This window comes from Narcine bancroftii, chromosome 2 (genome assembly GCF_036971445.1).
Source record: "Narcine bancroftii isolate sNarBan1 chromosome 2, sNarBan1.hap1, whole genome shotgun sequence".
NCBI classification, from domain to species: Eukaryota; Metazoa; Chordata; class Chondrichthyes; order Torpediniformes; family Narcinidae; genus Narcine; species Narcine bancroftii.
The window spans coordinates 102,042,352-102,098,713 of NC_091470.1; the positions used below are offsets into that span (position 1 = coordinate 102,042,352).

General features: G+C 43.6%; 2 protein-coding genes across 5 annotated transcripts; one reads left to right on the forward strand and one right to left on the reverse strand.

Annotated features, from left to right (window-relative positions):
* Positions 1-4,966: 4,966 nt before the first annotated feature.
* On the reverse strand, positions 4,967-38,546 carry elmod3 (ELMO/CED-12 domain containing 3). 4 transcript variants are annotated; one of them, XM_069917735.1, is made up of 14 exons: positions 38,080-38,546; positions 29,991-30,773; positions 26,713-26,781; positions 21,723-21,800; positions 21,305-21,374; positions 19,617-19,682; positions 18,571-18,594; positions 18,339-18,427; positions 12,228-12,351; positions 11,468-11,590; positions 10,679-10,809; positions 7,199-7,275; positions 6,544-6,671; positions 4,967-6,075 (listed from the first exon to the last, which is right to left on the reverse strand). In XM_069917735.1, the coding sequence occupies exons 2-14, from the start codon at positions 30,072-30,074 to the stop codon at positions 5,843-5,845; spliced, it is 1,296 nt and encodes a 431-aa protein (XP_069773836.1). In that variant the 5' UTR covers positions 30,075-30,773; positions 38,080-38,546; the 3' UTR covers positions 4,967-5,842. The 4 variants fall into 4 exon arrangements, with proteins under 4 accessions (XP_069773836.1, XP_069773838.1, XP_069773837.1 ...); XM_069917737.1 differs by having other exon boundaries at positions 30,058-30,776; XM_069917736.1 differs by having other exon boundaries at positions 19,617-19,679; positions 29,991-30,776.
* Positions 38,547-38,739: 193 nt separating this feature from the next.
* Positions 38,740-47,810, forward strand: LOC138752425 (uncharacterized). Its single transcript, XM_069915280.1, has 3 exons — positions 38,740-39,055; positions 45,427-45,654; positions 46,599-47,810. Exons 2-3 carry the CDS (start codon positions 45,550-45,552, stop codon positions 47,136-47,138), a joined length of 645 nt encoding a protein of 214 aa, XP_069771381.1. The 5' UTR covers positions 38,740-39,055; positions 45,427-45,549; the 3' UTR covers positions 47,139-47,810.
* The last annotated feature ends 8,552 nt before the right edge of the window (positions 47,811-56,362 follow it).

Genomic DNA, 56,362 nt, shown 5'->3' on the forward strand with positions numbered 1-56,362 from the left:
GGCCAGCTTGTCATATTCCAGTCCCACTGCTGCTGCTGAACTGTCGAACTATAGAACTGAATTCTCTCTCTGAGAAAAACCAGCTTTTTACTCTCCGCTTGCAAAACCACATGATCCTCCTAGAACAGCAAACTGCATTCAAGTCCGTTCATCTGTTGCTTTCCAAAACAATAATCCATTGCTGCTCCACAGCATGTCCGATTAACACCTACTTGTGAAATCCTTATAGGTATTCTTCAAAGTTTTTGCAAAGGCACTTGGAGCCTGGACTGTCTGACTTGAGAAGAGCTCTGAAATTTTAAAATGAGATTTGTTTTGAAGTGTTTGTATCTGTGTGTGACCTATCTAAAAACCCCACAATTTATCTCCTTTAAAACATATCTATATACAATACAAAATATAACATAATCTGTCAAGTGACATACTAAATCTCCTCAAAGTATAGCCACTGGCAAGCCTTCTTCATGATTGCATCAACGTGGAGGCTCCAGGACAGATCCTCAGAAATGTTGACACCCAGGAATTCCACTACTGAGCCTTCAATAAGGACTGGGTTGTGTTCCTCTGATTTGCTCCTGAAGTTCACAACCATCTCCTTGGTTTTGTTGGCATTGAATGCGATTGTTGTCGTTACACCATCTCCCTCCTGTTGACTTCCTCATTGCTCTTTGTGATTCTGCCGACAACTGTGGTGTCATAGACAAACTTGTAGATGGCATTGGAATTGTGCCCGGTATATAATGAGTAGAGCAATGGGCTAAGCACGCATCCTTGGAGTGCACCTGTATTGATGGTCAGTGAGGCGGAAGTGTTTCCAATTCGTTCTGACTGTGGTCTTCCAATGAGAAAGTCAAGGATCCAGTTGCAGAGTGGGATACTAGAGTTTGTAGCTCTTGACCAGCACTGAGGGAATAATGGTATTGAAGGCTGATCTGTAATCTATGAAGAGCAGCCATTTGTATGAATTGCTGTTTTCAAGGTGATCCAGAGCTGAGTGGAGAACCAGAGATCTGCTGTGGAGCTATTGTGACGATAGGCCAATTGCCATGAATCCAGATCTTTACTTAGGTATGTGTTAATTCTGGCCATGACCAGGCAACAAAACAAATAGAACTTGAGGTTTAAGTGGAGAAGCAATAATGGGTCCTTTTTAGATAGGCTTATTCCAAACTAGTGGGATATTGCAAAGATCTGTTCTTGAACCTCAGCTGTTTATTACAAGATCCCAAACTGAGACCACACCTTATCTATTAAATACAGTAAAACTCCTGGTAGATGCTGGATAAGTGTATTTGTCGGTTGCTTGAGATTGCGTGTTGCATGAATGGCGAACTAACCACGAGGGGCACCGATTTTAAACTGTAATTTTTACCTATTTATTTTCCATGAATTTTTTGCTAACTGCTTGAATACTGAATAACAGGGGTTTTACTGTATGTGGAAGGCACAAATTTGACTGAGAAAGTATGTTGTCCGGGGAAAGCTAAGAGGCAGCAAGTTAAGGATGTGACAGAGAAATTAAAAAAATACCCACACTGGTAAGAATAAGCAGGAAAGGAAACTTATAACATTGCCCTGTCGTGGAGAGCAAAACTAGGAAAGCAGAGTCTCACAGAGACAAAGTTGAATCCAGACCTCAGGCATGGTCTGCATATTCCCCCTATGACATTGTGGGTTTCCTCTAGGTTCTCTAGTTTCCTCCAACATCCCAAAGCTTGCCTGTTGGCTGCTGTAAGTTGCTCCTGTTGTGTAAGTGAGTGATCGAGTCTTGGACAAATTCACAAAAGTATGGAGACAATTAAAAAAATGGGATTCAGGTAGGATTAGTGCAAATTAGTGACGGATGGCAACAATTTGGTGGGCCGAAAGGCCTGTTTCCATGCTGTATCTCTAATCCTGCTACTATTCATTGGTAACTACACCCAATTTCCATCTTTCGCAAATTTTCAAGCCTTTCATTTTTTTAATCCTTTTACCTCAGATTTTTTTTTAAGATGAATTATATGGAAATCACATACCTCTGGTGAAAATGTCAAAAGCTACCCAATTCATTTCCAGACAAAAAATACTGTGACTTTACAGGTATTAAGCAGTTCAGGATACATTAAGTCAACAGCTTTGAAGTATTAGAGCAAACGTGAAACCTTGATGAAAGGCTCAGGCCTTTTACATCTTTGCCTCTTATAGATGCTGAGGAATCTGCTGAATTTTCCAGCAATAAAGGAAACTTGAAATGTACTGTACAACACAATATTTAACAAATGTAATACATATGTGCACAGTACTGCTACTGTTAAGAGGACAAGCTGGAGTTAAGATGATCTGTAACTACCGTATATACTCGTGTGTTTAGTCAAGTGTTTTGGACCAATTTTTCGGATCAAATTGAAGGGTCGACTTTTACACGGATCATGCTTTTGATTGTGATAAGTACCTGCATTGTTCAAGATGTCGGAGCTTGGATGGCTGGGACCAGGTAAGTCCGCATTTGGGGCTTTGGAAGCTCAGGTGGGTGGGCATCCAGGGCCTAAGAGAGAGTCTATGGCCGGGACATTGGGAACTCAGATGGGCAGGTGGTCGAGGCAAGGGTTCGTGATTGGCGTGTCGGGAACTTGGATGAGTGGGTGGTTAGGGCCTAAAATAGGGGGAGGTGTCAACTTTTACACTGTCCTATGGAAAACACATTATTTTTGGGCCAAAAAAAGTTGACTTTTACACAGGATCGACTATTACACAAGTATAAACGGTACGTCATTAGGCAGCATTGTCTATACATCCTTTCTCTCGTGAAATAGCTGATGAAATTATTGTCTTGTTTGGAAGGTTACTTACATTTATGAAGGTTTCCACATTAGGGCATCACATCTACGACACAATACATCTATTTGTTACAATACTGAAGCTTGCACTCTTCACTGTGCCAAATTTGAATGAAGCTTGGTCAATGATCAAAATATAACCTCCAATTAGAGAATTGCAATTGGTGAGGAAGGCCACTTTATCCATTATGGGTCATTTATCCATAATCATCTTTCAACGTCCACTGTAGAATACACTCGTTTTTTTTTAAATGCCTAGGTAATTTTCACCTGCACCACTATTTTCACAAGTCTTCTATGTGTCAGTCTCTTACTGTGATCCAGTGCTTTATGGATGATTCCAAATTTGCTTTTTTCAACATTATGCTGTTTCCTTGTTCTATGCTCACAATTAGGATTTACCACTTTGATACTTTTAATGTAAAGACTGTTCTTCACCCCCCTCTACGTTGCTCACCTTTCCAACAGATGCTGGGATCTGTTGTGATCTTGCCGCAGTTGCTGCCAGAGATCAGCATTTTTATGTTCACTTCCAACAATATGCTCAAACTCACACTACGCTACCTAGAAAATCTGTTCGATTAGATCAGAAACAAAACAAAGTCGAGAGACCGCAATAATCTCATCAGCAGTTCCTCAATGCTCCATTGTTTGCTCCTCTACATTTATTGGACACATTCAGTAACCTTGAGGTCCAAGTTCCTTACAACTCAACGAAGTCTCCTTCCTGAATGTAAATGAGGTTAATGAGAGTGGGGGCGGAAAGATTGGCGTAACGCCTTTACAGCGCCAGCAATTGGGACCAAGGTTCAAATCTATGCTGTCTATAAGGATTTGGTTCGTTCTCCCCCTTGTCTGTGTGGGTTTTCCCCGGGTGCTCCAGTTTCCTCCCACTGTTCAAAACATACCAGAGATGTAGGTCAATTGGGCAGCACGGACTCGTGAGCTGAATGGCCTGTTACCATGATGTAACGTCTAAATTTTTTAAAAATTAAATTTTAAATTTTAAAAACAGCATCCTCTTGTTTTATGCATAGTTTAAAAAGAAATCCAAGCCTACTACGGCTTGTATGCTTTTATATTAGTTAACTGCAAGTCATGAACCTGGTGATGCATCCTTAAACTGCAAAAATAATGTTGGATAAGGGCACTCATGGTAATTTTCCAATGTTGTCCTCAGAATAAGGGGATGCAACGAACTTGAGGCTTATTGGAAGTTGGCATCTACAAATGGCTGTTCACTTCATACATGCAGTTGGGGGAAAAGCAAACTGACCTCTTGACCAAGTAATAATCTGGCACAAAGGGATCTCGCAGTTTCATTTTGTTTCATCAGTTTGCAATGCCTACTTCTACTTCAGAAACAATGAAGATTTTCTATGGCTCCTCCACCATTTTTTTAAAATGGAATTTATAGCAACTTTTGCACTTGTAATTGTCACAAAACAGATTTTGTGACATATGTATGTTTATGACAATAAATTCTGATGTGCACTGTGTGACCGATCATTTCTAATGTGCAGAATTTGTCCGTCTTTGCCCAAGTTTTATCAACACAGATCTTTGTGTTGGTAATTTACATGTAACAATCTACTGCCTTGTAGATTCCTGTGAACGACTTTCTACTGGAAACAACACACTCTGATACGTTTTAAAATCCTGCAGTGCTCAGGGATAAATACTCCATGAATTTTGAATCTAAATTCACAAGAATTAATGAAAAATTATTTTCTCCTCAAAACATCAAGCATCTCAGAAAAATACTCCATGCCTCCATTATGTGTATTGAAGGGATTTACTCTATTTGCTGCAACTTGTTCGATGCTAAAGTAATGAGAGCCACGGCTGGAAATTCAACCTCATCTACCTCAGATCACTGAAGGTTCCTCATAGTCAGTAACTTTTAACAAGCCACAATTAAGTGCTCCTGATAACGAATTTAGGAATAAATTTAAAACTTATTAAAATACACAGAGAACAAAATTGAGGCTAACACAAAATGTTTTGAAGTTCTAACATTACTGGTACTATAACGAGATTCATGGTCACACAGGATGATGGACAAGTCATATGTCTGATCTGTACTCACTAGTGTTGAAGGGGAACAGCAAACTGAAATAAAATTAAAGCTACACAAGGGACAACAATTTGCACAGCTGAAAAGTTTATTTTTAAATGATTGTGAAGATTTAAAATAGAAAGATGCTAAAATCGAACCATATGCACCAAACTCGCCTGTCACTTGCAACTACTTTATATGAAATCCTAAAACTGATGGGTTTGAACAAGTTTTCAGCTCATCTGGAATCAATCTTCTTATCGGGTGCCTGGCCCAAGACACGCTGTCTAAACAAGTACTGCTCAGTGAGGAAACTGTAGATCCGTGTGGGTCTGTCAGGTATTACATGTCTTCTGGTTACATCAAATACTTAAAAGTCAACTAGCTTGTGTGGTTTAGATAACAATCAGATAGAGTCACCTTGAAAAAAGGTTCTTCTCATTCAGATGAATGATATGAACCAAAATCATTTTGCCCATTCAGAAAACAGATACAATGATATTGCATCCTCAGGCTCTCTCCGTCTCGTTACTGACAACACTAATTCAGAATTAAAGCTAACTAGTGTCACTTAAAAAGTAGAGTTCAAACTGTGCCCAGTACAGATTGCTTTACTGTTAAGAGGAAAAAATGTGCTCTCCTCTCCTGAGTGTTTCAACCAGTTTAGAAAGATAGCAGAAAGCTTCTGTGTACGAGCATTTTCTGGACACAGCATTCAAGTGTTCAAGCTAGGGCAGCACTGAATATATGAACTAATACAGCAAGCCTACATTAATTACACATTTGCAAGCCACTGTCATTAGATGAAGCCAAGGTCCTACTGCACTGATGTTGTGTATGGTTGGTGGTATAATGTCCAGTACTTGAGTGGTACATGCCGTAATAGTAAAACTTTCAGATGCTACATCCCTGCCAAGTGCCAATGTGGATTATCTTTCTCAATTCCCATCACTTACACATTGCTTCAGATGAGCCGCACCTCACCCTCAGGTTCTGGCTCCAGCTCACACACGCCCATAAAGTTAATCTCTTTGGTGTTTGCAGCTGAGGTGGGTTTTGGCCTCATGCCACCAGCATGGTTAGCAGTGAGGGACACCTTATCCGCAGGCAAGTCCATCCCATTCTGGCGCTCTGTCAAGTACGTTTCCAACTTTTTAAGCAGTTGCTTTGGATTCTTTTTGGCAAATGTTTCAACCTCTGCAAGGAAACAGGAAAGGTATTTTATATTCACAAAATTTTGAAAGGTGAAAGGGAATTTCAGAGATTTGAATGATAAAGTCCAAATACAATGGGTTTCATTTCAGTCTCACATTGGGGTTAGTTCTAATGCACTGCAGCAAATAGGACAAAAATATTTTTCACATTTTTGTGAAGACAGCTTTTCAACCTTACATAGCGAAGGTAAAGATACATGACCAACATTTCGGACTTGAACCTTTCATACCTGATTTTACATCTTTCAGTCTTACCATGATTTGTCATAAATCTCTTATAAGCAGCTTAATGTGTGGTGGTCCCATTCTTCAAAATCAATTTATGCATAAACATTAGTGCAACTTTCAATATTGGGCGATCTAATGTGAGAACTAGTGAGATAATCTAATGTTTCCTCTCATCAAATGTTCAAAATAATTTCACCAAAAAAGAACACATCACATTTCTCACCTTTAAGAACGAATCCTGAATCAGAGATGGTTTTGTGTTGTGTTTTCCAAATCTGGTAAAGATGCAGGAACGCTGCCACGTAGAAATCATTAAGGACTCCAATCACTTGCTGTCTTCGATTACATTCTCTGCCACAAAACAAACACAATATCGAATACACCCAACACTTTCCAGAATTATAATAATCCTCTTTCAGACAAGAGTGTAGTCAGATCTTTCATTTTATTGCCTCTAACTTTATCTTCACCTCCAGTCCTTCCTAACGTACCACCCAGACACCCAACTACCGTTGCTACTGGGACGAAGATGCCCATCTCATCCCTTTGCAGGAACCCCTTTGCAGCCAGGATGCCTGGAGAGGGGGTTATCCTTGACAATATTTACATTGTGTCTTTATCACTGATTGAAAGAAGTACTGATCAATGCATAAATGAAGAGTCAATACAACCATTTTTTTTTAATGACACATGGTGATTCTTAAATTATGAATCTTAATATTTATGATCCCAATGATTTATTTATTTGGAATGATGTGGAGGATGAAGAAACATTTTATCTGCTCTCTAAAGTAATATTTATACATGTTCTCATATTTGCCTTCTCCCTACTCTGTCAATGACCAGGTTAATTGAGCATCATATTCTATGTCACCTACTTGGATAGACATTCTTCCCTCAGAGCCTGGATAGCAATTCTGGTGATATTAATGGACATTAGACAGAAGGGGAAATTCTGAAATAAAAAGCAAAACTGTCAGAACAGGAGATACTCATAGAACATTGACTGAGCAAGCAATAATTAATTCTCTCACCAATATGAAGATCAAAATGGGTCTGAATTAAATTTGTTCAGAAGATTTTAGAGTAATTTTATTCAATCTAACAGGAGTGCACTATTAAAGAGTCCTGGTGCTATTAAAAAAATGATCAAGACATTCACCACCAAGATTAATTATAAGATACAGTATTCCCTTTGCAGAATTTTTAAATTTAGACCATAATACAGCACGGTTGTGCCAAATTATATCCCATGAACCTACAACCACAGTATGTTTTTGAAAGGTAGCAGGAAACCGGAACACCTGAAGGAAACCCACAGACACAGGGAGAATGTACAAACTCCTTACAGACAGCGCTAGGTTCCAATCCTGGTCGCTGCCTTTCTAACAGCATTGCACTAACCACTTCACTAACCACGCTGCCCCTCTATGAGAATCCCAATGAGAAAAATCCTGCTGCAGTCAGGTGGTTCATCGACCACATGATTTGCATAGTGGTTAGCGCAATGCTGTTATGGCGCTAGCAATTGGGACCGGGTTAAAATCCCACCCTGTCTGGAAGGAGTTTGTACGTTCTCCCCGTGTTTGTGTGGGTTTTTCCCAGGGACTCCAATTTCCTCCCACTGTTCGAACGTACCGGGGCTTAAAGGTTAATCGGGCAGCACGGGCTTTTTACTGTGAGGCATGTATAATTTTTTTTTTAAATCGCAGCCAGTCAATAAGAGGTGTGATGCTGTTGGAGGCGGGAGATATAAAGGAGGTGAGTTAGTCCTTCACTCAGTAAAAGGAAAAAAAGCTCAAGTGGAGTGGCCTGAGTGTGATGGAGACTTTGATGTGAGAGGCTTCAGACTGAGGTAGGATCTTTGTAGGCAGGTTTGGCATTCAAGGCAGTGGAGTGTTCCTCCTGGGATGTGGGATCTCTGTCTCCCTGTTGACTACATTTGTGGAAAGTGTCCCCAGCTTCTGACAGACAGGGATTCTCTCTTCCCTTATCTGCTGGAGCTATCTCCTGTCCCCTTTTTGCCCTCCTGATTTCCCTCGAGTGCACTCGAAATCCACTTGATCCCAGCTGCTTATACCTGACGCACGCTTCCTTTTTTCTTGAATAGAGCCTCCAGTCCTTCCTAACGTACCACCCAGGTAGAATAGAGAAAGGCTAAGTGGTTGGGCCAAGATTGGAAATGGAAAACAAAGAGCAACACAGTTGGCGTATTACAGCACCAGGATTCGAATCCACACCTTCTGTAAGGAGTTTGGACATTCTCCTCATGATGGTGTGGATTTCCTCTGGGTGCTCAGGTTTCCTCCCACCCTTAGAAACATTCAGGGTTGTAGGTTAATTTGGGTGTAATTGGGTGGCACGGATTTAAATGGGCGGAATCTGCTTCTACCGTGTTGTGTTCTTTTTCATTAAAAATTTTGGCTAGAAAAGTTTACAAAAAAACAATGTGAAAATGGTGAGAGATTGTAAAACTGAAATTAAGAGGGATCTGGGTATCAAGGTGTATGATTCTCAAAAGCTGACATGCAAATATATTATGAATATATTGCATATCTGAAATATAAAAATTCTAGCCTGGCCACTGAATGCTGAGAGGGAGCAGTGAACAAAGCTGGGCCCTGTGCAAGCCTCCGTCGTCTCACCTGATGGCCACAAAAAAAAATCATGGGATGGCAGCAAAAATTCTGCACTGAAATTTCCTTCCCTGGCCTTGAGCACTAACCAAGGGAGCAGCTTTTACAACGATCCTCCTGACAGAAGACGTCTCTGCACATGCCAGGAATGGAAATGTCAGCCCGCTGTCAAGTACGGCCCAGGCCCACACTGTTCTGTAAAACTTGTTCTTGTAACACCATAAAATGATGCTGCCCTTGTACAGTTTTAAAAGGAACTTGTTCTTGTAACACCATACTTGCACTTTTGATTTATTTTGCACTACTTGTTGTACACAAGAATAGGCTGCCTTGACTGAATAGCTTGCAAAATAAATCTTTTGCTTCACCAAACAAGCCATTCATTCAGCCAAACTAACCAGAGCAGCTAGATAACAGATCAGAAATGTCTCCATCAGCAACCAAAAGCATCAGCAACTGTTGCAGTTGGATCTGAACAGCCCAAGATTTATAAATGTAGAAGCATTAAATCACCAGACAAAAGCATTGACAAGATTAAGAACTTAGCCCCAGTTTACATGCTCAAACGCAGTTTTATATTCTTCAGATTTTTTTCCAACTACATTAACAAGGTTTTTGACAAGTTCCTTTTATTGAGCTTGTTCTCTATGCTGAGACAAATGACAAGTCATTGCAGGCCTGACTCCGACCTGAAAATTGTGCTGTGTAGTCCAAAGATTTTATGTGTTTAATGATAGAATATTTCAAGCTTCAAGCAATTTATATTCCATTAGTGCATTATTTTCCATCTGGGTTCTCTGTGCATCTGCCACGTATAGGCCCTTGGTCACTATTGAGATGGGAATGTGTAGGGAGTTACCCTGTACAGGGCTGTAACAAGAAGGGGAGGTGTCCTTGTACTCCTGTTAGGTAAAACATCATGAGATGGGAATGTACAGGGCTGTAACAAGATGTGAATGCATCCTTGTACTTACAAGATAAGAGAGACATTGATGGATTGAGAGGCAGGAAGCTAGCAGGGAAAGGATAGCAACAGTTTTAGTCATTGGACAAGTAATGATATGATGATGTTCTAAGCACATATCCAAGGGTATAAAAAATCACCATTTTGCTGATAACGGCAGAATGCATTCTCCGACTAACATGGTTAGTCGCAAGTGTTACAATCCGGTAATAAAGAACAAAGAACCCTGATTTCGACTCAGCCTGGTGTTTGTCTCACTCATTCATGAACAAAGCAGACCTAACACTGTTCACAAAATATCCTGTTGTGCTCATTTTGATGATTCATGCAAAATTCCCTCAAATAGCAGGGGCCTCAAACAGTAGGAAGTGCCAAAAAAATGGGGTGGGGGGGGGGGAAGATGAAGGTTTGCTGTTGCCCTTTCTGATGTTAAAAGATAAATTGATACCTGGGCTACAAGCCCCTTCTCCAATCTATCCACGATCTGCTCCTCTGCCTCCAAACCTTTCCCCCACATTCTCTCTTGGCTCATTATTCTATCTACTCCAAATCACAACTCGCCATACTGGAAGGGCAGAGAATTTGTGTATTTAAACATGCTGTGGCCTGATATGCTTTGCTTGGGCCACACGAATATCACACATGAGGGAACTTGGTCGAGTCTCTTGTGCAGCGTTAACATTAATTTATGACCACTGCAATTTTTAGCCCTTTAGCAACTGAATTTTACGTGTTAAAATGTGTGAACTTCAACTAACTTGCGTTGGATGGTGTGACAGCTTGTAAATATCACGAGCTAAAGGTAGAATCTGCAGGTCCATCACCATATACAGTGTGTGCATCAGGCCAAGGAATCCTGTTCCACGCAGGTCAGTCCCTGGGTCTGTGCCTAGTAGCAGTAGGGATGGGAAGAAAGAAAACATAAAAATCACAAATATAAACCACCACTGTTCTTTGTATTCAAAAATGTATGATCATGTATGAACTTCCCTCAGTTTTGTTAGGCAGTGTGAAATGACTTGGCGTCATCAAACAGCAGCACATCTTCACAACCACACACCCAGTTAGTTTGACACCCAAGTCCAATTCAAATTCCAACCATGTTTTGAATACTCACGCTTCGTGGGCAGCGCGGTTAGCGCCTCGTTATTACAGCGTCAGCGACACGGGTACAAATCTGGCAGTATTTGTGAGGAGTTTGTATGTCCCCCCCATGTCTGAATGGGTTTTCCCTGGGTGCTTCGGTTTCCTCTCACCCTCCAAAAACAGGTTAATTCGGGTGTAATTGAGCAGCACAGGTTTAAATGGCCAGAATCAACTTTTAAAAATTAAACATTTATAATGCTTGCGTTGCTATACTGCTCAACCCTGGTGTTGCAGTGTCTTGTAACTCTTTGAATTATAATATTATTGGGAATTCAAACGACGATATATCCCAATCTTAGGATAATACTGAATGATGCTATTTCTTAACAAACACCACTCCTATCTCATTTCAAAAACTGGATCTTGCACCACATGTAAAACATTTTGTTCCTTCTTTTTACCTTGAAATCCCAGTTGTTCCCAATGTGAGCCATATCGTGCACAGTCAAATTTTGCCCCTGTCAGTTTTTTGTAAATTGTCTGCAAAACCCGAATGTGAACTTTCTGATTGTTGTCCAGGGAGCCTGCAATATAAAAAAACATATCAACACTTTGAACAGGTAAACAATGTTAATTTTCATTACAGTGCACTATCAGTGATTACAAATAACATTTCTTACAATGCACAGTGACACAGAAATTGATAGAAAGCAAAACTACAGAGTGTTAAGCCAGGGCTAGAACACTACATCACAGAAAAATGCCTCTTCGGCCCTTTTTTTTAACCTAGTCCCACTGACCTGCACCCAGCCCATAACCCTCAATACCTCTCCCATCCAAGAACCTATCCAAATTCTACTTTAATGTTAAAATTGTGCCTACATTCACCACCTCAGCTGGCAACTCATTCCACACTCCCACCACTCTTTGTATGAAGAAGTTCCCCCTAAACTTTTCCCCTTTCATTCAACCCATGTCCTCCGATTTGTATCTTACTTATCCTCAGTGGACAAAGCCAACCTACATTTACTCAGTTTATCCCCCTCATAATTTTAAGTACCTCTATCAAATCTCCCCTCATTCTTCTCCACCCCAGGGAATAAAATCCTAACCTGTTTAACCTATCCCTGTAATTCCCTCTGCATTAAATGTAAAATACTCAGACAGGTATATGCTTCATACTAAAATATGATCCATCTTCTTTCGTATTGCTGTACTCACACTGGCCAATCGCAAAAACCAGATCCCGCTCTTCCTGCAATTCCTTGTGTAATCGTGGAGGTCCAAAGAGGAAATGAGTGATTGCAGAAAACCCTGTCCTCCGTACAGTCGGCTGGATATTCTTCTGTAAGTACAAGGAAGAGGCCAGGAATGTCTCTCACAGAACCTAAAGATGCTGTCACATTTGGAATAACATCTTTTATCCCAATCTCTTAAATCCCTGAAAACAGCTGTCAAGTTCCCAATGCCATTACTGCTAAAACTTGGGCTGAACTTGATAATTCAAGTGTTGAGTAATCTCCCTCAAGTCAAAATGCATTCAAATGACTATCATTTCTCAAATAGATGTATCCTTTATGTACTTGAGCATTCTTCCTCAGAGGAAGAGGAAAATCTTCAGGGCCTCCATGTAATATTGAAGTATTTAATTGCCTGAATTTATCTTGATCAGACTTGGTTGGTTCCTAGTCACACATCTTCAATCTTTTAAAATTGGGTGGCATTATTAGTGTAGTGGTTAGCACACCCTGCTACAGTGCCTATGATCTAGGTTCGAATCCCCGTGTCTGTGTGAGTTTCCTCCAGGTGCTCCGGTTTCCTTTCACTGTTCAAAATGCATCGGGATTGTAGGCTAATTGCGTGTAATTGGACGGGACAGGGTTATGGGTTGAAAGAGCCCTTCACCATTTTGTATGTTTAATTTTTTTTTAATTAATTTTTAAAAATACAAGTCAATATTAAGCAAAATATGTTTTTTACCTCCCAAGCATTCAGTTTACCTGCCACCCTGTACATATTGTTTAATGAATCCCAGAAACATCTTACAAAACCTCTTAAAGATTCCAGATTCGATTCTTTTATTGTCAAGTAATACAACAGATGTAATATTATTTGAAATTTCATTTAGTCACGATTAGCAGAAATTGCCCAGCATGTCTTACAGTCAGAGGAAGAGAAGCAAAGGTGAGTCCCTTCAGAGTCACTCTGTGTATTCGCCTCCAGCACTCCTGTAGTCTTTGCAACCCAAACTCCAGATCTGAACATTCAGTGCCCGACGCCCCCCTCGGGAGCCCCTCCTGCCCTCGGCGCCCTCACATCCTGGTTCCAATACCTGGTTCCCTTTCAGCCAGTCTCCAGCAGTCCACAGCCTGGTGAGAGTCTTCTGACCGCAAGTCAACAACAGCCCGCTGCCTGTATTTTTCAGCCGCAGAGCCCCTCACTGGTCCATCACCGTGGTCACCATCCCTTAGGGTCATCTCCTCCGCTTCTCCTTCTCAAACAGGACACCTTTTCTCCCCCTTTTATTTGGTGCCCTATACCAATCCTCTGCTTCTTCAGATTCTGCAACCTTGAGCCCGCTGCCAGCACAGAAGGCGTCATCATGAGCCCGGGCCCTGTCCTTGGCTCCTTTAACAGGCCATTTAGAGCCTGTATGGAGCTGTTGATAGTTGGACTGGACATTTGGACCCTGTGAAGGAGCACTGCCTCTGCTCCCCATTCTCCCTGGGTCCACACCAGCAACGCCGCTGCCATTGCAGAACCCTGCCATTTATTATACTTTAAAATTCATCGACAGCCAGCATGTTCATTGTCTTGTGAATTTACACAAACAAAAGACTAACCTAACAAAATAATCTATCTTAGTAATTCCAAGCAGTGGTGACAGAATGCAGCACTGTCAAAAATACAGTCTGTTTGATGAGATATTAACTGAAGCACTCAGGTGGGCCCCTCGTTAAGTACAATTGGCAGGGAACATCCATACATGCATTGCTTCAACTGGTATTATTTACACAGATTATCTGGTCACCATCATAATGCTGCTTGTGGGAGCATCCTGTCACCACTGACCATACATTTCCTTACATTTCATCAGTAACTATCTTTGGAGACTAGCCTTGAAGCACATCAGGACGGCCTAATATCTTAACAAGTATATATAAACACAGCTTTTTTTACAAATACAGCGAAACAAACTGCTGCAGGAATGCAGTGGATTGAGCAAAATCAGTGGAAGAAAACAAACTGAATTTAAGAAATAGGAGCAGAAGTAGTCCATCCGGCCTGTCGAGCCTGCTCCACCCACCATTCAATAGGATCGTGGCTGATCTGGACTCAGCTCCATCTGCCTGCCTTTTCCACATCACCTGTCATTCCCCAACGATGCAAATGTCTATCCAACTGTACCTTACATATGTTTAACCAGGAGGGTTCCACGGCTTCCTTGCACAGACTTCCAGGTTAACTTCCTCTCTGGGAAAGCAGTTCCTCCTCATCTCTGTCCAAAATCAACTTCTATATCCTCAAAATGTGTTTAACGACCGGATTATTAGTCATTTTATTTAAAAATAATAGGAAGTGAGGATCCAACAAGAGAGATGAGAGAAAATTTTGTATCAGAATTAAATTCCAAAGAGACCCACATTGGACAATCTTCAGAGTATTAATAATATAACCAAAACGTAAGGTTTTGTATATTGACTGCCCAATAATAAAATCTAAAGTTTGGTAAGGCTAAACCTCCATTCTTTTTAACTTTTTTTAAGTGAACTTTATTTAGGCGAGGATGTTTATTCTTCCACATACAAGAAGATTGAGACAAGGGAATCAAAAAAAAAGACAGGAATAAAAACAGGCAGTCTGAAAAAGGTATAAAAATTTAGGTAATATGTTGATTCAACCAACCAATGATAAAGAAAGAGGTGACCAATTTGATAGCGCCCCTTTCAGAGAAATTTTTCTCTGATTAAGTTTTAATGGTTTTTAGTCATTGTTACACCTAAATAGGCAATTGATTTCTTACAATTATTCAAAGGAAAAAGTTCACTCTTACGAAGATTCAGCTTACAACCTTTATACTCATGATTTATTTATTTTATTTCTAATCTTCAGGTGTCATTTCCTTCTATGCTTTCTTTAATTTTTCATTTCAATCAATTTTCAGGTTAGAAATCTTCAAAATCAACTTCCAAGAATCTTGAAACTACGACCCTAGTTCTAGTCTCACCTACCAGTGAAAATAACATTCCTGCCTCGATCTTGTTTACCCCCCTTTCATGATTTTACACGTCTCTATGAGGTCCCCTCAAATTCTTCTGAATTCCAGAGTATAGGCCCAGGCAACTCAATCTCTCTTTATAGATCAACCCCCTCCCTCATTTCTGGAATCATCCCAAGGAACCTCCTCTGCACCACCTCCAAAGTCATTATATTCCTTCTCAAGTAAGGAGACTAGAACTGACAGACTATTATTTGGGTGTGGAGTAAAGTCAAAACCCAGAGGTGCAAAGGGACTTGGGAATCCTTGTGCATGCAGGATACTGCAAAGGTGGACCTCCAGGTTGAGTCGGTGGTGAAGAAGGCATTCATATCGAGAGGAATAGATTACAAGAACAGGGATGTGATGTTGAGGTTTTACTGGTGAGGCATCATTTGGATAATGGGGGACAGTTTTGAGCTCCTTATTGAAGAAAGGATGTGCGTGCATTGAAGAGGGTTCAGAGAAGATTCCTGGAATGGAGGGATTCACACAAGGAATGTTGGACGGCTCTTGGAAAGTACTCCTTGAAGTTCAGAAGAATGAAGGGGGACCTCATAGAAGCATTTTGATTGTTGAAAGGCCTTGTCAGAGTAGATGTGGCAAAGTTGTTTCCCACAGTGGGAGACTCTAACACGAGAGGACACAACTTCAGGATTGAAGAGCAACTATTTAAAACAGATACAGAGGAATTTCTTTTGCCAGTGTGGTGAACCTCTGGAATTTGCAACCACGGGTGGCTGTTGATAGCAAGTTGTTAGGTGCTTTTAAGGAAGAGATTGATAGGTATCTGAATAGTCAGGGTATCAAAAGTTATGGGGACCAGGGAGGGAGTGGGGCTGAGTGGAAGAATGGATCAGCATATGATGGAATGGTGGCATGGATTGATGGGCTGAATGGTCCTGCTCTTTTATCTTGTATAAAACCATAAAGCCCCTCTGTACCACAGCATGCTACAATCTTTCACCATTTAAATAATAATCATATCCACTATTTTTTTCACAACATTGTACTCCATTTGCCAGACCCTTCCTTGACCCCTCACTTAACCTATCTCTGCAAACTCTCCTCCTCTGCTTTTCCACTTAATTTAACATTATTAGCAAACTTAGATATGCTACACTACAGTCTTGATTAAAGATTCCTTCTCCAAAAGTAGACTCACTGGAGCTCTCGACACTTCAGCCGCCAACCTGAACACTGGCCCCAGCTCCCAACCCAATGGAGCTCCTGACGCTATGGCCTCCAACCTGAACACTGGCCCCAGCTCCTGATGGCATAGCCGCCGATTCAAACGCTGGCCTCTGCCTCCAGGCTTTCTTCCATAAACATGACTCTCCACCTCTCATGGTCTCCAGCATTGACCCAGTCTACCTACCTGTAGGAGGTCCCGAGGATGATACTGCCAACTTCAATGTTGACCCAGTTTGTCTACCTGCAGGAGATCCCAATGTTGATACCACCGACTCTCACCTGAGCCCCGGCCACCCTCAGGCCAGAGCTTCCCACACTGACTCCAACCATGTGGCTCCCAACATAGACTCCTACTGCGGTCCCAATCTCACTGCTGGATCCCACTTCCTCACTCCTCTTACTACTCCTTACCCTTCCCTATCTCCCTACATCTCTCCCTACTCCACCCCATCTCCCTCTCTCAGCTCCCCTCTTCTCCCCAACCCTTTAACCCTCAGACCTCATCTCCCTCACTCTCACTGGTTACTCCCCTACCCCCCACCTTTGTCCTTCCCCACCACCTCCCTCTGATCTCCCCAACCCTCTCCCTCATTCCTCCATACCCCCCAATCTACCTCCCCCACCTTCCACCTCCACCCTCTGACCTCTCTATGCCTCCATCTCCCCCAAACACCCTCCACCAGGCTGATTCCCACTCTGACCCCTGCTTGGTCTTTACTATCCCCTCTAACCTTCCCCTCTCTGAGTCGGAGTATGGTCCTCAGCAGAGGCCTTACCTTCGTACCCTTCCACCCACACCTTAATGAATTCCGTGAACAAAATGATGTTGAACTCTTCTTCCATCGTCTTCGGGCTTACTTCCATTAGCCATGGGTACCTGCCTGTTTGTGGGCTTTGTGGAGCAATCCATGTTGGAAGCCTACGCAGTCAAGATCCCTCAACTCTTTCTCTGCTTTATTGACTATACCAGGGCTGCCTCATGCACCCACAATGAGCTTGTCAACTTCATCCACTTCGTGGCCGACTTCCACCCCGATCTCAAACTCACTTGGTCCATCTCCGATAACATTCTCCCCTTCCCAGATCTCTGTCTCCATTTTGGGAGACAAGCTTTCCACCAACATATGTTACAAACCCACTAACTCCCAAAACTACCTTGACTACACTTCCTCATACCCTGTCCCCTGCAAGGATTTTATTCCCTTCTCTCAATTTCTCAATTTCCACTGCATCTGTTCCAAAGATGAGGTCTTCCAGTTCAGATCTTTTGAAATGTTTGCCTTCCACAAATGTGGTTTCCCCTCCATCAACTCACCCCTCATCCGCATCTCCTCCATTTCCCACTCATCTGCCCCTTCCCCCTCTGCCCCCAGACGCAACAAACTCAGAATCCCCCTTATTCTCACCTACCACCCCACCAGCCTCCGCATCCAGCACTTACAACAGGATCCCATTACCAGACACATCTTCCCCTCTCCTCCCTCCCTCTGCCTTCTACAGGGACTGCTCCCTCCGTGATTCCCTTGTGCACTCATCCCTCCCCTCCAATCGCTCCCAGCACCTTCAGGAGGTGCCACACGCGTCCAGATCTCCTCCCTCACCACAGTCCGGGGCCCCAAACAGGTCTTTCAAATGAAGGAACACATCACTTGTATATCCACAGTGAATATATTTAAGACAAGGTTAGATAGATTTTTACAAAGCAGGGGAATTAAGGGATGCGGGGAAAAGGCAGCTAGATGGATCTCATTGAATGGCGGAGCAGGCTCGACAGGCCAGATGTATAAAACAGGCAAAGAAAAGCAATTTTCTTAATTAAACTAAATGCCAAGAAGAATGAGTATTGTATGCTCAATTTCCTTCTTTCCCTTGATGCTTACCCTGAACTCATAGAGGTCAGCCGTTTGGAAATGCTGAAGTGCTTCATTGAAGGAGATGAGCAGTGTGCATCCCGTGACATCAGTTAGTCCTACAAAGGGGGCACAGAAGAAAGGCTCATACGTGCAAGTAACCTACTGATGTTTCACACAAAACAAAAATCAAACTCTTCTTTGAGATAGTCTTAATGCTGAACCTTATTAACCGACATAAAAACAGCAAGAAAATTCTTACCTTCCTGTTCTTTCAATGGTGATTCTGAAATTTAAAAAAAAACTCATCTCGTAAAAGTGTGGGGCATGTGTTCTAAAAACATCCAGTTATTCCTGAGCTGACTACAATTTTCCCCACTTTCTGTGGAGCACTTGTGCAGGGAATAAAAGTTTTCACAACAGAGAAATGAAATATTCACCCGACAGCCATTTATTTGGCTCAGGAGGAAGAAAATGCATATTCATCTATAAAATAATGAGCCTATGTTTCATTACAAGAAATACTGGGTAGTTTTTAAGAATTGGAATTAGTCATACTGTAATGAAGAAACAACTTCACTGACCAGCAACCTATGTGAATGTAGAATATGTGCACAAGTAAATCAGTTAAATTGTCAATATTTTTTTAAAATTAATGAGTTAGGTTTATAGTTAATGAAAGATGAGATCTCTGTTAAGAATTTTCAGCTTAATTAATCACAGAGTGTGCCTACCCATCTATCTTATTTTTCTGCAGCTAACTGCACCATGCTAAATGCATCTCATTTACAAAAAGACTGGAAATGAACAGGAGTTATTAATGCATCACTCCCACAATCCTGGAGCTGGGCCAACATGCACAGTGCTACTGGCAGTGGCTCCATCCCTCCCCAGTAGATTCTGTCAGGTTTATAAATAATCCCAAATTTGTTTCTGCTAAGCATTACAGGAATGGCGACTGAATCTGGCCATTTGAATTAACTGTGTCTACTTTAAGTTATGAGGCTAAAGTTCCTCTTCTTATCTCTTTTGCTTCAGAGCTTGTGGGAGAGCCATGATGATTTCTGCCACCTCTGTCATTCAGTGATATCTCAGCTCACAACTGTGAACTTCTTGAATAATTATTTCAAGACTGTTAATTCAAATATGTCAATCCACTGCAAAACTTTGGCATCTAAACAGAAGAAGATTATTTTTCATTTAACAAACATTGAATGGTAAAAGACAAACTCCACTAATTGTTTACTGTAGTGATGTGGACTGACCATTCTGACTGAAGGAAATAACTTGGAGAAAATGGTGTTTCACCTCTTTGCGTTGTTTCCAAAGCTTCCCACTCTGCCTCTGCCTGCAACACCTCCAAAGTTACCTCTGCTAGATAAAGAGTAACAATTAGACAGTTTCTCTGGTCAAAGCTTTCCCATGAGAACAGTTTCTTGCCATGACTCCCCCATAGTACTTCAGCCTCACTCCTTGAATCTAATGATTTTTATTAATGTACATAACATAATCTCTGCATTATTCAAATCCTTTTTATTTCTAAAATAATACCAAGTGACAATAATGGACAATGTGTGCATTTTTGGTCACCTATCTACAGGAAACATATCAATAAATTGAAAGAGTGCAGAGAAGATTTACTAAAATGTTGCTGGGACTTCAGGAACTGAGTTACAGGGAAAGGTTCAACAGGTTAGGACTTTATTCCCTGGAGCATAGAAGAATGAGGGGAGATTTGATAGAGGTAATCAAAATTATGACAGGTAATCAAAATTATAACAGGTATAAATAGAGTAAATGCAAATAGGCTTTTTCCACTGAGGTTAGGTGAGATACAAACCAGAGGATTTGGGTTAAGGGTGAAAGGGGAAAAGTTTAGGGGGAACTTCTTCATACAGTGAATAGTGGGAGTGTGGAATGAGCTGCTAGTTTAAGTAGTGAATTTGGGCTCAATTTTATCTTTTTTTTATTGTATTTATTAATCATAATAAATCATACAATGAAAAAGTACTGCTTAGGAAAAACAGAATACATCAATTTTAACATTTAAGAGTAATTTAGACAGATACATGGATGGAAGGGGTATGAAGGATTATGGCCTGGGTGCAAGTCAGTGGGGCTTGGCAGAATAATCATTCGGCACAGACTAGAAAAGCCAAAGGGCCTGTTTTCTGTGCTGTAATGATTTATGGTTCTATGACAGCAAAGTCAACAATCCATCAAGAGAGATTGATCAGGCTAGGATTGATTTCCCTGAAGTGCAGGAGGCTAAGACGTGACATTATAGAGGTACATAAAATCATGATAAGGTCAATGGGCATAGTCTTTCCCCCACCCCCCCCAAGTATAGGAACCCCCCCCCCCAAGTATAGGAATCTAAAACTAGAGGACAGAAGTTTAAAGTGAGAGGAAAATAATTTAGAAAAGATATGGGGAGCAATGTTTTCCACAGAGGGTGGTGGGTGTTTGGAGTGAGTTATTAGAGGATGCTGCAGAGGTCTGTACAATTACAACAGTTAAAAGGCAGGTGCAGGAAAGAATGAACGGTACATGGGCCAAACACAGGCAAATGGGACTAGCTCAGAAGGTCAATTTGGTTGGCATGGACAACCTGGGCTTCAAGCATTATCACTCCATGCACCATAAGCCAAAGAAATTATGCATTCACTGTATTTACTCCCTTCCTTGTGAATGTTCTGGGGGACCTAGAAACCATCTTGATAACCCAAGTAAATTACAGGAAATCCAGAAAACTCTTCTCTGATTCTTCTTGCCAAGGTCCTCACGTGCAATACAGTAATTTGTTAAGCATGGTGACCGGCCATCTCACTCATTCAATACCTGCACTCCAACTAGGTTGCCTCCATTCCAGCAAGAAAAAAAAACATGTTCTTGCTGAAAGAATGTAACACGGTTTGGCACTTCACTTTCTGCCAAAATTAACCTTTCAAAAGACCACCATTCATCTCTATCAGGCTTTGGGAAAAAGAACTTACCTTCATGTTTCTGATCATTTACTCCAGCTGCAAGAGACTGCAGAAGCCCATTGTGTTTCAATGTAGAAATCTGGAAGGAAACCAATCATTATAAATCAAACATTTCACAAACCTCTGATAGCCAAAATGGAAGTGTGGCAGGCAGCCCACAGATTCTGTTTCACTCTAGCTGTTAATTCTGCAAGAGGGCGGCACAGTTAGCATAGAGGTTAGTGCAACACTGTTACAGCGCCAGTTCGAATCCACCATCGTCTGTAAAGAGTTTGTACGTTCTCCCCTTGTCTGTGTGAGTTTCCTACGGGGGCTCCGGCTTCCTTCCACACTTCAAAATGTACTGGGTCATAGGTCAATTGGGCGTAATTGGGCAGCGTTACCGAGCTGCGTGTTTAAATTTAAATTTAAGATTCTGACTACTCACGGGTATAGATTTCAGCACTGCTTTCCCGTTGCATGCATCATCAGTCACCTGTGGGCGTAGGCACAAACCCAGCAAGCCCTGAAAGGCAGCACAAGGAGGAATGTTACGCACTTGCAGATGCTCTCAAGCTTAAGGGATGTGAGGAAGCTCATACTTAAATGTGAATTCACAAAACATTGCTATTATCTTGTATTATGAGAGAGTTAAATAGTAACTCCCTTCTTTCACAAACATGTCAACAACTATAAAATTTTAAATAAAGTCTTCAAAAAAAAAAAAACATGTCAACAACTCCACTTCGGCAACATCATACTTTGCCTGAATAAAGTTGGAGCTGCAGTCTGATGCACTGAAATCTTAGGTTTGCAAAGGAAGCAGAATAGGTTTGCATGAAGATAAAGCAGCATAGCTAAAGGGTGCAATAGTGGGGATTTCCCAGTGGCCACCCATTTCAATTCCCTGCCCCATTCCCATGATGACATGACTGTCCATGGTCTCATGCACCACCAGACTGAGACCACCCACAAATTGGAGGAACAACACCTTAGTTCTGACTGGGCACCCTCCAACATCAACGTCTCCGGCTTCTGTTAGATCACACCCGCCCCTTCCTCTTTCCTATCCCAAATTATGATATTAAATCCCAATGTTTCCTTTTCTCAGCTCTGCATTCACAAAGCCACCCCCTCCTCCAATCGATTTTCACTCTTCATCTCCTGTCCTATTCATGTCCAAGTACGGGCTTTTACCGTTGGCCTGCACTCTTCCCCATGCTCCTTCTTCCCTCCTCCCCCAGCCCCTTTGCTCAGGTGCCTGTCTGCTTTTTGCTCATACCTTGATAATGGGCCCAAACAATATTTTTACCTCCTATGGAGGCTGAAAGACCTGCTGAATACATCCGGCACTTTTGTGTTTTTACTACAATCACAACGTCGACAGGATTTCATGTTTCATGGCACAGCCAAGGGACTCTCTGCACAATTGAAACTCACTTCTTTACCATCCATCAGGATAACTGTGTATTATTATCTATTTTTCATTCAATTTATGTATTTTATTGCAGTTTTTTAATGAAATTCTTGTTTCCCTGCAGCAAGTAAGATTTTGGTGCATATTGTCATTGTACATGACAATAAACCTGCCTGTTTATAGGTCAAAGTTGACAGACATCCCAAGTAAGGAACTGATGATATTAAATTTAATTTGAGAATGTATTTATTAAAAACAGAATTAATTAAATTTGTGACCCTATAGTGGTGCAAACTTAACAATATCAATATGTCCTCGGAAGATGCGGAATCTATATGGGTAGAACTGAGGAATAGCAAGGGGCGGAAAACGTTAGTGGGGGTGGTATATAGGCCTCCAAATAGTAGTTTAGAGGTGAGGGAAGGCATTAAAAGAGAAATTAGAAAAGCGTGCAATAAGGGAACAGCTGTCATCATGGGAGACTTTAATTTGCATATAGATTGGACGAGCCAAATTAGTAAAAATACTGAGGAGGAGGAATTCCTTGAATGTTTACGGGACGGTTATCTAGACCAATATGTCGAGGAACCAACTCGGGCGCAGGCCATTTTAGATTGGGTATCATGCAATGATGAGGGGCTAATCAACAATCTTGTTGTACGAGGCCCTTTGGGTAGGAGCGATCACAATATGATCGAATTCTCACTCGACATGGAGAGTGATGAAATTAAAACGAGTCTAAGGTCCTGAATTTAAATAAAGGGAATTATGATGGTATGAGACGGGAGATGAGTAAGATTGATTGGGTGGTGTTTATGGGGGAGTTGACTATGGATAGACAATGGAAAGCATTCACAGATCTAATGGAGAAATTGCAAAAATCGTTTATACCGGTTTGGCATAAAAATAAACCAAAAAAGGTGACTCAACCATGGATAACAAGGGAAATTAGAGACAGCATTAGGTCCAAAGAAAGAGCATATCAATTGGCCAAAAAAAGTACCACAACTGAAGACTGGGAACAGTTCAAGATGCACCAAAGGAGGACAAAGGGATTAATCAAGAGAGCAAAAATAAATTATGAAAGTAAGCTAGTGGCAAATATAAAAATCGACTGCAAAAGCTTTTATAAATATGTCAAGAGGAAAAGATTGGTGAAATCCAGAGTAGGTCCCTTGCAGTCGAAATCAGGGGAATATATAATGGGGAATAAGGAAATGGCAGACCAATTAAATTCTTACTTTAGTTCTGTTTTTACAAGAGAGGATACAAATAACCTCCCAAGGATGTTGGGAAACATAGAGACTAATGCAAGGGAGGAGCTGAAAGAAATCAGTATCTCCAAGGACATGGTCTTGGGGAAATTGATGGGATTGAAGGCAGATAAATCCCAAGGGCCTGATAATCAACATCCTAGGGTACTTAAGGAAGTGGCCATTCAGATAGCAGATGCTTTAAGAATTATTTTCCAGAACTCGATAGACTCAGGATCAGTACCCATGGATTGGAGGGTAGCTAATGTTACCCCACTATTTAAAAAGGGGGATAGAGAAAAAGTGGGGAATTATAGGCCGGTGAGCCTTACATCAGTAGTGGGCAAAATGATGGAATCCATTATTAAGGATGTAATAGCGGAGCATATGACTAGCAGAGAAGGGATCGGATGGAGTCAACATGGATTTACAAAAGGTAAATCATGCTTGACAAATCTATTGGAATTCTTTGAGATGGTGACAGGTAAAATAGATGGGGGAGAGCCAGTGGATGTGGTGTACCTGGACTTCCAAAAGGCCTTCGATAAGGTCCCACATAAACGACTGGCTTCCAATATCAAGGCTCATGGGATTGGGGGCAAAGTATTGATGTGGATTGAGAACTGGCTGGCAGGTAGAAGACAGAGAGTTGGGATAAATGGCTCGTTTTCTGAGTGGCAGGCGGTGACCAGTGGGGTGCCACAGGGATCTGTACTGGGACCCCAGCTGTTCACAATTTACATTAATGATCTGGATGAGGGGATTGGATGTAATATCTCCAAATTTGCAGATGACACTAAGTTAGGAGGGGTTGTGTGCACGGAAGAGGGGGGTCAGGAAGCTCCAGTGTGATTTGGATAAATTGAGGGACTGGGCAGATACATGGTAAATGCACTACAATGTGGATAAATGTGAGGTTATCCACTTTGGTAATACAAACCGGAGGGCAGATTACTATTTGAATGGCAATAGATTGCGAGATGGGGAAGTGCAGAGAGACCTAGGGGTTCTTGTGCACCAGTCACTGAAGGCGAGCATGCAGGTACAGCAGGCGGTTAAAAAGGCAAATGGTATGTTGGCCTTCATATCAAGAGGATTTGAGTATAAGAACAAGGATACCTTACTGCAGCTGTACAGGGCCTTGGTGAGACCCCACCTGGAGTATTGTGTGCAGTTTTGGTCACCTTATCTAAGGAAGGATGTTCTTGCAATGGAGGGAGTGCAGAGGCGATTCACCAGGCTGATACCTGGAATGGCAGGAATGACTTCTGAGGAAAGATTGCGCAAATTGGGATTGTACTCGCTGGAGTTTAGAAGATTGAGAGGGGATCTCATAGAGACATATAAAATTCTGGCAGGACTGGACAGAATGGATGCAGATGGGATGTTTCCAATGATGGGAAAATCCAGAACCCGGGGCCATGGTTTGAGGATAATAGGTAAACCATTTAGGACTGAGATGAGGAGGTGTTTCTTTACCCAGAGGGTGGTGAATCTGTGGAATTCATTGCCACAGAGGGCAGTAGAGGCAGGTTCATTAAATCTATTTAAGAGGGAATTAGATCTATTTCTTCAGTATAAGGGTATTAAAGGTTACGGAGAGAAGGCGGGGACGGGGTACTGAACTTTAAGATCAGCCATGATCTCGTTGAATGGCGGAGCAGGCTCGAAGGGTCGAATGACCTACTCCTGCTCCTATCTTCTATGTTTCTATGTTTCTATGTCCTGAAGGGTACAAAATCTGATGTTTGTCGGTGATTTTAGAACCAAGCAGAAAAGCACTGAAAATATCTTTCATAAAAGTAAGATATTCAGCCCAAACTGGTCTGTTACCTTGTTCCCACTCCTTATCTTCACCCAATCAACTTGAACAACTTCAATCCCTCCCTCTCTCATTGTCTCTTCCTCTTATTCACTTCAACTGTTTTGTGTACATAGGTTTCCTCATTCTCACAACAAGCTGGTTGAAGGTAATTCCCCTGAATTCTTTGTTAGATTCATGTCCTCTAATTTGGATTCAAATGGAACTACAGTAGAAGTCTGAAAATCCTGAATGTGCAGGGATTGGGTTGGCCCGCATTTTCCAGATTCTAGGGCAGTACTATAGTTTTAACATTCAAATTTAAGGAACAATAAAGAAGAGATGATCAGGTAAATTTTGACAGTTTAATCATTAGCAAAAACAGCATGCCTCATTTATCGTGCTGTTTCGCTAATGAATAAACTATCTTGTTGTTGCTGTGCATCTGTGGCGTTTACATGCAAACAAAAGACCGCTAAATTTTAAAAGTTTGAGATTTTTCTAAAGGTCTGAATTCTCGGGTGGTCCCGATTCTGGCATCCGGATTTTTGGACTTCTACTCTAATTTGTCTAACCCCTATCAAATATGGTTATGATCTTAAAAGATCTTTCAGGTCAGCTTCCTCATTCCCAGAGAGAAGAGTCCCATCCTTTTCAATGTTTTCCTGCTATCATTTATGACGATCTCACCTACACATTTTCTAGTGCCTCATTATCTTCTTGTTTTAGTCCTTACCTTGTGTTCAACTTTATACTTCAATTTTAAATCTACGGATTTTTGTAAACTTGGGTCTCCTAAACTGTGGGGAATGAATGTAGCCATAGCCACAGAAAGACTGCTATCCATAGCATTCTATTGCAATTGCATTCCTTGCTCTCTGCTATTGCCTACTTCCAGTTTCGGTTGCATACAGGCAATCCTCTCCCTGCTCCCAGCAACGTTACAGGGACAATGGCATATACGTACATTTTTGTAACTGTGCTGTTCGTGAAGTGTGCCTGGAGTACAATTCCCAATGCCAGAAAAATTCAACACCTGCAGAAAACAAACAGTTATGGGTGGTGTGATTAAAATATCTCCTTGCCAATATGGTTTAATTAAATCTCATATATATTGAACAATCATATGCTAATGCTCTACGCCGGTAGTTTTCAAACCTTTTCTTTCCACTCACATACCAGCTTAAGTGATCCCTCAGTCATAGGGCCTCTGTGATTAGTAAGGCTAAGGGATTACTTAAGGTGGTATGTGAGTGGGAAGGGAAGGTTGAGAACCACTGCTCCATACAAATGTCCCTCTCACATACAGAAACCTACATGACTAGATGCAAAGACTAAAGGAGCTCTCATTTCAAATACTGACCTCACTGTGCAGCTGGGAAGAGCTGGGAATGATAGAGAAACCATGGAAGGAGAGAGAGCTACTTGAAACATCGCAAGTTATTTAGAAATATATGAAAAAAATAGTGACACAGCAGAGATACAGTAATGGCAGCGCTGTTGGGACCCAGGAGAGCAGAGACACAATGCTGCTCTACAGGATCCTTCTGCCTGGTCGTCATGCCAACAATTCTGTACAGGCTTTAAACAGCCTGTTAGAGGAGCTGACTGTACTTCTTTATTTACATCCTGTAACCATGAAGTTCTGTGCCCAAGATGGTGCATCTACGATAGGTAGCATACCACAAGGGCTTGCAGACTACAATGTAGCAGTGGACCTGTGCAGGACAACAGAAACAGGAGAATACCCCCCTCCCCCGTCCCAGTTGAGAAAGAGAAGCATGGAAGACGTCTCTACAGGAAAGTGACCACGGCAGTGGACCAGCAAGGGGTCAGGGGGTGAGGGCCCACACAAACTACAGGTTACTAGATACGCGGTCGAAGGACTCATGTTGGGCTGCAGGCAGCTGGAGACTGGGAACCAGGTATCAGAACCAGGATTCGAGTGGGTGTTGAGGAAAAGAAAGGCTCGCAAACGGCCTCAGTGCTGAAAACTTCCTGATCGTATGGATCTGGAGGTGAAGTTGCCAAAGGATTGATCAGGAGTCTGTGAGACTGTGGGAGCACTGGAGATTAATCCACGGGCACACAGTGTCTCTAAAGGGACTCCCTTTCCTTTTCTTCTCTTTCTCTTATTGTTAGGGCACCAGGCAATGTTAATGGCGACACTGTTTGCCTTAAGGCAGGCAAAGGTTGACGAATTTCATATATATTACATTTTTTGTATTATTACATGAAAATTAAAGAAACCTTGAATTTGAAATGTTTACAGTTAAAAGAACAAGATACAGTATCAGAATGTAACTTGGCAAAAGAATATGAGATTACATACATGTAGTGCAATTAACAAATTATAGATTTTAACTGAGAAGAACAGTGAGAATACAGTGGATTAAAAACAGAAAATGTTAGGAAAATTCCTTAGGTCAGACCGCATCTATGAAAAGGGAAACAGTCTGATGCCCTTCATCAGATCTGAGATTCAAGATTCTTTAATTGTCATGTAATAAAATGGAAAATGCGATATTACACAAAATATCCTTTAGTCTACAGCAGTCAGATATTGTAACGCTGTCCAGATTTCCTTTTTGATTAGCACTAGGTATTAAGCCGGGCAATTTCTGCTGATGGCACATCTTTGTCTGCCTTAATGTAGACCAGTGGTTTACAAACTTTTCTAATTTTTACTAATCAAAGAACAACTATGGCATAGGGATTACTTAAGGAAGTATGTGAGTGGAAATAAAAAGTTTGAAAACCACTGGTCTACAGTAAGGCAGACAAAGATGTGCCATCAGCAGAAATTGCCCGGTGGCCCTTTCAGTCAAAGAGAAGTAAAAGAGACTCTCCTCAAAAATTAGTCTGGGTAGCAAAGAAGCTGGCAGGAATAGTAATGAGTGGAGGAAAAGGTATTAAAACCAGGTAAGATACTGCAACACAGGCGAATGGTTGGCATAGCCTTTATAGCGCCAGCGATAGGAACCTGATCGGGGTTTGAATCCCTCGCTGTCTATAATGGGCTTATACGTTCTCCCTGGGTCTGTATGGGTTTTCCCCAGGGGTTCCAGTTTCCTCCCTCAAAAAAGTACTGGGGGTGTAGGTTAATGGGGTGTAAATTGGGCTGCATGGACTCTTGGGCCAAAATGGCCTGTTTCCGTGCTGTATGTCTGAACTTAAATCATAAATATAGATACCATGGGGGTAATCAAATATTGCAGGAAATAGTAACAAAAATTTTAAACATACTGCATGGCAACAGGCCCTTTAATACACTGTGTCAATATTGGCCATCAAGTGCACATCGATACTATCCCCGGTTTCCAAGACGGCCTGTGCCGTGATGTTCCAAGTGCAGCAGAATACTCTAAAACACTCTCTAAAATACTTCAGAAAATTAAATTTTGGAAGTCTTTCAGCATTATACTGTAGGAAAACACAGCTGTCAGCACGAAAGCCATAAGATACCTCACAGAGGAATAAGTTAGCTTGAATTTACTAAGAGATCAAGGGTAACCAATAAATGACAAAGTTTCAAGTTTTCCTTTGATATTGTGATATCTCAGCTTGATATAAAGAGGCAGATAAAGCTTTTGCTGTGTGTTCATCTGAAAGATGGCACATCTAACAATGCAGGAACTTCATCTCACACAAATTTCTGACCTGTAGATAAATGTGCTGTGACTTATGCAAGTAGCCATGTGATAGCATCAGTTACCATAATACTGTGGATACACCAACAATTCAGGCATACTAATATGCAGGGAAAGTAAGCAAAAGCGTTTGTGCATGCTTTACCCTAATAACCTAGATATACTAACATTCTGATATAGATGGATACATGGTTAGCATAGCGGTTAGTGGAACACTGTTACAGCATCAGCGACCAGGGTTCAAATCTGGCACTGTCTGTTAGGAGTTTGTACATTCTCCTAATATCGGCATGGGTTTTCTCCGGGTGCTCCGGTTTCCTCCCACCGTTCAAAATGCACTGGGGTTGTAGATTAATTAGTTATAATTGGCCAGCATGGGCCGGAAGGGCCTGTTACGGTGCTAAATTTAAAATGTGCAGTGCAGGATTGGCTGGCATTCAGAATACATACACTGCCATTGTGATAAGCACCAACAACAGTATACTACACCAGTATCTTGCAGAGTAACATTGTCAGATATCATAAAGTTGTCCAGATTTCCTTCTTGATTAGCACTAAGTATTAAGAGGAGATTTTTACCATGAGTATTCTGTACCTGTTCACAAAGCTGGATGCAAGCAAGGTATTGTGTCTGTCCAATTCCCTCGCTTTGATTCACATACCTTCTCCTTCGCCTCATTTCTACATAGCTGGTCCCCGTCCATTGTTTTCTGCAGGTTCCTATGGCAATGGGTGTTGCTTCTGCTCAGGGATGCCAAGTTGGTTTCCAAACCATATGCTCCCTATGCACAGGCTGAAAATAGGGACCTTAACTCTTCTCAAAGTGCCGTGGATTTAGGGTGGCAGTTTACCAGCACAGAACAAAACCAGAACTCTTCAACAAATGATGTCTGGACTTGTACATAAATCAATTTGCACATCTTTATAGCCAAACGGTCTGCAATCTCTCACAAGAATGCCGTCTGATCCTTATGTATAATGTTGTCCTCTGTACTAATTTCTGTCCCCCTGTTCAGTGGTTGTACAGTTAAGGAAGGTGCAGCTGAAGTTCCTGTTGTATGTTCAGCAACGATAAGCACTGGCCAACTCATACACAGCACAGGAAGCTGACAATGAATTTATTACAAAATGCAGTCATTTAATTTGATGTGTTGCTTTTTTTGTGATGAAACGGTATCCTTTGTAAGCCACTTTCAAACCACAAAATCTGGTGCAAACATTTATTAAAAGATGTTCAAAGCCTTGCAGCTTGGGGTCTTCGAGCTGTTATTATAGAGGTCCCTTAGGTTTTTGTGCTGAAGGATTCCTTAGTGGGCAAAGATTATCATGAAACTTTTCTTCCCCTCAAAGTGCAGTATTAATTTGATTGGAGCAGAATCTTCTGTGGAAGACAATAACACAACAGAAGCTCATCGAAACTAAAAGGCAACACAAAGGGGTTTTTTCTCTTATTCCTGTTCAAAAAAGATTTGCCCCAAAATTATTTATACTCCTTATCAATTTGCTCATTTCCATTCCAGTCTCCTTGATGTGGGAAATCATTATACTGGAGTATCTCACCCAAACTAATATTTTCTGATTGCACATAGTGTTACAGAACGCAGATTCTATCTTCGCACAATACCTAAATTTGAAATCACCCCAGCAGGCATTGTTGGACACAACTTATATAGTTTGGATGTCTTTTAAATGATTAAAGTTTCAGGAACTAATTTTCATTTCTAAAATATCAGTCCTGAATATAATCACATTGACAGGAAATAGTTATTTTATTACTTTAGAGTGGCTCTCAATGATATGTCAGTGTGCCAAGTGAAATTTCACCAAAATGAATGAGATTTTTTAAATATTTTTCATTTTTGGGGATGAGGTAGAGAGAGGTGATAACTGAGGGAAGAGGGAGAGATGCAGAGGAATCTTTATTTGTATTAGCTGAAATTTCATTCTCTATTTATTGCTAAATACATGTTTGTGAGGCGGCACGGTTAGCGCCACACTGTTACCGCACCAGTGACCAGGGTTTGAATCCCACGCTGTCTGTAAAAAGTTTGTACGTTCTCCCCCATGTCTGTGTGAGTTTCCTCCCACCCTTTAAAAAGTACTGGAAGTTTTAGGTCAACTGGGTGTAATTGGGCACCACAGGCATGTGGGCCAAAATGGCCTGTTACCGTGCTGCATGTCAACATTTAAACATTCAAAACAGAAAATGTCAGTTACTACCTGAAAGAGAAAAAAAAACAGGCAATAAGGAGAAGGACCCCGGGTTGATGCTCCAAATTGGAGAAAGGTCAATTTTAAGGAATTAAGAAAGGATCTAGAGAGCATAGATTGGGGATGTTTTCTAGCAAGGATATGCTTGTAAGTGGGAGACCTTCAAAAGATGAAATTTTAAGAGCAGAGGTTGTACATTTCCATCAGGATTAATGGCAAAGTTACCAGGCATAAGAACCTTGGTTTTCAAGAGATATTGGGGATCTAGTTAAGAACAAGAGAGAGGTTAATAGCAGATCTAAGCAACAAGGTACTTGAGGAGTATAAAAAAGGCAAGAAAAAAAAATGAAATCAGGAAGACTAAAAGAAGACATAAGATTGCTTTGGCAGGCAAAGTGATGAAAATCCTAAGGGCTTCCACAGGAATATTAAGAGCAAAAGGATGGTAAGGGAGAAATTTGGTCCTCTTGAAGAGCAGGGTGGTTGGCTATGTATGGAGCCAAAAGAGATCATCGATGGGTTACTTGAATGTGTATTTAATCAGGAAATGGGCACAGAGTATATGGCCATGAGGCTAACAAACAGTGATGTCATGCAACCTATACAGATTGAAGAGGATGAGGTGTTTGGTGTCAAGGCAAATAAAGGTGGATAAATCCCCAGGGCCTGACAAGATATTCCCTCAGGCCTTGAGGGAGGCAAGTACAGAAATTGCAGGGATCCTGGTAGAAATAGGTGAAAAGCCAAAGGATTAGTGGGTAGCCAATGATGTTTCATTTTTTTAAAAAAAGGTTTAAAAATAATTTGGGAAATTATATGCTGGTAAGACTGACACCAGCAGTAGGCAAGTTATGAGAAGATGTTTAAAAAGATCGGATATACAAGTATTTGGACAGACGGAGATTGATTAGGAATAGTCAACATGGCTTTGGGCATAGTAACTAATCTTGTCGAGCTTTTCGAGGAGGTTACCAGGAAAGGTGATGAAGGAAATGCCATGGATGTTGTCTTTAGTAAGGACTTTGACAAGGGAAGTCAGGAATGTTCAATCATTCGACGTTCATGACGAGGTAGTAAACTGGATTAGACATTGGCTTTGCAGGAGAAGCCAGAGAGTGGTAGTGGATAATTTCCCCTCAAACTGGAGGCCTGTGACTAGTGGTGACCGGTGCTGGGTCCATTGTTGTTTGCCATCTACATCAATGATCTGGAAGATAATGTGGTAAATTAGATCAACAAGTTTGTGGATGACACAAAGATTGGAGGGGTGGGAGACAGTGAGGAAGGCTTTCAAAGCTTGCAGAGGGATCTGGACTTTGTTAATTTCTTTATGTTTGTAATAACATGTAAACTGCAGCTGGAAAAATGGGCTGCAAATGGCTGATGGAGAGTTGCATGCAGACAAATGGGAGGTGTTGCACTTCGGAAGGACAAACCAAGGTAGGGCATATAGGGTAAATGGTAGGGCCGCAAGGAGTGTGGTAGAATAGGGCGATCTGGGAATACAGAAACCTAATTCCCTGAAAAGTGGCATCACAGGTAGATTGGATCAAAAAGAGAGCTTTTGACACATTGGCCTTCATTAATGAGTATAGGAATTGGGATGTTGTATAAAACAATAGTGAGGCCAAATTTGGACTACTGGGTGCAGTTTTGGTCACCTAACTGCAGGAAAGAGAGATTTACGAGGATATTGCTGGGACTTGTAGAAATGAGTTATAAGGAAAGGATAAACAGGTCAGGACTTTATTCCCTGGAGTGTAGAAGAATGAGGGGAGATTTGATAGAGATGTACAAAATTCTGATGGATATTGATCGAGTATATCCAAGCAGGCTTTTTCCACTGAGGTCAGGTGAGATAAAGCATGTAACAAGCTCCCAGCTGAAGTGGTGAATGCAGGCTCAATTTTCACTTTTTACAAAAATGTGGACAGGTACATGGATGGGAAGGGTACAGAGGGACATGTTCCAGGTGCAGATCAGTGGGACAAAGCAGAATAATAGTTCGGTTCAGATTAGAAGGGCTAATGGTGGGGTATCTGTAGTGTTCTATGGAATGCATAGAGTAAATGATTAGACTGTATAGTTGCAAAAAAAAAAATCCTTTCAATAGGTTGTCAGATCCCTATTCTATTCTCATTTCTAGCCTTTAATTAAATAGTTTAATTAATTCAAAATCTGTTTATTCTTAAATAATTAAGAACCTAAGTCCACAGTCAGAGTAGACTTCACATATTCACACCTACATTACAAGAAACATGCAGATATAGCCCACACACAAGGACTCATTAAAATTTCACATTAACATGTCTAATTGGTATGGAAGGAAATAAAAGCTTTTGTTTTCCCCTGAACCAAAGCTCTCATTAATAAAACAAGAGCTACTCTTCACACGCACTATTTGACTCATTTACAGAATCCAGGATGTCGCCAGTATTGGATTCCATCTTTTTAAAATGTTAACCAAATTGGTGGCGCCCTCCAGCTATTCCACACTCAAGACACAATGAACCACAGGAACATCCCTAAAAGTGCCCCTGTGTAAACGACCATATCAGCACACATCAGAGGTAAGTATGCTAATTTTATTTTCAGAATAATTCTGTTTTCTATGTAAAAATGCCCAGATTTGTTGAACTTCTCAAATAACATTCAGATAGCAACTGACATCAAAAGGGGGAGGGTCTTGATCAAAAACACTGACTCTTTCCCTCTACAGATGCTGCCTATTCTGCTGAGTTCCTTCAGCTGTTTGTTTTTTGTTCCATAGTCTAACTTCTGCATCTCTTGTATTTCCCTTTAGTTCTCAACTCCCCTGACACTTGATGAAGCAGGAGGGCTATTGTGGAGAACACTGTACAGGGCATAGCAGAAGGAGTCACTGCCTCAATACTCAAAGGTTTAATAATAACCTCAGGTGCTGTGTGGAGTTTGCACATTCTCCTTTGAGTTTCCTCTGGGTATTCTCATTTCCATACAAATCTCTCAGGCAATTGTTAATTGACCACTGTAAATTACTCCTGGAGTTTGTGGTTGTTATGAGAATTCATGGTGGATAGGCGAATTAATGAGTGAATGCAAATAAATAAGGTTCAATGTGATAAGTGGAGGAAGTGAATGCAGTTGCCAGCACATATTCCATGGGCCGAATGACCTGCTTCTACATCAATAAGTAAACAGAGGCTGCAGGTTGGAATATGAAGCACAATGGCTGACCACCCTTGGCATACAGAAACAACACCTGGCAGCATTGATATTGCAGGAATAATAGTCCCTCCCTTCCAGCCAATAACCATAATCACAAATTAATGACACTTAGAATAAAATGCAAAATCTGAAGTATTTTATTTTTATATAAAGTAATTCAAATTATCAGCTTAATGAGTGATCACGAAATGTAGCAATTAGTAAATACAAAGAGTTATTTGTTTAATTTTTATGATACTGCATGGTAGAAAACTCTTCTGGCCCACAAAACCCGTATCACTCAATTAAGCCTCCAACCCCGAAAGCTTTAAAGGGCAGGAGGAAACTGAAGACCAGGAGAAAACCCAAGCAGGACACGGGGAGAACATACAAAATGCTGACAGACAGCGCCAGATTCAAACTAGCGCTGTGCAAACTGCTACATTAACTGCATCTTTCCCCCCACCCCCGAAAACAAACTACTCCTGATCAAGAAGAAATTTTGACCCCTACATTGTGATCCTTGGAATTGTAGATTGGAATTACTTAAAATGGAGAATTTGAGATCGGACCCCAGCAATCAGGTGGCAAGAGGGGTTCAAAGTTGTGGAACCATGGTTGTACGTAGAAGTTGAAGAAATATTTCCAAATCTTATTTGGAAAACATTTGGAAATTAAATTGAGTATCAGAACAGAGTTCAAAATTTTTACAAAATGCTTGGAAGGGGTCATGCAACATCTGTGGAAGCAAAAGGATTCCACATTTCAAGTGGAGACCCTGTGTCCTTTTACCTCCACAGATGCAGCCTGACCTGCTGAGTTCTTTCTGCATATTGATTCTTTGTTCCAGAGTCCAGTACCTGTCATCTCTTGTGTCCCCTTTCTCTCATCTTTCCAAAGCATGAGCAATCTGCTTAATATTAAATTTGTCAATTTCAGAAGTCTTATTTTTAATTCCAGTATTTGTATCCTGCTAATCTATTAAATTATTTTGATTCTGCACTTTTTGCAATTGCATAAATATTTCTTTGGCACCTTAGGGTTACATTAATCTGCAGTGCTGAGCCATTACTGCGGTCTCCACTCCAATGTTCTTCATTTATAGTCAATATTGCTCCTTCACAATCACTGTTGTCTTTGCAATTAAGCCACTGCCATCCAATTAGCATTATATTTGTTGCCAATTTTCTATTAGGTTTACAGTTAGTACCATCACAATCCATTCTCTTGGCCTCCTTGGTGTCCAGAGAGCTTAAAGGACCAAATGTACCACAGAACAAAGACAAGTGTGGACACAAACTCAAATTACAAACCAAAAATCAATCAGTTCTTGGGACCAAACATTGCATAATTCCTGCATAGCTTTCTCAGAAAGGGTCAGCATTTAATATCAACATCAAAAATGTGTCGGGCAAAAGCCAATTCGAAGAAAATGGCATGATTCGTCAGCATGCAACAGAAGTCAAGTACTTTCCCCAGCACCACTCCCTCCCCCCAAGTACTGTTAAAGGGAGAAGAGAGAATGGAAATACTCAAAGCTTCTATCCTCAAGCAAATCCCCCACCATCCCCCCACCCCCCACCCTGGCCATGCCCTCTTCATTCTACTCAGCAGCACAAGGACAGCTTCTTCCCCCTCCGCCGTCAGATTCTTGAATGATCAATGAACCACAGACACTGCCTCACTTGCGTCTTTTTTTTCCCTTTGCACTCTTTCATTTACTTTGAAATGAGGTTCATAGAAACATTTGCACTGTAGCAACAAATTTCATGACATGCTCATGACAATAAATTCTGACTCATTAACATACTAATGGACGGAGACCTAGCTCCACCATTATCCCCAGCTGACATCTGCAAAGACAGCTCAATTCACTTGATCTGCCCCAAAAAAAAGGCAAAGTAATACTACTTCACTCAGGTTCTAATCTGGTTCATCCCATTGCCAATGGAACCAGACCAGCAGGAGCCTCCTTCCCCCTTGGCAAAGCTTTGACTCCCCTGAGGAACATCCACCCTCCAGTTCTGAGCCCTCTTGCCTGCTCCTTGGGGTTAGAGGCTTTCAGTGCAGTACTAGTCACCACCAAGACGAGGTTGAGGGACCACGGAGGGGAGGAGTCATAGTGTATGAGTGGGCGGGCCAGCTCCATATATACAGTAGTCAATCATAACTATATACAATGGAGGAAACATTTCACAAGAGAGGAGGACTCATTGGTGCGCTCCTGGACTGCGCATTGGTGCGCTCCTGGACTGCGCATTGGTGCGCTCCTGGACTGCGCATTGGTGCGCTCCTGGACTGCGCATTGGTGCGCTCCTGGACTGCGCATTGGTGCGCTCCTGGACTGCGCATTGGTGCGCTCCTGGACTGCGCATTGGTGCGCTCCTGGACTGCGCATTGGTGCGCTCCTGGACTGCGCATTGGTGCGCTCCTGGACTGCGCATTGGTGCGCTCCTGGACTGCGCATTGGTGCGCTCCTGGACTGCGCATTGGTGCGCTCCTGGACTGCGCATTGGTGCGCTCCTGGACTGCGCATTGGTGCGCTCCTGGACTGCGCATTGGTGCGCTCCTGGACTGCGCATTGGTGCGCTCCTGGACTGCGCATTGGTGCGCTCCTGGACTGCGCATTGGTGCGCTCCTGGACTGCGCATTGGTGCGCTCCTGGACTGCGCATTGGTGCGCTCCTGGACTGCGCATTGGTGCGCTCCTGGACTGCGCATTGGTGCGCTCCTGGACTGCGCATTGGTGCGCTCCTGGACTGCGCATTGGTGCGCTCCTGGACTGCGCATTGGTGCGCTCCTGGACTGCGCATTGGTGCGCTCCTGGACTGCGCATTGGTGCGCTCCTGGACTGCGCATTGGTGCGCTCCTGGACTGCGCATTGGTGCGCTCCTGGACTGCGCATTGGTGCGCTCCTGGACTGCGCATTGGTGCGCTCCTGGACTGCGCATTGGTGCGCTCCTGGACTGCGCATTGGTGCGCTCCTGGACTGCGCATTGACCCAGATTCAACATGGAGTTGGGGGAAGATGGCAATGCACAACCCGGGGAGACTGAGCACAAGCAGCAACTCAACATCAAATGGCCCCACGGTCAATTATAACCTGATGTATCATTTTTTTTTACTGAATAACCTTAACCCAACACCCGATCAACCCTGGCACTTCCAGATGTGTGATGGATTTCCAGCCATACACTGCACCTTGCGGAGGTTGACATGTTAAACGCTGTACTTAATCTTTTTTAAGCGTTAATTTAATTTTTTTTTAAATCAACCTTTTCCCCTTACCTGCGCTTACTCTCCCGCTCCAATCTCAGCCGCTATTTAACAGCTGCCGCTCGAACGCGCGTGCGCCCGCGACCACCGGGAATTGTAGTCTTTCCGCCCGCGTCTTCAAGGGGTCCGGATGAGGCGTAAAACTGCATAACCCAGGATGCAGAGCGGGCACCGGCCGCGTCTCCACGGAGTCTCGCCCCGCAACGGCATTCGGGGGACTCCTACGGCGAGACGCGGGCGGCAGGACGTACGGCAACGCGAAACTCAAAAGAGTGCTTGGTTTACAAGGTGAACAGCCATTGCCTTATTCACTTGTTCACTCTCATTTACTATTACTGGCCTTATTGATATATAAAGCAGGAGTGAAACAGGAAAGTCTTCAGTCCCTGTGATTTTAGTAAAAACACAGAAATACTGGAGAACTCATGACAGACATGTCAGCAGGGGACAATCCTTCCAAGTTGTGATAGTACAGGATACTATCATCAATGTGTATATTTTGCATATAGTAGTTGTGATTGGCTGAGAGGCGTAACCACGCCTATTGGCAGGTCATAAAAGGCTGCTCCTAACCAAACCCAGGTCAGTCTGAACTGGTCGACCTTGATGTCTTTTGTTAATAAAAGCCTGGGTTTGAGTCAACAAGTCTTTGAGTCATTCGACGCACTATAGCCTTGCTTGGCTGTGCACAAGGCCATGGACAGACACGTCAGCATGGGAGGTGGGATGCAGAATTGAAATGGTTGTCTTCTGGGATATCTCTGTCACTGATGCGGACAGAGCAAAGGTGCTCAGTGAAGCGACCTCCCAGTCTATGTCCAGTCTCTCCGATATAGAGAAGGCCACAATGAGAGCACCGGATGCAGTAGCTGTCTCCCATGGATACACAAGTGAAGGGTTGCTTCTCTTGATAGGACTGTTTGGGGCCATGAATGGAGCTGAGGGAGGAGGTGCAGGAGCAAGTGGAGCACCTCCTGCAGTTACAGGGGTAGGTGCCTCGATATTGAGCCTGGCTGTGGTGGCTCTTTCAAGTTCCTGTCATTTTCCACTTTCTTTTACCGGCTTCACATTGTGATTCATTAGCTCTGCAGATCAAGGGAGGTGCACGAAGTATGGTGGTATTCAGAGTTTTGGACTACATGGAGGTTTAATGTGTCCCTGATGGAGGATGTATTTGAATAGGCAAAGGAGATGATTGTGGACTTCAGGAGGATCAGGAACAGTCAATGACCATCCTGTTCTTTTCCCCATTCTGTACTACCACTGCCTGATAGTACAAAGCCCAAGCTTTAATAATCTCCTCCTTGAGTAAGCACTGTACCTCTGGCCTGTCCCTGGCACAGTACTGTCTACTTTTAAAGTCGAGAGTAAGGTTGGTGAATAATAGGGGAGGGGGGGTGATTTTAAGGGTGAAGAGCTTGCAGGTCGTGAGTTGTTGGCCATGTACAATGGGGGGGGGGGGTTGTAGAGGGCGAGTGATGCACAGTGGTCAGTTCGAAAACTGCCAGTTATACACATTGAGGGGTGGATGGGGCCCATCGAATTCCATCATCACGCTTTTAAGGTGACATTGAAATTCCAGTCCCAATAGCGCAGCAGCGCAGAGCTGTGACATTACTATCAGTCTAAAGTCTTTATATTCACCATTAGAGTCAATTCGCAGAAGCCCTGGGTGTCCTTTGTGTGTGACTTGGATGCCAAGGAGACCTTTTGGTTCACCAGCAATACTGTAAGGGAAAGGCGCCGCACTGTGTCCAGGTGTGTGAAGCTGTCCGTTTTCCTACTATTGAATAAGCAACTCGACATGTGGCCATTTACCTGAATATCCATCATTGACCTGGCAAGTTGATGTGGGCTGTCCTGGTCGAGTGTGATGGAGGTCAGTGTTGGGTTGCTGCACATCGTTGTTGTGGAAGACGGTGGAGTCCAAGATGGTGGCCCCCAGGGCCCACACGTGGTGCTGCTGGGTCTCGAGGATGACACCCAAGATAGTGGCCTCCATGGCCCGGATGCGGCGCTATTGGATCCCGAGGATGGCAACCAAGATGGTGGCCCCCACGGATTGCATGTGGCACTGCTGGCCCCTGATGATGACGGTGTCCAGGACGGCAGCCCCACAATCCGCACACGGAGCTGATAGGAAGAGGTTCTGACTTACGCACCTTAGCGTAGTGGCCCTTCTTCCCACAGCTGGAGCAAGTTGAATCCTTCACTGGGCAGCATTCCCTCTGATGCTTGCCCAAGCCGCAGAATGCTCCCATAGCACCGCAGCTGTGGTCGGGTCACCAGATGACCCAGACAAAAGTGACGGGAGGTGGTTGTGGAGCACTGCTGCTGAGTTGTTAGAGGAGCAAAAGGGTGGTGGCACATTCCAAGATGGCAGCACCTGGGTAACCACGGGGCAGCCGCATTCTCAGTTGAGTAGGCCTCCATGTTCTGGAGAGCCACGTCCAGCATCGCTGCCAGCTCCATATAACCATATAACCACTTACAGCTCAGAACAGGCCAGTTCGGCCCTACTAGTCCATGCCGTAACAAATCCCCACCCTCCTAGTCCCACTGACCAGCACCCGGTTCATACCCCTCCAGTCCTCTCCTATCCATGTAACTATCCAGTCTTTCCTTAAATGTAACCAATGATCCCGCCTCGACCACGTCTGTCGGAAGCTCATTCCACATCCCTACCACCCTTTGCGTAAAGAAATTTCCCCTCATGTTCCCCTTATAATTTTCCCCCTTCGATCTTAAACCATGCCCTCTAGTTTGAATCTCCACCACTCTTAATTGAAAAAGCCTATCCACGTTTACTCTGTCTGTCCCTTTTAAAATCTTAAACACCTCTATCAAGTCCCCTCTCAATCTTCTACGCTCCAGAGAAAAAAGCCCCAGTCTGCACAACCTTTCCGTGTAACTCAAACCTTGAAATCCTGTCAACATTCTCGTGAACCTTCTCTGCACTCTCTCTATTTTGTTTATATCTTTCCTATAATTTGGTGACCAAAACTGTACACAGTACTCCAAATTTGGCCTCACCAATGCCTTGTACAATTTCATCATAACCTCCCTACTCTTGAATTCAATACTCCGATTTATGAAGGCCAACATTCCAAATGCCTTCTTCACCACACCATCTACCTGAGTATCAGCCTTGAGGGTACTATTTACCACAACTCCTAAATCCCTTTGTTGCTCTGCACATCTCAATAGCCTACCATTTAATGCATATGACCTATTTAGATTTGCCTTTCCAAAATGTAACACCTCACACTTATCTGTATTCAATTCCATCAGCCATTTCTCAGCCCACACCTCCAGCCTTCCTAAATCACCTTTTAATCTACAGAAATCTTCCTCACTGTCCACAACACCACCAATCTTTGTATCATCCGCAAACTTGCTTATCCAATTCTCCACCCCTACTTCCAGATCGTTAATATATATAACAAACAATAGTGGACCCAGGACCGATCCCTGAGGAATTCCACTAGTCACCGGCCTCCAAATGGACAAACAATTTTCTACCACTACTCTCTGACACCTCCCATCCAACCATTGCTGAATCCATTTCACTATCTCCTCATTTATACCTAATGCCTCCACCTTTTTTCCTAACCTCCTGTGGGGAACTTTGTCAAAAGCTTTACTAAAGTCTAAATAGACAACATCCACAGCTTTCCCTTCATCAACCTTTTTTGTAACCCCCTCGAAAAACTCAATCAGGTTTGTCAAGCATGATCTACCCCTGACAAAACCATGCTGATTACTCCCTAGCAATCCCTGTACCTCCAAATATTTGTAAATACCATCCCTCAGAACACTTTCCATCAACTTGCCAGACTCACGGGCCTGTAATTCCCAGGTTTACATTTAGACCCTTTCTTAAACAGCGGAACCACATGCGCCACCCTCCAATCCTTTGGCACTACCCCCGTGCCCAGTGACATCATAAATATCTCTGTTAATTGCCCCACTATCTCTCCACAAGCCTCCCTGAGTGTCCTTGGGAATATTTTGTCTGGTCCCGGAGATTTATCCACCTTTATCTTTTTCAACACAGCCATCACTACCTCCTCGGTTATCCTTATATGCTTCATTACCTCCCCACTATTTTTCTTTACTTCAACTGGTTCAATATTTTTTTCCCTAGTGAATACCGAGGCAAAGAAATCATTCAAAATTTCCCCCATTTCCTCTGACTTCTCATTCAGCCTACCCTCACTATCTACAAGGGGTCCAATTTTATCCCTCACTAATCTTTTACTTTTAATGTACTTATAGAAACACTTTGGATTTATTTTTACTCTGTCTACCAAAGCCTCTTTGTGACTTTTTTTGGCCTTTCTAATTTCTTTCTTAAGATTCCTTCTACACTCCTTGTAGTCCTCCTTCAAATTGTCAGCTCCCTGTTCTTTATACCTCTTGTACACCTCCCTTTTTCTCCTAACCAAATTTCCAATATTCCTCGAAAACCAAGCCTCCCTATTGACTTCCAGCCTTTCCTTTGATCCTCCCTGGGACATAACTACTCTGTACCCTCAAAATTTCTTTTTTGAATATCCTCCATTTTTCATTTACACCCTCACCTGAAAATATCCTGTCCCACTCAATACTCCACAAATCCCTTCTTATTCATTCGAAATTTGCTCTTCTCCAATCCAGAACCTCAACTTTAGGCCCCTCCTTGCTCTTCCCTAAAACTACCTTAAAACTAACAGAACTATGATCACTAGACCCAATTGGATCTCCAACATTAATGTCTGATACCTGACTTAGCTCGTTCCCTAACAGGAGATCCAGTATTACACTGCCCCGAGTCGGTTCTTCTACTAATTGATTCAGAAAACAATCTTGAACACATTTAACGAACTCTAGCCCATCCAGCCCTCTAACTGTATGGGTATCCCAATCAATGTGAGGGAAGTTAAAATCTCCCATGATCACTACCTTATGATTCTCACACATATACGTTATCTCTCTACACATTTGTTCCTCTAGTTTTCTTGACCCATTTGGTGGTCTGTAATACACCCCTATTAGCACCCTCATGTCTCCTTCACCCCTCAATTCCACCCAAACAGCCTCACTGGACGATCCCTCCAGACCATCTTGCCATCTCACGGCAGTAATGTCCTCCTTAACAAGCAGAGCGACTCCTTCCCCTTTTTTACCCCCTGATCTATCACATCTAAAACAAATGTATCCTGGAACGTTAAGTTGCCAGTCCTGCCCCTCTTGTAGCCAGGTCTCACTAATTGCCACACTATCGTGACCCCAAGTATCTGTCCATGCTCTAAGCTCATCTACCTTGTTCACTAAGCTTCTTGCATTAAAATATATGCATTTCAGAGAATGACCCTCACATACATTCTCTTTTCTACCTTCTACCCTAATCTCCATCCTACCTTTTTTATCGTTTTTATTCTTATCTAGGTGGCCATGCTCCCTTGACACTACTCTCACACTCTGTTCCCCACACCCCTGCCAAACTAATTTAAACCTTCCCCCACAGCTCTAGCAAATCTGCTTCCCAGCACATTGGTCCCCCTCCAGTTCAAGTGGAGTCCGCAGACTGAGCTCCCCTTGCTCCAAGAGTCTCCGTCAGATGTAGTTTGACCTGATCTCTGTGATGAAGTCATGCCGGATCGGGCCCTCTGTGTACTCCACGGTGAACACGGCCTTGCATTCACAGGCCCTGCCGAGTGCTCGTAGGGCCCAAAGATATTCAGTGTTGGACTCACTGGGTCGTTGTTTGCGGGGCACTAGAAGGTGTCTGGCTTAGACAACATTGATCTTACGCAGGTACTGTCCTTTGAGTATGTCCATGGCTTCCTGGTACGATGTAGCATCCCTGATCATGGAGTACACTAGGGTGCCGACCCGGGACTGAAGCGCTTGTAGCTTATCGGTTTCTGATCGCACAATGGTGGAGAAAGCCTGCAGGAAGGCCTCAAAATAGCGCAGCCAGAGCTCAAAGTCGGTGGATGCCTCAGGCGATTGAGGGTGGATCTCCAGCTATTCTGGCTTCAGGATCTGCTCCATTGTTTAAAAAAAAACCTTAAATGAATAAAATTGATGCCCCATCAATTTCTCGAAAGACTGTTGTAGAGAAACCAATCGGCTTTTATTCACTGAAGAACAACGACACATCCATACTGTTCAACTGTCCCGCACAGAGGAGGGGGCCATGGGGAGGACCGCAGGAGCCATCGGCCAATAGGTGTGCCCAACCAGACAATTATGTGCAACAGGGCTTCTAGACAAGTGGTTTTCAACCTTTCTCTTTCCATTCACAAGCAACCTTAAGTAATCCCTATGCCATTGGGGCTCTGTGTGATGCACCATCAATAACTTCAAAGACTAGAAGTTGGAGAGATACTGATAGGCTTTTATTCACAGCAAATGGAGGTGCACCCACGCCAGTGAACTTGGAGCTGTGGTACAGTCACCTTTATTCAGGGGTCAGTGGGATGAGCCTCAGGCACTGTCAACAAGGGGCACGTCCTAACACATCCAAACATATGTCCAGTGGCTTGGGATTACTTAAGGTGGTACGTGTAGCACAAATAAAAGCTCTCACAGCTGGAGGGAGAACACACACTTTTATTAGCTTATAACAAAGTGTAGGGTCTCACAGTAGTCTTCAGTAGGGATCAAGGTTTAGACAGGAAACCTGGTGGGTAGATGGGGGCGGAGCCTGGGGGAGGAGCCAGCCATCTACACAGCCCATTTCCAGTGAATCTCAGTTCACTGCAGTATGTGAGTGGGAAGGGAAGGTTGAGAACCACTGCTCTAGACCCAATTGTTACTGAAATATTTTACTTGAGAAAAATTGGCCTATTTCCCTCAGAGTTCTGAAACCATGCACATAACGAGTCAACGAGGTACAATTAAAACAGTGGTTTTTCAAATCTTTTCTTTCCACTCACGTACCACTGTAAGTAATCCCTTACTAATCACAGAGCACCTCTGGCATACAAGGACGAAACTCACTTTACCTTTTCATGATTATTCATATTAATATAACAACAGTGATAATTGTATTGTTTTGGAAAACTTCCTGCAGAAATTCCCCAGTGTCTCTTAAAACATGCACTGTCTAAGAGTTGCAGATGGCCCTTCCCATCCATCTGTCTTTTGTTAGGTGAATGCGACACCCTTGGCTGAATTTCAGAATCGTTAAAAAGCAAGTTTACACAACTGACTTCAGTTTCTTCGGTATCTGGAAGCGACTTATTTTAAATGTATTTTTATTGAGATTGCTCCGAAACTAAATGCAATATTTCTTAGCTTAATTAATCTTACAGCTGTGTTAATGACATAAATGATGGATACTTGAAGCAAACTTTCTCTTTCACACAGACCGACAGGAGTTGGATTTTTGCCACTTTACACCCTGAGGCAAACAGCCCTTACAAGAAAGTTGAATGTGACCTGAATTCAAACTCCAGTGGTTCCTGGTTGAATTAAAATTCTCACTGAGAAATGATGGAAGTGAACCCAAATTCAAGTAACACTGAAGAAGTGAAAATCAGAAACAATGCACAGATGCTGGAAATCCTGCCGCGATTTATAAAATCATATGATAAGGTAAATGGTCACCATCATTTCCCCAGGTTAGGCACCGACCCTGAGGTCTGATCCTTAGAGATGTTGACACCCAGGAATTGACCTCCTCCACTGCTGACTCCTCAATGAGGACCGGTCGCATTCTCCTGATTTCCTCACCTTTTTTTGTACCTTTATAAGCAAACAAAAGTAAACACATTTTGTATATTTATGTAGAGGTCAACAAAGGAATTTTAAGCTTTGAATGAGAAAAGTCTATTCACATGTTCATTGTGAACGATATTGTTAAGATCTGGTCTGTCGTGTAGTGGAATGTGGTATTGTGGACACATCCCCCACTGAGCTGGGCAAGCTGGCCCGCCTGGTGAGCCCCTCCCCTCAGACCTCCAATAAAGGCCGAGAGCCCTCGTCTCCTCCCTCACACCTGCCCTTGGACGAGCCAGCAGCATTCTGAGGCAGGCTTGGATCTTTAGATCAATAAAGCCTTTGGCCCTTACTTCGGGTCTGCGAGTGGCCATTGATCACGCTACACAACATGAGGGTTTTCACAGTGCTGCTCACTCGAGAACACAGGGTGAGAGAGGAGCATGGAGACTTCACTAATAAACATACAGTGCACAGATTCGATGTAGGTGCTTGGTCCCCAGACTTAAGTTGTGATGGTAATCTGTCACAGCCTTGGGTGATATTGATCTCCCTGTTATTCTTTTGCATCTTATTCTACACACCTGTCTGATTAAGATAAATAATTTGTTGTCACGTGCTGTCAGACTTGTTGAAATTTCTTTGTGATTTGTGAGCATTTCGGGAGTGGTTTCAGCAAGCTGTAAAGTAACATATTTTGCAAGTTGAAACAGGAGTTGCCTAACTGTATGGATTTATATATTCCATTTGATGCGAGATGCTGATTTAAGATCATGAACCCAAAATATAGAAAAATCTTTATCCTTTTGTTGCCCATAAAGGTTCACAAAGAGAAGTCACTGCTCTCGCCAAGAAGGGAGAAAGAACCAAAAGTTCCTTGGAGTCACCAAGTTCCTTGGGAGTCCACTTTAACTAGTGACCTATCGTGGACACACAACAGCTTTTCACTTGTCAGGAAGACACAACAGCGACGGCACTTCCTGAGAAGTCTGAAGTGGGCAAGGCTACCGGTCACCATCAGGTCAACTTTCTGCAGGAGTGTACCGCTTCATCACCATGCAGTGCAGTTGTTGCAGAGAAGTGGATCGCAGGTCCAGAAGAGAAGCAGAGAGGATCACTGGGGTTTACCTTCCCTCCTCCCTCCCCCCCCAAAACAAATTGACATGATCTACCAGGATCATTATCTGAAGAGGGCGTACAAAATCATTGAGGATCCCTTCCACCTCACACACAGCATCTTTCAGCTACTCCAATTAGGAAAGAGGCACCAGTGCATCAAACCCAGTGCCACCAGGCTGAGGTACAGCTTCTTCCCATGGGCAATGAGAATGCTGAACGACCAAAGAAACTGCTTACACTAACCCTCTGAGATGCTCATATTTACAAAGCAATATTTATTTATATATATGAATACTTGTCCTGCGTATGCATTGTTGGTCCAAAAGTATGTTATGTCTGGTTGTGTGGCTGCACATGTTTTGCACCGAGGCGGTTTCATTGGGTTGTGCTTGTGCAATCAGATGACTTGAAAAGCGAATCCCTTCAGAGTCCATGGATCCCACCACCTCCCCCAATGCCACTGTAAACTCTGATGCCGCATGGTCTGCTGCCCATTCTAGCAGTGACCATGAACCCGACTGTGACGATTTACCTTATCAATGCCCTGAATAATTTTATAAACCTCTAAAAGACACCCCATCCCTCAGCTTCCCATGTTCTAGGCCATGTTCCCACTCACATACCACCTTAAGTAATCCCTTACTGACGACAGAGCATCTCTGGCTTCCTATAAGAAAATAAACATACCGCAATTGTAAAATAACAACTAAATTTAGAAGGACAATGAATAGACAAAAAAAATATATATTCACAGTAATCTGAGGGGGGGAAAAAAGGCCATGACTAACAATAATGTAAAAAGTCCTTTTGTGCTATTGGAGCATTTGTTAACACAGGACTTTTTTTCCCCTGGAAAAACAAATGGGACCTTCAAGCTGAACACAAAGATAATTTCAGATTTGCTGCATCACGTAGGAAGTTGGAGAGACATTAAATAAACTACTTTTGAATTTAGCCTGTTTAATTACATCATGATGCTGACACATTGACCTAAAAATGTTTTGCCGCTGATTTTCGTTTGTACTCGGCATCTGATGCCTCTCGTGTCAGTGTCCAACAATAGTCAACCAGCATTGATGGATTCCAGTTGCCCTGATACTCCTTTTCTGTGGTCGCAATGCCCTGGTGAAATCTTTCACTGTGTTATTGTAGAGATCGTCGAAAGAACCAAAGACTTGTTGATCCAAACCAAGGCTTTTATTAGCAAAAGACAGGAGCTCTTCACAGGTGGCCGACCAGTCCAGAATGATCCGACCTGGCTAGGGACACAACCCTTTAAGGCCCAGACAATAGGTGTCGCTAAGCTCTCAGCCAATCGCTGTAAGCACAGTCATTACATACTCTAGATACTGCAATTATATACATTGGTGATAGGTCTGTACTATCACATTCACCCCTTCTTGGAGAACTGACCCTGGGGTGGAAGGTCTGAAGAGTTAGAAGGGAAGGAAGGGGTAGGTTAAGGACTGTAGCGGTCTGGGGGTCTGACCATCCGGCATGACTGTCGGGATTGGGGTCGCTGCAATGGTGTCGCCAGCGGGCTCATCGGGTGCGACCGCTCCTTCGCTTAATTCCCCAGCTGTGTTGTCAGCAGGGTGGCCCAGGTCATTGGGGTGCAGTTGGTCATTCTGTTCCGGCACGGGGCCTGGGGAATAAAGAGTTGGGGAAGGTTGAGTTGGGGGGGTTGTTGGGCCTACTGTGTCCTGAGCTAGGTCCCGCACCGAAACAGTGTCCTCCCGCCCGTCTGGGAACTCAACGTAGGCGTAATGCGAGTTCGCGTGGAGTAGAGTCACTCAGTCGACCAAGGGGTCATTCTTTGAGTGCCGGACGTGGCGTCGCAAAAGGACGTGGCCAGGGACGGTGAGCCATGCTGGTACAGTGGTTCCTGATTCGGATTTCCTCGGGAAAAGGAACATCCTTTCGTGGGGGGTGGCATTTGTTGCAGTACATAGGAGGGAGCGGATGGAGTGTAAGGCACTAGTGAGAACCTCCTGCCAGTGAGAGGTGGGGAGACCTTTAGACCGGAGAGCCAGTGTAACCGCTCTCCAGATGGTGGCATTCTCCCTCTCGACCTGGCCGTTACCGCGTGGGTTATAGCTGGTGGTCCTGCTTGAAGCGATACCACACTCCAGAAGGTACTGTTGCAGCTCTGTGCTAATGAATGAGGACCCCCTATCACTGTGGATGGAATTGGGGTACCCGAAAATGGCAAAGATACTATGAAGGGCCTGTATCACTGAGGTGGCAGTGGTGTCTGGGCAGGGCACAGAGAACGGGAAGCGGGAGTACTTGTCGATGGCCGTAAGGATGTCGTTATTACGGTTGGTCGACGGTAGGGGCCCCTTAAAGTCTACGCTAAGATGCTCAAAGGGGCGGGTGGCTTTGATAACGTGGGAGTTCCCCGGACGAAAGAAGTGGGGCTTGCATTCAGCGCACACCAAACAGGCTCGGGTCATGGAGCGAATCTCCTCGACTGTGTAGGGTAAGTTGCGCGCCTTGACAAAGTGAGCAAACCTAGTGACCCCTGGATGACAGAGCGCCTCATGGAGTTTCTGTTGTCTGTCCATCTGTACGCTTGTGCATGTCCCCCTGGAGAGGGCGTCAGGCGGGTCGTTGAGCTTACCAGGCCAGTACAGGATGTCATAGTTAAAGGTGGAGAATTCGATTCTCCATCTGGCAATTTTGTCGTTTTTTATCATACCTCGCTGGGTGTTGCTGAACATGAAGGAGACCGCGCGTTGATCAGTCAACAGTGTAAAGTGCCTCCCAGCGAGGTAATGTCTTCAACGACGCACCGCTTCAACTATGGCCTGGGCCTCCTTCTCGACCGAGGAATGTCTACTCTCTGGACTCTGGAGGGTTCTGGAGAAGAAGGCTGCAGGCCGACCGGCCTGGTTCAAGGTGGCTGCCAGGGCGAAGTCGGATGCATCGCTCTCAACTTGAAACGGGACAGACTCATCAATCGCGTGCAGCATTGCAGCGGTGATGTCGGATTTGATTCGATCGAAAGCCACTCTGGCTTCGGACGAGAGGGGAAAGGAGGTGGTCTTGATAAGAGGACGCGCCTTGTCGGCGTAGTGTGGAACCCATTGGGCGTAATATGAGAAAAAGCCCAGACAGCGTTTGAGCACTTTCTGGGTATGGGGCGGGGGGGTGGGGGGGGAAGTCCATTAGGGGACTCATGCGGTCAGGATCTGGCATCACTACCCCATTCTCCACCACGCAACCTTGAAACGCGAGTCATGTGGTCTGGAAGACACACTTGTCAAGATTGTAGGTCAAGTTCAGCCGACCGGCAGTTTGAAGAAATTTGTCTAGGTTGGCGTCGTGGTCCTGCGCGTTGTGGCCGCAGATGGTGACATTGTCCAGATACGGGATGGTAGCAGTTAGCCCATTCTGGTCCACCATCCAGTCCATTTCCCGCTGGAAGACCGCGACACCATTCGTCACCCCAAATTGTACCCTGAGAAATTGATACAGCCGCCCATTCGCTTCGAAGGCCGTGAATGGTCGGTCCTCACAGCGGATCGGGAGCTGGTGGTAGGCCGATCGTAGGTCAATAGTGGAGAATATGCGGTATTGGGCGATCTGGTTCACCACATCCGTGATGCGTGGCAGGGGGTACGCATCCAGGAGCGTGAAGTGGTTAATGGTCTGGCTATAGTTGACCACCATCCGTAGCTTTTCCCCATTCTTGACAACCACCACCTGGGCTCTCCAGGGACTTGAACTAGGTTCGATGATGCCCTCATCCAGCAATCTACGCACCTCACTCCTAATGAATTGCCTGTTTTTGTAACTATATTGCCGACTTTTGGTGGCAACAGGCTTCCAGCCAGGGGTGAGATTTGCGAAGAGTGCTGGCGGGGCAATCCGGAGTGTGAAAAGGCCGCAGGAGTGGCCCCGGGGCATGGGGGCGGGTTGCTCGGGTGCTTCAGGGGTGGGGCGATGGCAGACCGAGAGGGGGGAATGGGGTCCCCCAAAGTGTAGGGACACCGTTTGAAACTGACACTGAAAGTCTAATCCCAGCAACACCGGGGCGCACAATTGGGGAAGGATGAATAATTTGAAGTGGGTGACCGTTACGCCCTGTACTTCCAGCATGATGATGCAATACCCCTTTATCCCAGTCGAGAGCGACCTCGTCGCTAATGAGATCCTCTAGGTAGTGGGGATAATGTCAAGTCCGCAACGGAGGGCTAGATCTGGCTGGATAAAACTGTCAGTTGACCCAGAGTCAAATAAGCAGTTGGTATAGTGTCCATGCACTTTAATCAGATCCATTGCTTTAGTGAGGGGATGAGAGCATTGCTGATTTAGAGTTATAGAAGCAGCCTCTGATCCTGTTGACAGGGAAGTTCCGCGTGTTGACGTCATCCCGTTGCAACGGGATGACGTCATAGACGCAGTCTGCACTGGAGGAGCAGGTTGGAGGTACTCCCGGAAGTGCTGTTGTGGCAGCGTCGGCGGATGAACGGTAAGTAGTGGGGGTTGTTCCTCGCGGTTAGCGGTGGGTAGGTCGTCGGTCGCGGCGGTCAGGCCCCAGCAGTCGTCAGCGATGGACGCTAGGGCGTGTACCTGGTTGGCCGTGGCGGGTCCCCAGTCGGTCGCGGTGGTCACACCAGCGGCAGCATGGGCAGCGGCAGCAGGGGAGTGAGCAGTGCTAGCTGAAGCGTCGTCTCCAGTGGTGGCTGTGGCAGCGGCAGCGGCAGCAGCAGCGGTAGCGTCGGCCCGGGGGGTGGTCGTGGCCGTGGAAATAGCGGGCTCTACAGTCGGGTTCGAGGCCGGGTTGAGTGTTCCGCACGGGGGTGAGAGGTGGGCCAACATCATGGTTGCGAGGGTGGGCTGCCCGTTCCGGGTTTGGCGTCTCCGTGACGTCAGGCGTTGCCGTGCAGGGGAGCCCTCGCTCTCATTGGACGAGAGCTCTGGGGAAGAAGAGTTTGAATGGGATAGTGGCGGTTGGGTTTCACACGAGGCACTGTGTTTGCCGGCGGCCATTTTAGCCCTATAGACTGCAGCAAAGTGGCCATTTTTAAGGCACTTCTGGCACCTGGAATTTCTTGCTGGGCACTGGGACCTGCTGTGCTTGTCCCTCCCGCAGAAATAACATCTTGGGTTCGCAGGGGGCAGTGTAGCAGCAGCCGACAGGCCATCAGTATCTCAGGGGGTGGTAGGGTAGAAGGGCACTCTACTCACATCAGAACGTGGGGTCCAGTCCCTAGAGATCTCGTTTGACTTTAAGGCTGATCCTCCATTGTGATTGCAATCCGGGCCACGTCCTCTAGTTTTTCTACCCCTTGTTCAAACAAGCGCAGCCTCATTTCATTCGATCGGAGCCCGGCCACAAAGGCATCCCGTACGAGATCGTTGGTGATCTCGGCAGCAGTTTTGTCCACACAGTTATAGTCCTTGCCCAACGCCTTGACTACTTGTAAATATGCCCTGCTGGACTCGCCGGGCTGTTGCTCCCTCGATGCAAGCACGAGCTGGGCATGAACTCTGTTCATTGGTTGATCGTACAGTTCTTTCAGTACCTTTATGGCTGCGGTGTAAGTGGTCTCATCCTGGATGTTCTCGTAAACTCTCAAGGACACCATAGACAGCAATGCTGTTAGATGCTGGTTATCCTCCTCCACCTCAATGACCCTTAGGAAGTTTTCAAAGTTCATCAGCCAGAACTTAAAGGCTTTGAAGGCTGTAGCTGACTGTAGGTCAATGTCAAGTTTTTCTGGCCGAGTCAGACGCTCCATCCCTTTTTAAAAAAAATTCTTTTTGCTAATAAAATTGTAGAGCTCGTCGAAAGAACCAAAGACTTGTTGATCCAAACCAAGGCTTTTATTAGCAAAAGACAGGAGCTCTTCACAGGTGGCTGACCAGTCCGGAATGAACCTACCTGGTTAGGGACACAACCCTTTAAGGCCCAGACAGTAGGCATGGCTAAGCTCTCAGCCAATTGCTATAAGCACAGTCATTACATACTCTAGATACTGTAACTATATACATCAGTGATAGCTCTGTACTATCACAGTTTGTCATTGACGACGCCAAGATCAGCCAGGAAGGAGTTCAAGGGCAAATGCAGAAAATGAATTTTCCAAGACATGCTGTACTTGCTTGTTTTGTCTGCTTGAAGTAGACTTAAAATGTGACAGGAAATCACAAAAATAGGTTGTATCTAAAAAAAACAGTATTGGTAGATAAATGTTAAGGTGATTTTCATAATCCACAGCCCAAAATCCATAAAATACCCCCATAACTGTTCAGAAAGCAAAGTCTTTGTTGTCCAGTTTAATTAGTGTAACGGGGTGGGGGGTTCAAGAGCCTAATAGGCTCTGGAAAGACACTGTTCCTGAACTCAGAGGTGCTGGTCTTCAGGCTTCTGTACCTTCTGCTGAAGGGAACAGTGAGAAGGAGTTGTGCCCATGGCGGTGGGGGTTCCTTATGACGTCAGTTGGCCTTTGAGACAGTCCCTCGCGTAAATGTCTCCAGTGGGTGGGAAGTTGGTACCCATGATTAACCTGGCTAGATTTGCCACTTTCTGCAGCTTCCTGTGTTCCTGGACACTTGAATTACAAAACTAGTTAAGCAAAGAAAATCTGCAGATGCTGAGGTCTAGTGCATTGGAGAAATGTGCTGGAGAAACACAGCAGGTCACGCAGCATCCACAGGGAGTAAAGGGCAAGCAATGTTCCCTTGGTTGGGAATCTGAAAAAGCAGGTAGAAGCCTGACTGTGAAAGTGGGGGGGGGAGAGGAGGAGAATAGGAGGGAGAAAGGACAAGGGGGAGGAGCGCAGGCTAATAGGTCAGGGAAACAGGTGGGAGGGTAGAAGAAAGGTTGTGGAGCTGGAGGGAAGGAGACAGAGGGGTGAGGGAAAGAGAGAGACTTGAGGAAGGGGTTTAACAGAAATTGGAGAAGTTGATATTGGTTGGAGGCTGCCGAGCCGGTGTTGTTCCTCCAATTTTCAGGGGGTCTCAAATGGGCAGTGCATGAGATCATGGACAGATATATGGCAATGGTGTGAGGAATTCAAATGGGACTTACTTGCAGTTGCAGCAGATAAAGTGAAGGTGCTCAATGAAACGATCTCCCAGCCCACAACCAGACTCTCTGACATAGCGGAGTTCACATCAGGGAGCAGAAAATTCACTAAACGATCCCTGCAGACTCACAGGTGAAGTGTTGCTTCACTTGGAAGGTCTGCTTGGGGCCTTGAAAGGTGGTGAGGAAGGAGGTGTAAGTGAAAGTGTAGAAGTTTAGAACTTCTTGAATCACAGGGATTGGTAACAAGGGAGTGATTGGTTGGAAGGGAATGATTGATAGCAAGGAAGTGATTGGTTGGAAGGGAGTGATTGGTTGGAAGGGTGTGATTGGCAGCAAGGGAGTGATTGGTTGGAAGGGAATGATTGATAGCAAGTAAGTGATTGGTTGGAAGGGAGTGATTGGTTGGAAAGGTGTGATTGGCAGCAAGGGAGTGATTGGTTGGAAGGGAGCGATTGGTAGCAAGCGAGTGATTGGTTGGAAGGGATAAGCAGGTGAAGGAGTGCCAGAAGAGAGTGAACATAAGAAATAAGAGCATCTCAATGCCATAGTTAATAAAATGTAATATCTGTACAATACCTATAAAAATATACATACACAGGTAATAGTAGTTTTCAGATTTCAAAAAGAATAAAAGCAGTGAGGAAAGATTCAAGGGTATCTTATAGATTGCAAGATATTAATGAACAGTTTAAAGAAAATTATATACTTCTGATATAAGACAGGATGAAGGTAAAATAGAGTAGTTTTTAAGTGGACTACAGTTACCACATTTGAATGATTGGACAAGAGAACAGTTAGAAAGATCAATTGGTGTGAGAGAATTAAGATTGGTTTTGAACTCAATGCCAAATGGTAAATCTCCAGGAGAGGCTGGATTTACGGTAGAATTTTATTTTAAAAAATTCCATAATTTAGTTATTCCGATATTTGAGGAAGTTCTTCGACAAGTATTGGAAATGCAATCAGTGCTGGAGTCCTTTTCTCAAGCAATTATTACGGTGATTTATTTAAAAAAAGACAAAGATCCATTGTCTTGGATCCTATAGATCAATTTCATTATTGAATGTAGACTATAAGATTTTAACTAGTTTTAGCAAATAGATTAGCACAATATTTACCAAATTTGATTCATGTTCATCAGACAGATTTTATAAAAGGGAGATATTCAGTGGATAATGTGGTTAAATTATTAGTTTCTAGGGAGGAAAATAATTTACCATTGGCTTTGTCGTTGGTCGTAAGTAATAATAGTAAAATAAGACTGTATTGTACTGCACTTACCATGTCTGGTGCTGAAGTGTTGTCCAATGTGAAGGGAGCTGCAAAGTGTAGGGACCCTTCCAATGTACAGTACAGGGTACAATATTATCTTCAACAAAATCAATAAAAACAAGAATTCACTGACTTCGGACGTATCTGGGATCAGACGTTACTCGATCGTGCACAAGTCGAGGAATGGCTGTATTTACATTGATCACACAGAAGGTGAGTTTTAATTCTCGCTACTCGTTCCCTAGATAGTGATTATTTTATATTTGCGATCACTCGCAACAGTCATCAAGTGGAATGAAAGAAGATTAAATGAATTTTTCAGCGGCTGAACAAGGCAGGAAGGTCGACAATGTTTCAAATCATCAGAATCTTAATGTGTGAACCCGAAACCAATAGAGATGCGGAGAAATTCTTTCAGTCAGGAGTGGGGGTGGGGGGGGGGGGACACAAATCTGTGGAATTCGTTGCTACAGACGCTGTGAAGGCCAGGTCATCAGGTAGATTGAAGCAGAGCTTCTTGATCAGTTAAGGGTATCAAAGACTATGGGGAGAGGGCAGGAGAATGAGGTTGAGATGAAAAATACACCAGCCATGATTTGAATGGCAAAGCAGGCTCAATGGGCCGAATGGCTTGAGTCTCCTGGTTTTCTGAAAATGCCCACCCCCCCCGCAAATGTTGTCAGATGGGGTGAGTGATTCCGAAATGCCCGTTTTCATTTCAGAATTCTGGAGTCCGCCAATTCCATGCATTTTTACCATAAAATTAATGTTGAATTTCCCATTTCTTTTAAAAAGGTTTCAAGATGCGTCTGTCAGAAACGTTCGATATGCTCCTCACGTCAGAGCATTCTTTGTATGAGCCAGAGCATTTCTGGACATTTCTGTAGTGTCCCATGCCACGTTTAACTGTTGTTCTGAGACAACTTGAAAGCACATGGACCAGATGCCAGATGAAAATGCCAAGGCCTGCCAAGTGTTCAGTATCACTAGGCGAGGAACCTCTATCTCATAACCACATCTTCATTGTCCACCACTGCACAGTTGAAGGACCTCAGACACATCTTGGAATGTTGTGTTCAGTTCTGGTCACCTCATTACAGGAAAAATGTGGAGAGGGTGCAGAGGAGATTTACTAGGATGTTGCCTGGATGG

Bases quoted from the DNA above. Each gene is read 5' to 3' on its own strand.
- LOC138752425 (XM_069915280.1), top strand. From the start codon at position 45,550: ATGATGGAAGTGAACCCAAATTCAAGTAACACTGAAGAAGTGAAAATC. The intron at 45,655-46,598 runs GTAAATGGTCAC...TTGCCCATAAAG, and splicing joins TTATAAAATCATATGATAAG to GTTCACAAAGAGAAGTCACT.
- elmod3 (XM_069917735.1), bottom strand. From the start codon at position 30,074: ATGAGGCGAAGGAGAAGGTATGTGAATCAAAGCGAGGGAATTGGACAG. The intron at 7,276-10,678 runs GTTAGTTGAAGT...TTTTTATTTCAG, and splicing joins TGTCACACCATCCAACGCAA to AATTTCCCCTTCTGTCTAAT. The intron at 6,672-7,198 runs GTAGGTGACATA...GTTTTGTGGCAG, and splicing joins AGGGAAGAATGTCTATCCAA to AGAATGTAATCGAAGACAGC.